A 72,089-nucleotide genomic window follows, 5' to 3' on the forward strand; every position below is an offset into this window, starting at 1 on the left:
GTCAAGCAGATTTTCCCCTATGTTTTCTTCTAGGATTTTTATAGTTTCAGTTCTTATATATAAAAGTCCTTAGTCCATTTTGAATTAATTTTTGTGAATGGCATTAAGATAGGGGTCCAATTTCATTCTTTTGCATGTGAATATCCAGCTTTTTCAACACCATTTATTGAAGTATCACCACTATCCTTTCCCCACTGAGTATTTTTGGCTGCCTTGTTAAATATTAATTGGCCCTGTATGTGTGGGATTATTTCTTGGGCTCTCAATTCTGTTCCATTGGTCTATGTGTCTGTTTTTATATTAATACCATACTGAGAAACTCTTTTTAATTATTACTAAGACATTGTTTTTGTCATTCTCATTCATTCATGAGTGTACTGTGGTTTTCCAGAGGCTAGATAGTACGTGATATTGCATGAGGTTGAATGCAGAAGCAGATGTGTAAATCCAGCCAGACAGTAAAGTCAGACAATAAAGAGATTTGTAAAAATGCAAAAACACCTTTTAACAATTTGAAACTCTCAGATCTTACTGACAACAATAAGATCTTATTGATGACAATAATTCATTTTATCTTGACACTTGTGTGAAAATTCAACTGAGGTAGAATTCCAGATTACAGTTATATCCTCTTGATATTCTGAAGGTATTATTCCATTGTCTTCTTATTTCTTTTATTACGTTTGAGAATTAGTTGTGTTGGCTGAAATTCTTAGGGATATAATCTTGATGTTTTCTGATCTGTTGATTCTAGCTCATGGAGTAAATATTTCCTCATATGTTCTACAATTTAAATTGTGGGTTTATCTTCATTGAGACCTAATACCTGCACAGTTCAAAATGAGAGAGGAAGTCCCTCTGAGGATGTTTTGTATATGCTCCCTTCAAGTGCTTCAAGGTGACCACCAGTCTCAGACCATTTTTTTTTAATTTTGGTAAAGTATACACAACAAAATATTTATCATTTTAACCATTTGTAAATATACAGTTCAGTGACATTAAATACATTCACAGTGTTGTGTGAACCACTTTTATGCCCAAAACTTTTTCTTCATCTCCAGCATAAATTTTGTATCCATTAAACAATAACTTTCCATTTTTCCCTCCCACAACCTCAGGTAATCTCTATTTTCTGTATCTAGGAATTTGCCTATTCTAGGTACCTCATATAAGCGGAATCATACAATATTTGTCCTTCTCTGTCTGGCTTATTTCACTTAAAATAATGTTTTCAGAGTCTATGCATGTTGTAGCATATATTAAGATTTCATTCCTTTTCGTGGCTGAATAATAGTCCACTGTATGTATATACCACATTTTGTTTATCCATTCATCTGTTGATAGACACTTAAGGTTGTTTCTACCTTTCAGCTGTTTTGGATAATGCTGTTATAAAAATTGGTGTGCAAATACTTAAGTCCTTGCTTTTAATTTGTTTAGATATGTACCTAGGAATGGAATTACTGGGTCATACGGTAGATCTGTGTTTAACTTTTGGAGGAACCATTAAACTGTTTACCCCAGCAGCTCCACCATTTTACATTCCCACCATAATGTATGAGGGTTCCAATTTCTCCACATCCTGGCTAACACTTGATACTTTCCACTTTATTGATTATAACCATCATAGTAGGTGTGATGTAGAGACCACTTGTGATTTAATTCGTTAGCTTGGGGTTTCCTGGACCTCACAGGTAGTTCATACTCAAAACCCAAACTTGTGTGAGGGCTGATCCTGGCTATCAAATCCTCAGGGGATCAGATTATTTCCATACAATGGCCTAAGAGCCTATGCCTATCCCAACAAGCTTCCTATCATCTCATTGTCCAAGTAAGCAGATTTTTCTAAGCCACCCATTTCACTAAAGTGCAGACCTCCAATATATAGAATATGATTGCATGTGCCCATCATCAGAAGACACTGTAGCTGGATTACCATTAAAATCCAAACTACCCCACCCCCCCGACACACACACACACACACACACACACACACACACACTTCTCCCTTAGCCCTCCTTTTTCAGGGCTCCAACAAAATCAGCTCACAGATTTTCTCCTAGGGTTCACCTACCCACAAAAGCCTGCTTCACGTGCCACCTTTATCTGTGACCCAAGAGCATTCTCCTTACTTTATTGCAATTCGGCGATGCTTTAAAATATATTTATCTTATTTTACTTTATATTTTAGTATTTTTAGTGGGAGGATTTTCAGATTACTTAGTCCATCTATTGTCAAATTATCCTCCAAAATATTATGTTCAATCTTCTGGCTTTATTTTTAGAAACCAATCATACTATGTGATTGGCAAATTTAAAAATCTAGAAATAATTCTACTTATCACCTTTTAAACGTATGTTCAACATTTGATCAAAATATTTACAAGCCTTAGGAGTAAAGTGCAAAAATATGTCATCATAAAAGTTTGGATTATTGACATATTGCAATATTTCTCAGAGTTAGGTAGAACAATTTTCAAAATCAACTAATATTTTAATTATGAAAATAACTATTTCAATATCATTAGCAAAGTGTTGTATTAAACCAGATTAAACCGCTTTCATAACTGCAAGACGTATGTAACATACATGCTGAATCTCTAAGAATGCATTTCTCACATTTATCTTCCTGGAGCATTTTGTGGTACTAAATATTCAGACACATCACTTCTGGGAACTCTGACTTCGACATTTAAAATTCAAATTTCCAATTTTTCCATCAAGTTATATAAATCAGGCCGTTATCATATCTGGATCATGACATAAATGAGTCAGTAGCTTTTAGAATTAATGATGGGCTCTGATTCTTGGTAGCGACAATATTTTTACCTTAAAAAAAGCTCAACTTTTAATTCTTCATTTTTAATATTACCATAATCTCTGATACATATTTTATATATCAATAATCATAATAAAAAAGTTTTAGAATACTTATAGTCTTTGATATGTTAGATTATGGGAATATAGAAAGGAATTAGAGATCTCAATACAGAAGGGAAAACACATATTTAAGGAGTAAGTTCTCCATAGCAACAGAATCATATATATTTGTCCCACAGTGATTGTACCAAAATAACTTATCTGAAGCCCTGGACACTTTAAGTTAATGGAAAAACTGAAGAGAACATTAAAGTCTCATTACTCTAGATGGTGATTTATGAATTAGGTTTAATAGTCTAAGTATTCTCCCATCTGCTGAAAAATATATCTTTAGAGATTTAATATTAATTTTAATAATTCTGGTTTTGAAAGCAGTTTTTCATAGAACTTGTTAAAAGAATTTGTAATACTACTTTGAAAAAACCTCTAAAGTTTCATATGATTGCAATTGCTCTGAAATATAAAAACAAAGCCATTAAAATATATGTAAATATCAAAGGAATGGAAATAACGTCATAAAAAATTTACACGGTTCGTTGTCTACTAAAGGACTGATTTTCCAGTTTGTAAATTGTGGTAATTCCTAGATTATTCTCCTGATTTTTTTTCTACTAACTAGTCATATCTCTGTTAATTAACTATATCAAAAGGTGAACAAAACTGAAAATTTTTTAAATCACAAAATATTTGAGTAGGAAAAGTCCCCAGAGAGGATCTATTGAAGCCACTTAATTTACAAATAAGGAAACTGATGCCAGTTTCTGCACTGTTTACATTTTAATAAATTCCATTATCAAAATGACTAAAATCCCAAATAAAAGATTACTGTATTGTTCTAAAATAATTCCCTATTGGCAAAACATATCACTGCCATTGGTCACATTCCTTTAAGGGAGAGCACTCACAATAAGAGTATCACAGTTTTGCTTCAGCTATTTGTTTCATTTTTATTTTAAATCTTAAAATGGTGGTAACTTACCTCTCTCTTAGAGCTATGGTGAGAACTGAATGAGAGAATGAAACCAGAGTGCCTAGCTCAGAGTCTGGGGCATAGCAGGTGGTCAAAATAAATATCGCTTTACTTCGCTCTCTGCATTGTCATTATATAATTATTCCATTATATAATTATTTTACCTTTAGTTCAAAGGTAGTAAAAAGTGTAAAACTCGATGGAAAACTATGGCCCACTTCAAATTACTTTTTCCAAGTTACTCAAGAATTCAAAATAAATTGATAAGACATAAACAAATATGAAAAATGAACAAATGTCCCATCTTGCCTGTGCTTACTTGGAAGATATAAGACAGGTTATACTAAAGCTCCAGGTTTGCCATTGAAAGCTCGGTCCACTTCTCTATCTTTTTTAGTACCAGAAAGTAACCTGAGGGACACCTAGACATAAGGAAATCACCCAGATGCAGTCGACTTTCAGCAGCTCTAGTTTTAATCAGGAATTCAACACACATACCTTATGGAGCAACTGCTATGTAGTGGCCACTGGGGTAGTTGTTCGTGAGTATCAAAATTAATAAGAAACTGTCCTTTTCCTCAGAAAACTAAGGAATCTATTACAGCACTTAAGCTCAGTATAGAAAACGAAATACGACAGAAAGGAATAAAGGTGGAGAACCGTTTAGGGAGATGTCTGCCTGCTTGGAAGTAGAAGGAGAAATTAGGTCTGAGCTTCGTCTTGACTAGGAATTAGCCAATTCAAGGGCTGGCAGAAAGGAGAACATTTTATCCAGGACATGCAGAGACAAGAGACAAGATGTTATGAAGTGGATGGGAAAGCGTGACAGTGCAAGCCACAGGAACATATGGGAACTTGAGGCAATTATTGTGGAGACTTGTTGATTTTCCTTTCAGTAACAATTATATCTGATGAGAGTGACAGATATTCAGGGAAGAACCTTGCCACATATAAATTTTCTTTTTAAGAAAAGATGACTAGGTACAAATTTCAATAAAAATTATTAAATAAACAAAGAACAACCTAACCTTACACCTAAAACAATTAGAAAAAGAAGAACAAAGAAACCCCAAAGTGAGCAGAAGGAAAGAAATCATAAAGATCAGAGCAGAAATAAATGAAAAAGAAAGGAAGGAAGCCATAGCAAAAATTAATAAAACTAAAAGCTGGTTCTTTGAGAAGATTAACAACATTGATAAACCACTAGCCAGACTCATCAAGAAAAAAAGGGAGAAGATGCAAACCAACAGAATTAGAAATGAAAAAGGAGAAGTCACAACGGACACCTCAGAAATACAAAAGATCATGAGAGAAGACTACAAGCAACTCTATGCCAATCAATTGGATAACCTGGAAGAAATGGATACATTCTTAGAAAAATACAGTCTTCCAAGATGGAACCAGGAAGAAATAGAAACCATGAACAGACCAATCACAAGTACGGAAATTGAGGCAGTGATTAAAAATCTCCAAACACACAAAAGCCCAGGACCAGATGGGTTCACGGGCGAATTCTATCAAACATTTAGAGAAGAGCTAACACCTATCCTTCTCAAACTCTTCCAAAATATTGCAGAAGGCGGAACACTCCCAAACTCATTCTACGAGGCCACCATCACTCTGATATCAAAACCAGGCAAAGATGTCACAAAAAAAGAAAATTATAGACCGATATCACTGATGAATATAGATGCAAAAATCCTGAACAAAATACTAGCTAACAGACTCCAACAGCACATTAAAAAAATCATACACTATGATCAAGTGGGGTTTATCCCTGGGATGCAAAGATTCTTCAATATACGCAAATAAATCAACGTGATACATCATATCAAAACATTGAAGGATAAAAACCATATGATCATCTCAATAGATGCAGAAAAAGCTTTTGACAATGTTCAAAATCCATTTATGATAAAAGCTCTTCAGAAAATGGGCATAGAAGGAAACTACCTCAACATAATAAAAGCCATATGTGAGAAACCCAAAGAAAACATCATTCTCAATGGGGAAAAACTGGAAGAATTCCCTCTAAGAACAGGAACAAGACAAGAGTGTCCACTCTCACCACTATTATTCAACATAGTTTTGGAACTGTTAGCCACAGCAATCAGAGAAGACAAAGAAATAAAAGGAATCCAAATTGGAAAAGAAGAAGTCAAATTGTCACTCTTTGCAGATGACATGATATTATATATAGAAAACCCTAAAGATGCTACCAGAAAAGTGCTAGCACTGATAGATGAATTTAGTAAAGTAGCAGGATACAAAATTAATGCACAGAAATCTCTTGCATTCCTATACACTAACAACGGAAGACCAGAAAAGAAATTAAGGAAACTCTCCCATTTACCATTGCAACCAAAAGAATAAAATACCTAGGAATAAATCTGCCTAAGGAGGCAAAAGATCTGTATGCAGAAAACTATAAGACACTGATGAAAGAAATCAAAGACGACACAAACAGATGGAGGGACATACCATGTTCTTGGATTGGAAGAATCAATATTGTGAAAATGACTATCTTACCCAAAACAATTTACAGATTCAACGCAATCCCGATCAAATTACCAACGGCATTTTTCACAGAACTAGAACAAGAAATCTTACGATTTGTATGGAAACACAAAAGACACCGAATAGCCAAAGCAATCTTGAGAAGGAAAGACGGAGTTGGTGGAATCAGGCTTCCTGACTTCAAACTATACTACAAGGCCACCATGATCCAGACAGTGTGGTACTGGCACAAAAAGAGAAAGTGAGATCAATAGAACAGAATAAAGAACTCAGAGGTAAACCCAAGCTTATATGGGCAGCTTATCTTTGACAAAGGAGGCATGAATATACAATGGAAAAAAGACAGCCTCTTCAATAAGTGGTGCTGGGAAAATTGGACAGCAACATGTAAAAGAATGCAATTAGAACACTTCCTAACACCATACACAAAAATAAACTCCAAATGGATTAAAGACCTACATGGAAGGCCAGACACTATCAAACTCCTAGAGGAAAACATAGGCAGAACACTCTATGACATCCATCAAAGCAAGATCCTTTCTGACCCACCTCCTAGAATCACGGAAATAAAATCAAGAATAAACAAATGGGACCTCATAAAACTTAAAAGCTTTGGCACAGCGAAAGAAACCATAAACAAGACTAAAAGGCAACCCTCAGAATGGGAAAAAAATAGTTGCCTATGAAACAACGGACAAAGGATTAACCTCCAAAATATACAAGCAGCTCATGCAGCTTCATACCAAAAAAGCAAATAACCCAATCCACAAATGGGCGGAAGACCTAAATAGACATTTCTCCAAAGAAGACAAACAGATGGCCAACAAACACATGAAAAGATGCTCAACATCACTAATCATTAGAGAAATGCAAGTCAAAGCCACAATGAGGTGTCACCTCACACTGATCAGAATGGCCATCATCACAAAATCTGGAAACAACAAATGTTGGAGAGGGTGTGGAGAAAAGGGAACTCTCCTGCACTGTTGGTGGGATTGTAAGTTGGTACAACCACTATGGAAAACAATTTGGAGGTTCCTTAAAAAACTACAACTAGAACTACCATATGATCCAGTAATCCCACTCCTGAGCATATACCCAAAGAAAACCATAATCCCAAAAGAAACATGTACCATAATGTTTATTGCAGCACTATTTACAATAGCCAGGACATGGAAGCAACCTAAATGCCCATCAACAAATGAATGGATAAAGAAGATGTGGCATATATATACAATGGAATATTACTCAGCTCTAAAAAGGGATGAGATGGAGCTCTATGTAATGAGGTGGATAGACCTAGAGTCTGTCATACAGAGTGAAGTAAGTCAGAAAGAGAAAGACAAATATTGTATGCTAACTCACATATACGGAATCTAAAAATGGTACTGATGATCTCAGTGACAAGAACAAGGACGCAGGTGCAGAGAATGGACTGGAGAACTCGAGGTTTGGGAGGGGCCGGGGGGTGAAGGGGAAGCTGAGACGAAGCAAGAGAGTAGCACAGACATATATATACTACCAACTGTAAAGTAGATAGCCAGTGGGAAGCTGTTGTATAACAAAGGGAGTTCAACTCGAGGATGGAAGATGCCTTAGAGGACTGGGACAGGGAGGGTGGGGGGGACTTGAGGGAGAGTGGGGGAGGGAGTCAAGGGAGGGAGGGAATAAGGGGATATGTGTATAAAAACAGATGATTGAACTTGGTGTACCCCCCAAAAAATAATAAATAAATAAATAAAATTAAAAAAAAAAAGAAAAGATGACTAGCTACAAATTTCAATATAAATTATTAAATAAACAAAGAAAGTGAAGTGACTGATAAGGTGGTCAGGATAGGCTTCGTAAGAGCAGGAAGGATTAAAAAATAGACATGCATGAACCCACTGAAATAAAGTAGTTGTACAGGTTTGGAGCAACTAGCAACAGACTTTTAAGTAAAGAAAAGCAAGTCTGAGGACTGACTCCACCTGACTTCAAAACTTACTATAAAGCTGCAGTGATCAAGACAGTATGATATTCATAAAAGAATAAAAAAAATAAATCTATGAAACAGAATACAGAGCCTAGAAATACTTACACAAACATAGACAATTAATCTTTGACAAAGGCAGCAAAGGACAGTAGAACAAGGATAGTCTTTTCAACAAATGATGCTGGAATAATTGGACATCCACACGCGAAAAAAAAATGAATCTAGACACAGACTTTACACCTTCCACAAACATTAACTCAAATGGATCACACTAAAATGCAAAACCACAGAACTCCCAGAAGATAACACAGAAGAAAATCTAGGTGACAAGTATGATGATGATATTTTAAATACAACAGCAAAGTACAATCCATGAAAGAAATAATTGGTAAACTGGACTTCATGACAATTAAAAACTTCTGCTCTGCAAAAGACAATGTCAAGAGAAGGGAAAGACAAGCCACAGGTTACGAGAAAATATCTGCAAAAGGCATATCTGATAAAGGACTATCATTCAACATTTACAAAGAATTCTTAAAACAGCAATAAGAAAATGGAGAATCTAATTTTTAAAAATGGGCAAAAGGTCTTAACAGACACCTCACTAAAGAAGATATACACATGGCAAGTAAGCATGTGAAAAGGTGTTCAATATCACATGTCATTAGGGAATTGAGATTTTTTTATAAATTTATTTATTTATTTATTTATTCTTGGCTGCATTGGGTCTTCGTTGCTGCGAGGGCTTTCTCTAGCTGTAGCAAGGGTGGGCTACTCTTTGTTGTGGTGCCCAGGCTTCTTATTTCAGTGGCTTCTCTTGTTGCAGAGCACTGGCCCTAGGTGCTTCAGTACTTGCAGCACATGGGCTCAGTAGTTGTGGCTGGCGGGCTCTAGAGTGCAGGCTCAGTGGTTGTGGCACATGGGCTTAGTTGCCCCGTGGCATGTGGGATCTTCCTGGACCAGGGATCAAACCCATGTCCCTTGCATTGGCAGGCAGACTCTTAACCACTGTGCCACCAGGGAAGTCCCAGGAATTGAGAATTAAAACAATGAGATACCACCACACACCTTTTAGGATGGCCAAAATCCAAAACACTGACAACAGCAAATACTGGAGAGGATGCAAAGCAACACAAATTCATACACTACTAGTGGGAATGCAAAATGAGGCAGCCACTTTGGAAGACCGTCTGGCAGTTTCCTACAAAACTAAACATACTCATCTCACACAATCCAGGAATCACTGTTCTTGGCATGTACTCAAATGCTGACATCTATGTCCACATGAAAACCTGAACATGGAAACTTACGGGAACTTTATTTATAACTGCCAAAACTTGGACGCATTCAAGATGTCCTTTAGAAAGTGAATGGATAAATACACTGTGGTATAAACAGACAATGGAATATTATTCAGTGCTAAAAATGAGTTACCAATTCATGAAAGGACATGGAAGAAACTTAAACACATACTACTAAGCGAACTAAGCCAGTCTGAAAGGGCTGCCTACACACTGGATGATCCCTCCCAACTACCTGAATTCTGGAAAAGGCAAAACCATGGAGACATCAAAAAATCAGTCGCTGACAGTATTGCAGGGAGGCAGAACACAGAGGGTTTTTAGGGTAGTGAAAACACCCTGTATGATACTACAATGGTGGCTACATATCATTATATATTCATCTAAACACACAGAATGTGTAATACCAGGAATAACCCCTCATGTGAACTATGAACTCTGGATGATAAAGATGTGTCCATGTACCTAAATAGACATTTCTCCAAATGAGATATTCGGATGGCCAACAGGCACATGAAAAGATGCTCAATATCACTAATTATTAGAGAAATGCAAATCAAAAATACAATGAGGTAGCACCTCACAACAGTCAGAATGGCCATCATTAAAAAGTCGACAGGGCTTCCCTGGTGGCACAGTGGTTAAGAACCCACCTGCCAATGCAGGGGACACGGGTTCAATCCCTGGTCCGGGAAGATCCTACATGCCGCAGAGCAACTGAGCCCGTGCGCCCCAACTACTGAGTCCACACCCTGCAAATACTGAAGCCTGCCAGCCTAGAGCCTGAGCTCCGCAGCAAGAGAAGCCACTGCACTGAGAAGCCTGCGCACCACAACGAAGAGCAGCCCCTGCTCATCACAACTAGAGAAAGCCCGGGCCCAGCAACAAAGACCCAATGCAGCCAATAAATAAATAAATAAATAAATAAATTTTAAACATGGTGTTCTTCAAGGTTTAAAAAAAAAGGAAAAAAAGGCTACAAATAAGAAATGCTGGAGAGGGCCTGGAGAAAAGGGAACCCTCCTACACTGGTGGTAGGAATGTAAATTGGTGCAGCTATTTTAGAAAACAGTATGGAGGTTTCTTAGAAAAACTAAAAATAGAGTTGCCATGTGACCCAGCAATCCCAGTCTGGGGCCTCTATCCAGAAAAAACTGCAATTTGAAAAGATAACGCACCCCAATGTTCACAGCAGCACTATCTACAGTAGCCAAGACATGCGAGCAACCTAATGTCCATCTACAGAGGAGCAGATAAAGATCTGCTACATGTATACAATAGAATACTTACTGGGCCGTGATAAAGAATGAAATAATGCCATTGGAAGCAACATGGATGGACCTGGAGATTATCATACTAAGTGAAATAAGTCAGGAAGAGGAAGACAAACACCATATGATGTTACTTACGTGTGGCATCTAAAATATGATACAAATGAACCTATTTACAAAACAGAGACAGACTCATAGACATAGAAAACAAATTTGTGGTTACCAAAGGGGAAAGTGGGTGGGGAAGAGATAAATTAGGAGTTTGGGATTAGCAGATACAAACTACTATATATGAAATAGATAAACAACAAGGTCTTACTGTATAACACAGGGAACCATATTCAATCTCCTGTAATAGAGTGGGAAGACAAGGGGTAGGGAAATAAAAGGAGGAAATATAAAGGCCTCCAGGAATTTTGTACGAGTATAAAGGAAGTCATAATCCTACACTTGTTCATTGATCCTGAGTTCATAATGATATAATGTTAATTAATATTTTATTTAAATATTAATGAAGGGGGCAGAGTCAAGATGACAGCCTGGGAAGACGCAGAGATCACATCTCCCCACAAATAGATCAGTTGCCAGATGCCAGCGGGGGACCTGAGACCCAAGCAGACTGCGGGAACCCCGCAGCAACCAGGTAGGACCTGGGGCAAGTCAGGGGGGTGGGGAAGGGGAAGCCACACTGGACCAGCGCCCCTGGGGGGTGGCTGGGGGAGGTCTGGAGGGACCGTTGAGGGCTGGGGAGATCAGGAAACTGCAACTGGGTTTCTCCCACCCAGGAGGCCAGGAGGCCTGCTGAGCTCCCCAGCTTGAGGGCCTGCTGGGCCCCCCAGCAGGGTCCTCCACCCTCCAAGGCCCCCGCTGGGCTGCCTGGGTCCTGGGGGTGTGCGAAGGAGGGAGGAGGGGTGAGGAGGTGGAGAGGTGGACAGGTGGGGTGGGGGCCTTGAGATTGGGGGATGGGGAGGCGAGAGGGCACTTTGCCTGCCCTCCTTGCCAGGGAGGCCGACTGGGCTCCCAGGCTTGGTCCTTTACTCTCCAGGCCCCCCTCCGGCACGAGGATCCTGGGGGGGTGGGGGGGGTGGGGAGGCAGACAGTGGGGGTGGGAAGGGATCTCTCCAGGTCAGAAGAATAGGGGAGGCACCGCTGGGTATTTCTTCTGGGCGGGTCCTCCACCTTCCAAGGCTCCTCCAGGCCGTTGATCCTAGAAGTACAGGAGGGAAGCGGTGGGGGGAAAAGAAGAGCGACAGAAGAGGGGAGGGATGCTCTGGGATCAGAGGATCAGGGGAGGAGTGGAAGGCATTTCCGCTGCCCACTGGCCCAAGAAGCCTGCTGGGCTCCTGAGTCTGGTCCCTCGGTCTCTCTGGCTGAGTGGGTCATACAAGCCTGGGAGGGAGGGAGGAGAGGAGAAGAGGAAGAGAGGCAGACAGCAGTGGGGGGGACCTTGCAGGACCAGAGGATCAGGGGTAGACACTGCGGGAAATCTCCCTACCCACTTGGCACCGGGAGGCCTGTTGCGCCCCCAGGCCTGGTCTTCGGTCCTCCAGGGGCCCCTCTTGGTCTCACTGGTCCTAGGGGTGTAGAAGGAAAGCAGGGAAGAAGAGGAGAGGCAGGCAGGGGAGGGGGCCTTCTGGGATTGGAGGATCAAGGGAGGCAGAGAAGGTATTTCCCCTGCCTACTAGCTCTGGGAAGCCTGCTAGGCTCACAGACCTGGTCTTTCACACTCCAGGCCCCCTCCAGCTGCTTGGGACCGAGGAGAGTGGGGGTGGGGGAGAGGAAGAGAGGCAGACAGGAACCTTAGGAGACTGGGAGATCTGGGGAAGTGCCACAGGCGTTATCCTAGCCCAGTTGGCCCTGAGAAGCCTGTTGGGCATCAGAGTCTGGTCTCCTGCCTTTCAGTGCCCCCTGCAGCTGTGAGGGTCCTAGGGGAATAGAAGAGAGGGGGCGAGGAAGAAGAGAACCCAAGGGGGAGCGACCCTCCAAGATTGGAGAACTAGGGGAGGTGCCTAGCATTTCTCCCACCAACTCGGGCCCAGGGAGCCCACTGGGTACCTTGACCTGGTCCTTTGCCTGCAGGACCAGAGGCATTCCTGGGCTCCTCTGCCTCATTGGGCCTAAGCCCCATTCCCCACCACCCCCAAGGCCTTTTCGAAGTGTAGGCCCTGCCCACTGCCTAACTCCTCCCCCCATCCCTTGTCTAAGCCCCACCCCCACAGCCAAGGCCTTTTCTGGCTTTTTGTTTTCTTTTTTTTTCTTTCCACCTCCTCACTTAGGCTATTGCAGTTGTTTTACCTTCCAGCTGTTGCTCCATTTTTTTTTTAAATTTTTTCTAACACATCTGTTAGGTTCCTATTATCATATTTTTTATCTTGCTATTGTTCTGCTGTTCTCCTACCTTTTTTTTTTTAATTTTTTTCATTTTCCTGCTCCACATGGCTTGTGGGATCTTGATTCACAAGCCCAGGGTCAGGTCTGAGCTCCTGAGGTGGGAGCTCTGAGTCCAAAACATTGGACTAGCAGGGAAACCCAGTTTGCAGGGAATATTCATCTGAGTGAGGTCTCCCAGAGGTTCTCAACTCAACACGAAGACCCAGCTATACTCAACAGCCTACAAACTCCAGTGCTTGAAACCTCAGACCAAACACCCAGTGGGAGAGGAACACAATCCCACCCATCCAAAGTGGGGGAAAAATGAGGTGACCAAAAAATATGTCACAGATGAAGGAACAAGGTAAAAATACACAAGACCAAATAAATGAAGAGGAAATAGGAAAATTACCTGGAAAAGAATTCAGAGTAATGATAGTAAAGATGATCCAAAATCTCGATAACAAAATAGAGAAAATACAAGAAACAGTTCATAAGGACTCAGAAGAACTAAAGAACAAACAAACAGTAATAGATAACAAAATAACCGCAATTAAAAATACTCTAGATGCTACAAACAGCAGAATAACTGAGGCAGAAGAATGAATAAGTGAGTTGGAAGATAGAAAGGGGGAAATAACTGCCACAGAGCAGGAAAAAGAAAAAAGAATAAAAAGAATGGAAGACAGTCTCCGAGACCTTGGTGACAACATTAAGCCCACCAACATTCGAATCATAGGCATCCCAGAAGAAAAACAAAGAAATGGTCTGAGAAAATATTTGAAGAGGTTATAGTGGAAAACTTCCCCAACATGGGAAAGGAAATAATTCATCAAGTCCAAGAAGTGCAGAGAGTCCCATATAGAATAAACCCAAGGAGAAATACACTCAGGCACATATTAATCAAACTAATGAAAATTAAACACAAAGAAAAAATATTAAAAGCAGCAAGAGAAAAGCAACAAATAACATATAAGGGAGAACGCAAAAGGATAACAGCTTATGTTTCTGCAGAAACTCTGCAGGCCAGAAGGGAGTGGCAGGATATATTGAAAGTCCTGAGAGAGAAAAACCTACAGGCAAGAATACTCTACCCAGCAAGAATCTCATTCAGATTCCATGGAGAAATCAAAAGCTTTACAGACAAGCAACAGCTAAGAGAATTCAGCACCACCAAACCAGCCTTACAACAATTGCTAAAGGAGCTTTTCTAAGCAGGAAATACAAGAGAAGGAACAGATCTACAAAAACAAACCCAAAACAATGAACAAAATGGGAACAGGAACATACATGTCAATAATCACATTAATTGTACATGGATTAAATGCTCCAACCAAAAGACATAAACTGGCTGAATGGATACAAAAACAAGACCCTTACATATGCTGCCTACAAGAAACCCACTTCAGACCAAGGGACATATATAGACTGAAAGTAAAGGGATGGAAAAAGATATTCCATGCAAATGGAAGTCAAAAGAAAGCTGGAGTAGCAATACTCATATCAGACACATTAGACTTTAAAGTAAAGACTATTACAAGAGACAAGCAAGGACACTACATAATGATCAAGGGATCCACCCAAGAAGAACATAGAACAACTGTAAATATCTATGCACCCAACATAGGAGCACCTCAATACATAAGGCAAATGCTAACAGCCATAAAAGGGGAAATCGACAGTAACAGAATAATAGGAGGAGACTTGAACACCCCACTTACATCAATGGACAGATCATCCAAACAGAAAATAAATAAGGACATGCAACCTTTAAATGACACATTAGGCCATCTCGACTTAATGAATATTTATAGGACATTCCATCCCCAAACTACAGAATACACTTTCTTCTCAAGTGCACATGGAATATTTTCTAGGATACATCACATCTTGGGTCACAAATCAAGCCTCAGTAAATTCAAAAAAATTGAAATCGTATCAAGCATTTTCTCTGACCACAATGACATGAGACTACATATCAATTACAGGAAAAAAACTGTAAAAAATACAAACACATGGCGACTAAACAATATGCTATTAAACAACCAAGAAATCACTAAAGAAATCAAAGAGGAAATCAAAAACTACCTAGAAACAAATGACAATGAAAACACAACAACCCAAAATCTATGGGATGCAGCAAAAGCAGTTCTAAGAGGGAAGTTTATAGCAATACAGTCCTACCTCAAGAAACAAGAAAAATATCAAATAAACAACCTAACCTTAACACCTAAAACAATTACAGAAAGAACAAAAAAACCCCAAAGTGAGCAGAAGGAAAGAAATCAGAAAGATCATATCAGAAATAAATGCAAAAGAAATGAAGGAAACAACATCAAAGATCAATAAAACTAAAAGCTGGTTCTTTGAGAAGAGAACAAAATTGATAAACCATTAGCCAGACCCATCAGGAAAAAAAGGGAGAAGATTCAACATAGTTTTAGAAGTTTGAGCCACAGCAATCAGAGAAGACAAAGAAATAAAAGGAATCCAAATTGGAAAAGAAGAAGTCAAATTGTCACTCTTTGCAGATGACATGATATTATATATAGAAAACCCTAAAGATGCTACCAGAAAAGTGCTAGCACTGATAGATGAATTTAGTAAAGTAGCAGGATACAAAATTAATGCACAGAAATCTCTTGCATTCCTATACACTAACAACGAAAGAGCAGAAAGAGAAATTAAGGAAACTCTCCCATTTACCATTGCAACCAAAAGAATAAAATACCTAGGAATAAATCTGCCTAAGGAGGCAAAAGATCTGTATGCAGAAAACTATAAGACACTGATGAAAGAAATCAAAGACGACACAAACAGATGGAGGGACATACCATGTTCTTGGATTGGAAGAATCAATGTTGTGAAAATGACTATCTTACCCAAAACAATTTACAGATTCAACGCAATCCCGATCAAATTACCAACGGCATTTTTCACAGAACTAGAACAAGAAATCTTACGATTTGTATGGAAACACAAAAGACCCCGAATAGCCAAAGCAATCTTGAGAAGGAAAGACGGAGTTGGTGGAATCAGGCTTCCTGACTTCAAACTATACTACAAGGCCACCATGATCCAGACAGTGTGGTACTGGCACAAAAAGAGAAAGTGAGATCAATAGAACAGAATAAAGAACTCAGAGGTAAACCCAAGCTTATATGGGCAGCTTATCTTTGACAAAGGAGGCACGAATATACAATGGAAAAAAGACAGCCTCTTCAATAAGTGGTGCTGGGAAAATTGGACAGCAACATGTAAAAGAATGCAATTAGAACACTTCCTAACACCATACACAAAAATAAACTCCAAATGGATTAAAGACCTACATGGAAGGCCAGACACTATCAAACTCCTAGAGGAAAACATAGGCAGAACACTCTATGACATCCATCAAAGCAAGATCCTTTCTGACCCACCTCCTAGAATCACGGAAATAAAATCAAGAATAAACAAATGGGACCTCATAAAACTTAAAAGCTTTGGCACAGCGAAAGAAACCATAAACAAGACTAAAAGGCAACCCTCAGAATGGGAAAAAAATAGTTGCCTATGAAACAACGGACAAAGGATTAACCTCCAAAATATACAAGCAGCTCATGCAGCTTCATACCAAAAAAGCAAATAACCCAATCCACAAATGGGCGGAAGACCTAAATAGACATTTCTCCAAAGAAGACAAACAGATGGCCAACAAACACATGAAAAGATGCTCAACATCACTAATCATTAGAGAAATGCAAGTCAAAGCCACAATGAGGTGTCACCTCACACCGATCAGAACGGCCATCATCACAAAATCTGGAAACAACAAATGTTGGAGAGGGTGTGGAGAAAAGGGAACTCTCCTGCACTGTTGGTGGGATTGTAAGTTGGTACAACCACTATGGAAAACAATTTGGAGGTTCCTTAAAAAACTACAACTAGAACTACCATATGATCCAGTAATCCCACTCCTGAGCATATACCCAAAGAAAACCATAATCCCAAAAGAAACATGTACCATAATGTTTATTGCAGCACTATTTACAATAGCCAGGACATGGAAGCAACCTAAATGCCCATCAACAAATGAATGGATAAAGAAGATGTGGCATATATATACAATGGAATATTACTCAGCTCTAAAAAGGGATGAGATGGAGCTCTATGTAATGAGGTGGATAGACATAGAGTCTGTCATACAGAGTGAAGTAAGTCAGAAAGAGAAAGACAAATATTGTATGCTAACTCACATATACGGAATCTAAAAATGGTACTGATGATCTCAGTGACAAGAACAAGGACGCAGGTGCAGAGAATGGACTGGAGAACTCGAGGTTTGGGAGGGGCCGGGGGGTGAAGGGGAAGCTGAGACGAAGCAAGAGAGTAGCACAGACATATATATACTACCAACTGTAAAGTAGATAGCCAGTGGGAAGCTGTTGTATAACAAAGGGAGTTCAACTCGAGGATGGAAGATGCCTTAGAGGACTGGGACAGGGAGGGTGGGGGGGACTTGAGGGAGAGTGGGGGAGGGAGTCAAGGGAGGGAGGGAATAAGGGGATATGTGTATAAAAACAGATGATTGAACTTGGTGTACCCCCCAAAAAATAATAAATAAATAAATAAAATTAAAAAAAAAAAGAAAAGATGACTAGCTACAAATTTCAATATAAATTATTAAATAAACAAAGAAAGTGAAGTGACTGATAAGGTGGTCAGGATAGGCTTCGTAAGAGCAGGAAGGATTAAAAAATAGACATGCATGAACCCACTGAAATAAAGTAGTTGTACAGGTTTGGAGCAACTAGCAACAGACTTTTAAGTAAAGAAAAGCAAGTCTGAGGACTGACTCCACCTGACTTCAAAACTTACTATAAAGCTGCAGTGATCAAGACAGTATGATATTCATAAAAGAATAAAAAAAATAAATCTATGAAACAGAATACAGAGCCTAGAAATACTTACACAAACATAGACAATTAATCTTTGACAAAGGCAGCAAAGGACAGTAGAACAAGGATAGTCTTTTCAACAAATGATGCTGGAATAATTGGACATCCACACGCGAAAAAAAAATGAATCTAGACACAGACTTTACACCTTCCACAAACATTAACTCAAATGGATCACACTAAAATGCAAAACCACAGAACTCCCAGAAGATAACACAGAAGAAAATCTAGGTGACAAGTATGATGATGATATTTTAAATACAACAGCAAAGTACAATCCATGAAAGAAATAATTGGTAAACTGGACTTCATGACAATTAAAAACTTCTGCTCTGCAAAAGACAATGTCAAGAGAAGGGAAAGACAAGCCACAGGTTACGAGAAAATATCTGCAAAAGGCATATCTGATAAAGGACTATCATTCAACATTTACAAAGAATTCTTAAAACAGCAATAAGAAAATGGAGAATCTAATTTTTAAAAATGGGCAAAAGGTCTTAACAGACACCTCACTAAAGAAGATATACACATGGCAAGTAAGCATGTGAAAAGGTGTTCAATATCACATGTCATTAGGGAATTGAGATTTTTTTATAAATTTATTTATTTATTTATTTATTCTTGGCTGCATTGGGTCTTCGTTGCTGCGAGGGCTTTCTCTAGCTGTAGCAAGGGTGGGCTACTCTTTGTTGTGGTGCCCAGGCTTCTTATTTCAGTGGCTTCTCTTGTTGCAGAGCACTGGCCCTAGGTGCTTCAGTACTTGCAGCACATGGGCTCAGTAGTTGTGGCTGGCGGGCTCTAGAGTGCAGGCTCAGTGGTTGTGGCACATGGGCTTAGTTGCCCCGTGGCATGTGGGATCTTCCTGGACCAGGGATCAAACCCATGTCCCTTGCATTGGCAGGCAGACTCTTAACCACTGTGCCACCAGGGAAGTCCCAGGAATTGAGAATTAAAACAATGAGATACCACCACACACCTTTTAGGATGGCCAAAATCCAAAACACTGACAACAGCAAATACTGGAGAGGATGCAAAGCAACACAAATTCATACACTACTAGTGGGAATGCAAAATGAGGCAGCCACTTTGGAAGACCGTCTGGCAGTTTCCTACAAAACTAAACATACTCATCTCACACAATCCAGGAATCACTGTTCTTGGCATGTACTCAAATGCTGACATCTATGTCCACATGAAAACCTGAACATGGAAACTTACGGGAACTTTATTTATAACTGCCAAAACTTGGACGCATTCAAGATGTCCTTTAGAAAGTGAATGGATAAATACACTGTGGTATAAACAGACAATGGAATATTATTCAGTGCTAAAAATGAGTTACCAATTCATGAAAGGACATGGAAGAAACTTAAACACATACTACTAAGCGAACTAAGCCAGTCTGAAAGGGCTGCCTACACACTGGATGATCCCTCCCAACTACCTGAATTCTGGAAAAGGCAAAACCATGGAGACATCAAAAAATCAGTCGCTGACAGTATTGCAGGGAGGCAGAACACAGAGGGTTTTTAGGGTAGTGAAAACACCCTGTATGATACTACAATGGTGGCTACATATCATTATATATTCATCTAAACACACAGAATGTGTAATACCAGGAATAACCCCTCATGTGAACTATGAACTCTGGATGATAAAGATGTGTCCATGTACCTAAATAGACATTTCTCCAAATGAGATATTCGGATGGCCAACAGGCACATGAAAAGATGCTCAATATCACTAATTATTAGAGAAATGCAAATCAAAAATACAATGAGGTAGCACCTCACAACAGTCAGAATGGCCATCATTAAAAAGTCGACAGGGCTTCCCTGGTGGCACAGTGGTTAAGAACCCACCTGCCAATGCAGGGGACACGGGTTCAATCCCTGGTCCGGGAAGATCCTACATGCCGCAGAGCAACTGAGCCCGTGCGCCCCAACTACTGAGTCCACACCCTGCAAATACTGAAGCCTGCCAGCCTAGAGCCTGAGCTCCGCAGCAAGAGAAGCCACTGCACTGAGAAGCCTGCGCACCACAACGAAGAGCAGCCCCTGCTCATCACAACTAGAGAAAGCCCGGGCCCAGCAACAAAGACCCAATGCAGCCAATAAATAAATAAATAAATAAATAAATTTTAAACATGGTGTTCTTCAAGGTTTAAAAAAAAAGGAAAAAAAGGCTACAAATAAGAAATGCTGGAGAGGGCCTGGAGAAAAGGGAACCCTCCTACACTGGTGGTAGGAATGTAAATTGGTGCAGCTATTTTAGAAAACAGTATGGAGGTTTCTTAGAAAAACTAAAAATAGAGTTGCCATGTGACCCAGCAATCCCAGTCTGGGGCCTCTATCCAGAAAAAACTGCAATTTGAAAAGATAACGCACCCCAATGTTCACAGCAGCACTATCTACAGTAGCCAAGACATGCGAGCAACCTAATGTCCATCTACAGAGGAGCAGATAAAGATCTGCTACATGTATACAATAGAATACTTACTGGGCCGTGATAAAGAATGAAATAATGCCATTGGAAGCAACATGGATGGACCTGGAGATTATCATACTAAGTGAAATAAGTCAGGAAGAGGAAGACAAACACCATATGATGTTACTTACGTGTGGCATCTAAAATATGATACAAATGAACCTATTTACAAAACAGAGACAGACTCATAGACATAGAAAACAAATTTGTGGTTACCAAAGGGGAAAGTGGGTGGGGAAGAGATAAATTAGGAGTTTGGGATTAGCAGATACAAACTACTATATATGAAATAGATAAACAACAAGGTCTTACTGTATAACACAGGGAACCATATTCAATCTCCTGTAATAGAGTGGGAAGACAAGGGGTAGGGAAATAAAAGGAGGAAATATAAAGGCCTCCAGGAATTTTGTACGAGTATAAAGGAAGTCATAATCCTACACTTGTTCATTGATCCTGAGTTCATAATGATATAATGTTAATTAATATTTTATTTAAATATTAATGAAGGGGGCAGAGTCAAGATGACAGCCTGGGAAGACGCAGAGATCACATCTCCCCACAAATAGATCAGTTGCCAGATGCCAGCGGGGGACCTGAGACCCAAGCAGACTGCGGGAACCCCGCAGCAACCAGGTAGGACCTGGGGCAAGTCAGGGGGGTGGGGAAGGGGAAGCCACACTGGACCAGCGCCCCTGGGGGGTGGCTGGGGGAGGTCTGGAGGGACCGTTGAGGGCTGGGGAGATCAGGAAACTGCAACTGGGTTTCTCCCACCCAGGAGGCCAGGAGGCCTGCTGAGCTCCCCAGCTTGAGGGCCTGCTGGGCCCCCCAGCAGGGTCCTCCACCCTCCAAGGCCCCCGCTGGGCTGCCTGGGTCCTGGGGGTGTGCGAAGGAGGGAGGAGGGGTGAGGAGGTGGAGAGGTGGACAGGTGGGGTGGGGGCCTTGAGATTGGGGGATGGGGAGGCGAGAGGGCACTTTGCCTGCCCTCCTTGCCAGGGAGGCCGACTGGGCTCCCAGGCTTGGTCCTTTACTCTCCAGGCCCCCCTCCGGCACGAGGATCCTGGGGGGGTGGGGGGGGTGGGGAGGCAGACAGTGGGGGTGGGAAGGGATCTCTCCAGGTCAGAAGAATAGGGGAGGCACCGCTGGGTATTTCTTCTGGGCGGGTCCTCCACCTTCCAAGGCTCCTCCAGGCCGTTGATCCTAGAAGTACAGGAGGGAAGCGGTGGGGGGAAAAGAAGAGCGACAGAAGAGGGGAGGGATGCTCTGGGATCAGAGGATCAGGGGAGGAGTGGAAGGCATTTCCGCTGCCCACTGGCCCAAGAAGCCTGCTGGGCTCCTGAGTCTGGTCCCTCGGTCTCTCTGGCTGAGTGGGTCATACAAGCCTGGGAGGGAGGGAGGAGAGGAGAAGAGGAAGAGAGGCAGACAGCAGTGGGGGGGACCTTGCAGGACCAGAGGATCAGGGGTAGACACTGCGGGAAATCTCCCTACCCACTTGGCACCGGGAGGCCTGTTGCGCCCCCAGGCCTGGTCTTCGGTCCTCCAGGGGCCCCTCTTGGTCTCACTGGTCCTAGGGGTGTAGAAGGAAAGCAGGGAAGAAGAGGAGAGGCAGGCAGGGGAGGGGGCCTTCTGGGATTGGAGGATCAAGGGAGGCAGAGAAGGTATTTCCCCTGCCTACTAGCTCTGGGAAGCCTGCTAGGCTCACAGACCTGGTCTTTCACACTCCAGGCCCCCTCCAGCTGCTTGGGACCGAGGAGAGTGGGGGTGGGGGAGAGGAAGAGAGGCAGACAGGAACCTTAGGAGACTGGGAGATCTGGGGAAGTGCCACAGGCGTTATCCTAGCCCAGTTGGCCCTGAGAAGCCTGTTGGGCATCAGAGTCTGGTCTCCTGCCTTTCAGTGCCCCCTGCAGCTGTGAGGGTCCTAGGGGAATAGAAGAGAGGGGGCGAGGAAGAAGAGAACCCAAGGGGGAGCGACCCTCCAAGATTGGAGAACTAGGGGAGGTGCCTAGCATTTCTCCCACCAACTCGGGCCCAGGGAGCCCACTGGGTACCTTGACCTGGTCCTTTGCCTGCAGGACCAGAGGCATTCCTGGGCTCCTCTGCCTCATTGGGCCTAAGCCCCATTCCCCACCACCCCCAAGGCCTTTTCGAAGTGTAGGCCCTGCCCACTGCCTAACTCCTCCCCCCATCCCTTGTCTAAGCCCCACCCCCACAGCCAAGGCCTTTTCTGGCTTTTTGTTTTCTTTTTTTTTCTTTCCACCTCCTCACTTAGGCTATTGCAGTTGTTTTACCTTCCAGCTGTTGCTCCATTTTTTTTTTAAATTTTTTCTAACACATCTGTTAGGTTCCTATTATCATATTTTTTATCTTGCTATTGTTCTGCTGTTCTCCTACCTTTTTTTTTTTAATTTTTTTCATTTTCCTGCTCCACATGGCTTGTGGGATCTTGATTCACAAGCCCAGGGTCAGGTCTGAGCTCCTGAGGTGGGAGCTCTGAGTCCAAAACATTGGACTAGCAGGGAAACCCAGTTTGCAGGGAATATTCATCTGAGTGAGGTCTCCCAGAGGTTCTCAACTCAACACGAAGACCCAGCTATACTCAACAGCCTACAAACTCCAGTGCTTGAAACCTCAGACCAAACACCCAGTGGGAGAGGAACACAATCCCACCCATCCAAAGTGGGGGAAAAATGAGGTGACCAAAAAATATGTCACAGATGAAGGAACAAGGTAAAAATACACAAGACCAAATAAATGAAGAGGAAATAGGAAAATTACCTGGAAAAGAATTCAGAGTAATGATAGTAAAGATGATCCAAAATCTCGATAACAAAATAGAGAAAATACAAGAAACAGTTCATAAGGACTCAGAAGAACTAAAGAACAAACAAACAGTAATAGATAACAAAATAACCGCAATTAAAAATACTCTAGATGCTACAAACAGCAGAATAACTGAGGCAGAAGAATGAATAAGTGAGTTGGAAGATAGAAAGGGGGAAATAACTGCCACAGAGCAGGAAAAAGAAAAAAGAATAAAAAGAATGGAAGACAGTCTCCGAGACCTTGGTGACAACATTAAGCCCACCAACATTCGAATCATAGGCATCCCAGAAGAAAAACAAAGAAATGGTCTGAGAAAATATTTGAAGAGGTTATAGTGGAAAACTTCCCCAACATGGGAAAGGAAATAATTCATCAAGTCCAAGAAGTGCAGAGAGTCCCATATAGAATAAACCCAAGGAGAAATACACTCAGGCACATATTAATCAAACTAATGAAAATTAAACACAAAGAAAAAATATTAAAAGCAGCAAGAGAAAAGCAACAAATAACATATAAGGGAGAACGCAAAAGGATAACAGCTTATGTTTCTGCAGAAACTCTGCAGGCCAGAAGGGAGTGGCAGGATATATTGAAAGTCCTGAGAGAGAAAAACCTACAGGCAAGAATACTCTACCCAGCAAGAATCTCATTCAGATTCCATGGAGAAATCAAAAGCTTTACAGACAAGCAACAGCTAAGAGAATTCAGCACCACCAAACCAGCCTTACAACAATTGCTAAAGGAGCTTTTCTAAGCAGGAAATACAAGAGAAGGAACAGATCTACAAAAACAAACCCAAAACAATGAACAAAATGGGAACAGGAACATACATGTCAATAATCACATTAATTGTACATGGATTAAATGCTCCAACCAAAAGACATAAACTGGCTGAATGGATACAAAAACAAGACCCTTACATATGCTGCCTACAAGAAACCCACTTCAGACCAAGGGACATATATAGACTGAAAGTAAAGGGATGGAAAAAGATATTCCATGCAAATGGAAGTCAAAAGAAAGCTGGAGTAGCAATACTCATATCAGACACATTAGACTTTAAAGTAAAGACTATTACAAGAGACAAGCAAGGACACTACATAATGATCAAGGGATCCACCCAAGAAGAACATAGAACAACTGTAAATATCTATGCACCCAACATAGGAGCACCTCAATACATAAGGCAAATGCTAACAGCCATAAAAGGGGAAATCGACAGTAACAGAATAATAGGAGGAGACTTGAACACCCCACTTACATCAATGGACAGATCATCCAAACAGAAAATAAATAAGGACATGCAACCTTTAAATGACACATTAGGCCATCTCGACTTAATGAATATTTATAGGACATTCCATCCCCAAACTACAGAATACACTTTCTTCTCAAGTGCACATGGAATATTTTCTAGGATACATCACATCTTGGGTCACAAATCAAGCCTCAGTAAATTCAAAAAAATTGAAATCGTATCAAGCATTTTCTCTGACCACAATGACATGAGACTACATATCAATTACAGGAAAAAAACTGTAAAAAATACAAACACATGGCGACTAAACAATATGCTATTAAACAACCAAGAAATCACTAAAGAAATCAAAGAGGAAATCAAAAACTACCTAGAAACAAATGACAATGAAAACACAACAACCCAAAATCTATGGGATGCAGCAAAAGCAGTTCTAAGAGGGAAGTTTATAGCAATACAGTCCTACCTCAAGAAACAAGAAAAATATCAAATAAACAACCTAACCTTAACACCTAAAACAATTACAGAAAGAACAAAAAAACCCCAAAGTGAGCAGAAGGAAAGAAATCAGAAAGATCATATCAGAAATAAATGCAAAAGAAATGAAGGAAACAACATCAAAGATCAATAAAACTAAAAGCTGGTTCTTTGAGAAGAGAACAAAATTGATAAACCATTAGCCAGACCCATCAGGAAAAAAAGGGAGAAGATTCAACATAGTTTTAGAAGTTTGAGCCACAGCAATCAGAGAAGACAAAGAAATAAAAGGAATCCAAATTGGAAAAGAAGAAGTCAAATTGTCACTCTTTGCAGATGACATGATATTATATATAGAAAACCCTAAAGATGCTACCAGAAAAGTGCTAGCACTGATAGATGAATTTAGTAAAGTAGCAGGATACAAAATTAATGCACAGAAATCTCTTGCATTCCTATACACTAACAACGAAAGAGCAGAAAGAGAAATTAAGGAAACTCTCCCATTTACCATTGCAACCAAAAGAATAAAATACCTAGGAATAAATCTGCCTAAGGAGGCAAAAGATCTGTATGCAGAAAACTATAAGACACTGATGAAAGAAATCAAAGACGACACAAACAGATGGAGGGACATACCATGTTCTTGGATTGGAAGAATCAATGTTGTGAAAATGACTATCTTACCCAAAACAATTTACAGATTCAACGCAATCCCGATCAAATTACCAACGGCATTTTTCACAGAACTAGAACAAGAAATCTTACGATTTGTATGGAAACACAAAAGACCCCGAATAGCCAAAGCAATCTTGAGAAGGAAAGACGGAGTTGGTGGAATCAGGCTTCCTGACTTCAAACTATACTACAAGGCCACCATGATCCAGACAGTGTGGTACTGGCACAAAAAGAGAAAGTGAGATCAATAGAACAGAATAAAGAACTCAGAGGTAAACCCAAGCTTATATGGGCAGCTTATCTTTGACAAAGGAGGCACGAATATACAATGGAAAAAAGACAGCCTCTTCAGTAAGTGGTGCTGGGAAAATTGGACAGCAACATGTAAAAGAATGCAATTAGAACACTTCCTAACACCATACACAAAAGTAAACTCCAAATGGATTAAAGACCTACATGGAAGGCCAGACACTATCAAACTCCTAGAGGAAAACATAGGCAGAACACTCTATGACATCCATCAAAGCAAGATCCTTTCTGACCCACCTCCTAGAATCACGGAAATAAAATCAAGAATAAACAAATGGGACCTCATAAAACTTAAAAGCTTTGGCACAGCGAAAGAAACCATAAACAAGACTAAAAGGCAACCCTCAGAATGGGAAAAAAATAGTTGCCTATGAAACAACGGACAAAGGATTAACCTCCAAAATATACAAGCAGCTCATGCAGCTTCATACCAAAAAAGCAAATAACCCAATCCACAAATGGGCGGAAGACCTAAATAGACATTTCTCCAAAGAAGACAAACAGATGGCCAACAAACACATGAAAAGATGCTCAACATCACTAATCATTAGAGAAATGCAAGTCAAAGCCACAATGAGGTGTCACCTCACACCGATCAGAACGGCCATCATCACAAAATCTGGAAACAACAAATGTTGGAGAGGGTGTGGAGAAAAGGGAACTCTCCTGCACTGTTGGTGGGATTGTAAGTTGGTACAACCACTATGGAAAACAATTTGGAGGTTCCTTAAAAAACTACAACTAGAACTACCATATGATCCAGTAATCCCACTCCTGAGCATATACCCAAAGAAAACCATAATCCCAAAAGAAACATGTACCATAATGTTTATTGCAGCACTATTTACAATAGCCAGGACATGGAAGCAACCTAAATGCCCATCAACAAATGAATGGATAAAGAAGATGTGGCATATATATACAATGGAATATTACTCAGCTCTAAAAAGGGATGAGATGGAGCTCTATGTAATGAGGTGGATAGACCTAGAGTCTGTCATACAGAGTGAAGTAAGTCAGAAAGAGAAAGACAAATATTGTATGCTAACTCACATATACGGAATCTAAAAATGGTACTGATGATCTCAGTGACAAGAACAAGGACGCAGGTGCAGAGAATGGACTGGAGAACTCGAGGTTTGGGAGGGGCCGGGGGGTGAAGGGGAAGCTGAGACGAAGCAAGAGAGTAGCACAGACATATATATACTACCAACTGTAAAGTAGATAGCCAGTGGGAAGCTGTTGTATAACAAAGGGAGTTCAACTCGAGGATGGAAGATGCCTTAGAGGACTGGGACAGGGAGGGTGGGGGGGACTTGAGGGAGGGTGGGGGAGGGAGTCAAGGGAGGGAGGGAATAAGGGGATATGTGTATAAAAACAGATGATTGAACTTGGTGTACCCCCCAAAAAATAATAAATAAATAAATAAAATTAAAAAAAAAAGAAAAGATGACTAGCTACAAATTTCAATATAAATTATTAAATAAACAAAGAAAGTGAAGTGACTGATAAGGTGGTCAGGATAGGCTTCGTAAGAGCAGAAAGGATTAAAAAATAGACATGCATGAACCCACTGAAATAAAGTAGTTGTACAGGTTTGGAGCAACTAGCAACAGACTTTTAAGTAAAGAAAAGCAAGTCTGAGGACTGACTCCACCTGACTTCAAAACTTACTATAAAGCTGCAGTGATCAAGACAGTATGATATTCATAAAAGAATAAAAAAAATAAATCTATGAAACAGAATACAGAGCCTAGAAATACTTACACAAACATAGACAATTAATCTTTGACAAAGGCAGCAAAGGACAGTAGAACAAGGATAGTCTTTTCAACAAATGATGCTGGAATAATTGGACATCCACACGCGAAAAAAAAATGAATCTAGACACAGACTTTACACCTTCCACAAACATTAACTCAAATGGATCACACTAAAATGCAAAACCACAGAACTCCCAGAAGATAACACAGAGGAAAATCTAGGTGACAAGTATGATGATGATATTTTAAATACAACAGCAAAGTACAATCCATGAAAGAAATAATTGGTAAACTGGACTTCATGACAATTAAAAACTTCTGCTCTGCAAAAGACAATGTCAAGAGAAGGGAAAGACAAGCCACAGGTTACGAGAAAATATCTGCAAAAGGCATATCTGATAAAGGACTATCATTCAACATTTACAAAGAATTCTTAAAACAGCAATAAGAAAATGGAGAATCTAATTTTTAAAAATGGGCAAAAGGTCTTAACAGACACCTCACTAAAGAAGATATACACATGGCAAGTAAGCATGTGAAAAGGTGTTCAATATCACATGTCATTAGGGAATTGAGATTTTTTTATAAATTTATTTATTTATTTATTTATTCTTGGCTGCATTGGGTCTTCGTTGCTGCGAGGGCTTTCTCTAGCTGTAGCAAGGGTGGGCTACTCTTTGTTGTGGTGCCCAGGCTTCTTATTTCAGTGGCTTCTCTTGTTGCAGAGCACTGGCCCTAGGTGCTTCAGTACTTGCAGCACATGGGCTCAGTAGTTGTGGCTGGCGGGCTCTAGAGTGCAGGCTCAGTGGTTGTGGCACATGGGCTTAGTTGCCCCGTGGCATGTGGGATCTTCCTGGACCAGGGATCAAACCCATGTCCCTTGCATTGGCAGGCAGACTCTTAACCACTGTGCCACCAGGGAAGTCCCAGGAATTGAGAATTAAAACAATGAGATACCACCACACACCTTTTAGGATGGCCAAAATCCAAAACACTGACAACAGCAAATACTGGAGAGGATGCAAAGCAACACAAATTCATACACTACTAGTGGGAATGCAAAATGAGGCAGCCACTTTGGAAGACCGTCTGGCAGTTTCCTACAAAACTAAACATACTCATCTCACACAATCCAGGAATCACTGTTCTTGGCATGTACTCAAATGCTGACATCTATGTCCACATGAAAACCTGAACATGGAAACTTACGGGAACTTTATTTATAACTGCCAAAACTTGGACGCATTCAAGATGTCCTTTAGAAAGTGAATGGATAAATACACTGTGGTATAAACAGACAATGGAATATTATTCAGTGCTAAAAATGAGTTACCAATTCATGAAAAGACATGGAAGAAACTTAAACACATACTACTAAGTGAACTAAGCCAGTCTGAAAGGGCTGCCTACACACTGGATGATCCCTCCCAACTACCTGAATTCTGGAAAAGGCAAAACCATGGAGACATCAAAAAATCAGTCGCTGACAGTATTGCAGGGAGGCAGAACACAGAGGGTTTTTAGGGTAGTGAAAACACCCTGTATGATACTACAATGGTGGCTACATATCATTATATATTCATCTAAACACACAGAATGTGTAATACCAGGAATAACCCCTCATGTGAACTATGAACTCTGGATGATAAAGATGTGTCCATGTACCTAAATAGACATTTCTCCAAATGAGATATTCGGATGGCCAACAGGCACATGAAAAGATGCTCAATATCACTAATTATTAGAGAAATGCAAATCAAAAATACAATGAGGTAGCACCTCACAACAGTCAGAATGGCCATCATTAAAAAGTCGACAGGGCTTCCCTGGTGGCACAGTGGTTAAGAACCCACCTGCCAATGCAGGGGACACGGGTTCAATCCCTGGTCCGGGAAGATCCTACATGCCGCAGAGCAACTGAGCCCGTGCGCCCCAACTACTGAGTCCACACCCTGCAACTACTGAAGCCTGCCAGCCTAGAGCCTGAGCTCCGCAGCAAGAGAAGCCACTGCACTGAGAAGCCTGCGCACCACAACGAAGAGCAGCCCCTGCTCATCACAACTAGAGAAAGCCCGGGCCCAGCAACAAAGACCCAATGCAGCCAATAAATAAATAAATAAATAAATAAATTTTAAACATGGTGTTCTTCAAGGTTTAAAAAAAAAGGAAAAAAGGCTACAAATAAGAAATGCTGGAGAGGGCCTGGAGAAAAGGGAACCCTCCTACACTGGTGGTAGGAATGTAAATTGGTGCAGCTATTTTAGAAAACAGTATGGAGGTTTCTTAGAAAAACTAAAAATAGAGTTGCCATGTGACCCAGCAATCCCAGTCTGGGGCCTCTATCCAGAAAAAACTGCAATTTGAAAAGATAACGCACCCCAATGTTCACAGCAGCACTATCTACAGTAGCCAAGACATGCGAGCAACCTAATGTCCATCTACAGAGGAGCAGATAAAGATCTGCTACATGTATACAATAGAATACTTACTGGGCCGTGATAAAGAATGAAATAATGCCATTGGAAGCAACATGGATGGACCTGGAGATTATCATACTAAGTGAAATAAGTCAGGAAGAGGAAGACAAACACCATATGATGTTACTTACGTGTGGCATCTAAAATATGATACAAATGAACCTATTTACAAAACAGAGACAGACTCATAGACATAGAAAACAAATTTGTGGTTCCAAAGGGGAAAGTGGGTGGGGAAGAGATAAATTAGGAGTTTGGGATTAGCAGATACAAACTACTATATATGAAATAGATAAACAACAAGGTCTTACTGTATAACACAGGGAACCATATTCAATCTCCTGTAATAGAGTGGGAAGACAAGGGGTAGGGAAATAAAAGGAGGAAATATAAAGGCCTCCAGGAATTTTGTACGAGTATAAAGGAAGTCATAATCCTACACTTGTTCATTGATCCTGAGTTCATAATGATATAATGTTAATTAATATTTTATTTAAATATTAATGAAGGGGGCAGAGTCAAGATGACAGCCTGGGAAGACGCAGAGATCACATCTCCCCACAAATAGATCAGTTGCCAGATGCCAGCGGGGGACCTGAGACCCAAGCAGACTGCGGGAACCCCGCAGCAACCAGGTAGGACCTGGGGCAAGTCAGGGGGGTGGGGAAGGGGAAGCCACACTGGACCAGCGCCCCTGGGGGGTGGCTGGGGGAGGTCTGGAGGGACCGTTGAGGGCTGGGGAGATCAGAAAACTGCAACTGGGTTTCTCCCACCCAGGAGGCCAGGAGGCCTGCTGAGCTCCCCAGCTTGAGGGCCTGCTGGGCCCCCCAGCAGGGTCCTCCACCCACCAAGGCCCCCGCTGGGCTGCCTGGGTCCTGGGGGTGTGCGAAGGAGGGAGGAGGGGTGAGGAGGTGGAGAGGTGGACAGGTGGGGTGGGGGCCTTGAGATTGGGGGATGGGGAGGCGAGAGGGCACTTTGCCTGCCCTCCTTGCCAGGGAGGCCGACTGGGCTCCCAGGCTTGGTCCTTTACTCTCCAGGCCCCCCTCCGGCACGAGGATCCTGGGGGGGTGGGGGGGTGGGGAGGCAGACAGTGGGGGTGGGAAGGGATCTCTCCAGGTCAGAAGAATAGGGGAGGCACCGCTGGGTATTTCTTCTGGGCGGGTCCTCCACCTTCCAAGGCTCCTCCAGGCCGTTGATCCTAGAAGTACAGGAGGGAAGCGGTGGGGGGAAAAGAAGAGCGACAGAAGAGGGGAGGGATGCTCTGGGATCAGAGGATCAGGGGAGGAGTGGAAGGCATTTCCGCTGCCCACTGGCCCAAGAAGCCTGCTGGGCTCCTGAGTCTGGTCCCTCGGTCTCTCTGGCTGAGTGGGTCATACAAGCCTGGGAGGGAGGGAGGAGAGGAGAAGAGGAAGAGAGGCAGACAGCAGTGGGGGGGACCTTGCAGGACCAGAGGATCAGGGGTAGACACTGCGGGAAATCTCCCTACCCACTTGGCACCGGGAGGCCTGTTGCGCCCCCAGGCCTGGTCTTCGGTCCTCCAGGGGCCCCTCTTGGTCTCACTGGTCCTAGGGGTGTAGAAGGAAAGCAGGGAAGAAGAGGAGAGGCAGGCAGGGGAGGGGGCCTTCTGGGATTGGAGGATCAAGGGAGGCAGAGAAGGTATTTCCCCTGCCTACTAGCTCTGGGAAGCCTGCTAGGCTCACAGACCTGGTCTTTCACACTCCAGGCCCCCTCCAGCTGCTTGGGACCGAGGAGAGTGGGGGTGGGGGAGAGGAAGAGAGGCAGACAGGAACCTTAGGAGACTGGGAGATCTGGGGAAGTGCCACAGGCGTTATCCTAGCCCAGTTGGCCCTGAGAAGCCTGTTGGGCATCAGAGTCTGATCTCCTGCCTTTCAGTGCCCCCTGCAGCTGTGAGGGTCCTAGGGGAATAGAAGAGAGGGGGTGAGGAAGAAGAGAACCCAAGGGAGAGCGACCCTCCAAGATTGGAGAACTAGGGGAGGTGCCTAGCATTTCTCCCACCAACTCGGGCCCAGGGAGCCCACTGGGTACCTTGACCTGGTCCTTTGCCCGCAGGACCAGAGGCATTCCTGGGCTCCTCTGCCTCATTGGGCCTAAGCCCCATTCCCCACCACCCCCAAGGCCTTTTCGAAGTGTAGGCCCTGCCCACTGCCTAACTCCTCCCCCCATCCCTTGTCTAAGCCCCACCCCCACAGCCAAGGCCTTTTCTGGCTTTTTGTTTTCTTTTTTTTTCTTTCCACCTCCTCACTTAGGCTATTGCAGTTGTTTTACCTTCCAGCTGTTGCTCCATTTTTTTTTAAATTTTTTCTAACACATCTGTTAGGTTCCTATTATCATATTTTTTATCTTGCTATTGTTCTGCTGTTCTCCTACCTTTTTTTTTTAATTTTTTTTCATTTTCCTGCTCCACATGGCTTGTGGGATCTTGATTCACAAGCCCAGGGTCAGGTCTGAGCTCCTGAGGTGGGAGCTCTGAGTCCAAAACATTGGACTAGCAGGGAAACCCAGTTTGCAGGGAATATTCATCTGAGTGAGGTCTCCCAGAGGTTCTCAACTCAACACGAAGACCCAGCTATACTCAACAGCCTACAAACTCCAGTGCTTGAAACCTCAGACCAAACACCCAGTGGGAGAGGAACACAATCCCACCCATCCAAAGTGGGGGAAAAATGAGGTGACCAAAAAATATGTCACAGATGAAGGAACAAGGTAAAAATACACAAGACCAAATAAATGAAGAGGAAATAGGAAAATTGCCTGGAAAAGAATTCAGAGTAATGATAGTAAAGATGATCCAAAATCTCGATAACAAAATAGAGAAAATACAAGAAACAGTTCATAAGGACTCAGAAGAACTAAAGAACAAACAAACAGTAATAGATAACAAAATAACCGCAATTAAAAATACTCTAGATGCTACAAACAGCAGAATAACTGAGGCAGAAGAATGAATAAGTGAGTTGGAAGATAGAAAGGGGGAAATAACTGCCACAGAGCAGGAAAAAGAAAAAAGAATAAAAAGAATGGAAGACAGTCTCCGAGACCTTGGTGACAACATTAAGCCCACCAACATTCGAATCATAGGCATCCCAGAAGAAAAACAAAGAAATGGTCTGAGAAAATATTTGAAGAGGTTATAGTGGAAAACTTCCCCAACATGGGAAAGGAAATAATTCATCAAGTCCAAGAAGTGCAGAGAGTCCCATATAGGATAAACCCAAGGAGAAATACACTCAGGCACATATTAATCAAACTAATGAAAATTAAACACAAAGAAAAAATATTAAAAGCAGCAAGAGAAAAGCAACAAATAACATATAAGGGAGAACGCAAAAGGATAACAGCTTATGTTTCTGCAGAAACTCTGCAGGCCAGAAGGGAGTGGCAGGATATATTGAAAGTCCTGAGAGAGAAAAACCTACAGGCAAGAATACTCTACCCAGCAAGAATCTCATTCAGATTCCATGGAGAAATCAAAAGCTTTACAGACAAGCAACAGCTAAGAGAATTCAGCACCACCAAACCAGCCTTACAACAATTGCTAAAGGAGCTTTTCTAAGCAGGAAATACAAGAGAAGGAACAGATCTACAAAAACAAACCCAAAACAATGAACAAAATGGGAACAGGAACATACATGTCAATAATCACATTAATTGTACATGGATTAAATGCTCCAACCAAAAGACATAAACTGGCTGAATGGATACAAAAACAAGACCCTTACATATGCTGCCTACAAGAAACCCACTTCAGACCAAGGGACATATATAGACTGAAAGTAAAGGGATGGAAAAAGATATTCCATGCAAATGGAAGTCAAAAGAAAGCTGGAGTAGCAATACTCATATCAGACACATTAGACTTTAAAGTAAAGACTATTACAAGAGACAAGCAAGGACACTACATAATGATCAAGGGATCCACCCAAGAAGAACATAGAACAACTGTAAATATCTATGCACCCAACATAGGAGCACCTCAATACATAAGGCAAATGCTAACAGCCATAAAAGGGGAAATCGACAGTAACAGAATAATAGGAGGAGACTTGAACACCCCACTTACATCAATGGACAGATCATCCAAACAGAAAATAAATAAGGACATGCAACCTTTAAATGACACATTAGGCCATCTCGACTTAATGAATATTTATAGGACATTCCATCCCCAAACTACAGAATACACTTTCTTCTCAAGTGCACATGGAATATTTTCTAGGATACATCACATCTTGGGTCACAAATCAAGCCTCAGTAAATTCAAAAAAATTGAAATCGTATCAAGCATTTTCTCTGACCACAATGACATGAGACTACATATCAATTACAGGAAAAAAACTGTAAAAAATACAAACACATGGCGACTAAACAATATGCTATTAAACAACCAAGAAATCACTAAAGAAATCAAAGAGGAAATCAAAAACTACCTAGAAACAAATGACAATGAAAACACAACAACCCAAAATCTATGGGATGCAGCAAAAGCAGTTCTAAGAGGGAAGTTTATAGCAATACAGTCCTACCTCAAGAAACAAGAAAAATATCAAATAAACAACCTAACCTTAACACCTAAAACAATTACAGAAAGAACAAAAAAACCCCAAAGTGAGCAGAAGGAAAGAAATCAGAAAGATCATATCAGAAATAAATGCAAAAGAAATGAAGGAAACAACATCAAAGATCAATAAAACTAAAAGCTGGTTCTTTGAGAAGAGAACAAAATTGATAAACCATTAGCCAGACCCATCAGGAAAAAAAGGGAGAAGATTCAACATAGTTTTAGAAGTTTGAGCCACAGCAATCAGAGAAGACAAAGAAATAAAAGGAATCCAACTTGGAAAAGAAGAAGTCAAATTGTCACTCTTTGCAGATGACATGATATTATATATAGAAAACCCTAAAGATGCTACCAGAAAAGTGCTAGCACTGATAGATGAATTTAGTAAAGTAGCAGGATACAAAATTAATGCACAGAAATCTCTTGCATTCCTATACACTAACAACGAAAGAGCAGAAAGGGAAATTAAGGAAACTCTCCCATTTACCATTGCAACCAAAAGAATAAAATACCTAGGAATAAATCTGCCTAAGGAGGCAAAAGATCTGTATGCAGAAAACTATAAGACACTGATGAAAGAAATCAAAGACGACACAAACAGATGGAGGGACATACCATGTTCTTGGATTGGAAGAATCAATGTTGTGAAAATGACTATCTTACCCAAAACAATTTACAGATTCAACGCAATCCCGATCAAATTACCAACGGCATTTTTCACAGAACTAGAACAAGAAATCTTACGATTTGTATGGAAACACAAAAGACCCCGAATAGCCAAAGCAATCTTGAGAAGGAAAGACGGAGTTGGTGGAATCAGGCTTCCTGACTTCAAACTATACTACAAGGCCACCATGATCCAGACAGTGTGGTACTGGCACAAAAAGAGAAAGTGAGATCAATAGAACAGAATAAAGAACTCAGAGGTAAACCCAAGCTTATATGGGCAGCTTATCTTTGACAAAGGAGGCACGAATATACAATGGAAAAAAGACAGCCTCTTCAATAAGTGGTGCTGGGAAAATTGGACAGCAACATGTAAAAGAATGCAATTAGAACACTTCCTAACACCATACACAAAAATAAACTCCAAATGGATTAAAGACCTACATGGAAGGCCAGACACTATCAAACTCCTAGAGGAAAACATAGGCAGAACACTCTATGACATCCATCAAAGCAAGATCCTTTCTGACCCACCTCCTAGAATCACGGAAATAAAATCAAGAATAAACAAATGGGACCTCATAAAACTTAAAAGCTTTGGCACAGCGAAAGAAACCATAAACAAGACTAAAAGGCAACCCTCAGAATGGGAAAAAAATAGTTGCCTATGAAACAACGGACAAAGGATTAACCTCCAAAATATACAAGCAGCTCATGCAGCTTCATACCAAAAAAGCAAATAACCCAATCCACAAATGGGCGGAAGACCTAAATAGACATTTCTCCAAAGAAGACAAACAGATGGCCAACAAACACATGAAAAGATGCTCAACATCACTAATCATTAGAGAAATGCAAGTCAAAGCCACAATGAGGTGTCACCTCACACCGATCAGAACGGCCATCATCACAAAATCTGGAAACAACAAATGTTGGAGAGGGTGTGGAGAAAAGGGAACTCTCCTGCACTGTTGGTGGGATTGTAAGTTGGTACAACCACTATGGAAAACAATTTGGAGGTTCCTTAAAAAACTACAACTAGAACTACCATATGATCCAGTAATCCCACTCCTGAGCATATACCCAAAGAAAACCATAATCCCAAAAGAAACATGTACCATAATGTTTATTGCAGCACTATTTACAATAGCCAGGACATGGAAGCAACCTAAATGCCCATCAACAAATGAATGGATAAAGAAGATGTGGCATATATATACAATGGAATATTACTCAGCTCTAAAAAGGGATGAGATGGAGCTCTATGTAATGAGGTGGATAGACCTAGAGTCTGTCATACAGAGTGAAGTAAGTCAGAAAGAGAAAGACAAATATTGTATGCTAACTCACATATACGGAATCTAAAAATGGTACTGATGATCTCAGTGACAAGAACAAGGACGCAGGTGCAGAGAATGGACTGGAGAACTCGAGGTTTGGGAGGGGCCGGGGGGTGAAGGGGAAGCTGAGACGAAGCAAGAGAGTAGCACAGACATATATATACTACCAACTGTAAAGTAGATAGCCAGTGGGAAGCTGTTGTATAACAAAGGGAGTTCAACTCGAGGATGGAAGATGCCTTAGAGGACTGGGACAGGGAGGGTGGGGGGGACTTGAGGGAGAGTGGGGGAGGGAGTCAAGGGAGGGAGGGAATAAGGGGATATGTGTATAAAAACAGATGATTGAACTTGGTGTACCCCCCAAAAAATAATAAATAAATAAATAAAATTAAAAAAAAAAAGAAAAGATGACTAGCTACAAATTTCAATATAAATTATTAAATAAACAAAGAAAGTGAAGTGACTGATAAGGTGGTCAGGATAGGCTTCGTAACAGCAGGAAGGATTAAAAAATAGACATGCATGAACCCACTGAAATAAAGTAGTTGTACAGGTTTGGAGCAACTAGCAACAGACTTTTAAGTAAAGAAAAGCAAGTCTGAGGACTGACTCCACCTGACTTCAAAACTTACTATAAAGCTGCAGTGATCAAGACAGTATGATATTCATAAAAGAATAAAAAAATAAATCTATGAAACAGAATACAGAGCCTAGAAATACTTACACAAACATAGACAATTAATCTTTGACAAAGGCAGCAAAGGACAGTAGAACAAGGATAGTCTTTTCAACAAATGATGCTGGAATAATTGGACATCCACACGCGAAAAAAAAATGAATCTAGACACAGACTTTACACCTTCCACAAACATTAACTCAAATGGATCACACTAAAATGCAAAACCACAGAACTCCCAGAAGATAACACAGAGGAAAATCTAGGTGACAAGTATGATGATGATATTTTAAATACAACAGCAAAGTACAATCCATGAAAGAAATAATTGGTAAACTGGACTTCATGACAATTAAAAACTTCTGCTCTGCAAAAGACAATGTCAAGAGAAGGGAAAGACAAGCCACAGGTTACGAGAAAATATCTGCAAAAGGCATATCTGATAAAGGACTATCATTCAACATTTACAAAGAATTCTTAAAACAGCAATAAGAAAATGGAGAATCTAATTTTTAAAAATGGGCAAAAGGTCTTAACAGACACCTCACTAAAGAAGATATACACATGGCAAGTAAGCATGTGAAAAGGTGTTCAATATCACATGTCATTAGGGAATTGAGATATTTTTATAAATTTATTTATTTATTTATTTATTCTTGGCTGCATTGGGTCTTCGTTGCTGCGAGGGCTTTCTCTAGCTGTAGCAAGGGTGGGCTACTCTTTGTTGTGGTGCCCAGGCTTCTTATTTCAGTGGCTTCTCTTGTTGCAGAGCACTGGCCCTAGGTGCTTCAGTACTTGCAGCACATGGGCTCAGTAGTTGTGGCTGGTGGGCTCTAGAGTGCAGGCTCAGTGGTTGTGGCACATGGGCTTAGTTGCCCCGTGGCATGTGGGATCTTCCTGGACCAGGGATCAAACCCATGTCCCTTGCATTGGCAGGCAGACTCTTAACCACTGTGCCACCAGGGAAGTCCCAGGAATTGAGAATTAAAACAATGAGATACCACCACACACCTTTTAGGATGGCCAAAATCCAAAACACTGACAACAGCAAATACTGGAGAGGATGCAAAGCAACACAAATTCATACACTACTAGTGGGAATGCAAAATGAGGCAGCCACTTTGGAAGACCGTCTGGCAGTTTCCTACAAAACTAAACATACTCATCTCACACAATCCAGGAATCACTGTTCTTGGCATGTACTCAAATGCTGACATCTATGTCCACATGAAAACCTGAACATGGAAACTTACGGGAACTTTATTTATAACTGCCAAAACTTGGACGCATTCAAGATGTCCTTTAGAAAGTGAATGGATAAATACACTGTGGTATAAACAGACAATGGAATATTATTCAGTGCTAAAAATGAGTTACCAATTCATGAAAAGACATGGAAGAAACTTAAACACATACTACTAAGTGAACTAAGCCAGTCTGAAAGGGCTGCCTACACACTGGATGATCCCTCCCAACTACCTGAATTCTGGAAAAGGCAAAACCATGGAGACATCAAAAAATCAGTCGCTGACAGTATTGCAGGGAGGCAGAACACAGAGGGTTTTTAGGGTAGTGAAAACACCCTGTATGATACTACAATGGTGGATACATATCATTATATATTCATCTAAACACACAGAATGTGTAATACCAGGAATAACCCCTCATGTGAACTATGAACTCTGGATGATAAAGATGTGTCCATGTACCTAAATAGACATTTCTCCAAATGAGATATTCGGATGGCCAACAGGCACATGAAAAGATGCTCAATATCACTAATTATTAGAGAAATGCAAATCAAAAATACAATGAGGTAGCACCTCACAACAGTCAGAATGGCCATCATTAAAAAGTCGACAGGGCTTCCCTGGTGGCGCAGTGGTTAAGAACCCACCTGCCAATGCAGGGGACACGGGTTCAATCCCTGGTCCGGGAAGATCCTACATGCCGCAGAGCAACTGAGCCCGTGCGCCCCAACTACTGAGTCCACACCCTGCAACTACTGAAGCCTGCCAGCCTAGAGCCTGAGCTCCACAGCAAGAGAAGCCACTGCACTGAGAAGCCTGCGCACCACAACGAAGAGCAGCCCCTGCTCATCACAACTAGAGAAAGCCCGGGCCCAGCAACAAAGACCCAATGCAGCCAATAAATAAATAAATAAATAAATAAATTTTAAACATGGTGTTCTTCAAGGTTTAAAAAAAAAGGAAAAAAAGGCTACAAATAAGAAATGCTGGAGAGGGCCTGGAGAAAAGGGAACCCTCCTACACTGGTGGTAGGAATGTAAATTGGTGCAGCTATTTTAGAAAACAGTATGGAGGTTTCTTAGAAAAACTAAAAATAGAGTTGCCATGTGACCCAGCAATCCCAGTCTGGGGCCTCTATCCAGAAAAAACTGCAATTTGAAAAGATAACGCACCCCAATGTTCACAGCAGCACTATCTACAGTAGCCAAGACATGCGAGCAACCTAATGTCCATCTACAGAGGAGCAGATAAAGATCTGCTACATGTATACAATAGAATACTTACTGGGCCGTGATAAAGAATGAAATAATGCCATTGGAAGCAACATGGATGGACCTGGAGATTATCATACTAAGTGAAATAAGTCAGGAAGAGGAAGACAAACACCATATGATGTTACTTACGTGTGGCATCTAAAATATGATACAAATGAACCTATTTACAAAACAGAGACAGACTCATAGACATAGAAAACAAATTTGTGGTTCCAAAGGGGAAAGTGGGTGGGGAAGAGATAAATTAGGAGTTTGGGATTAGCAGATACAAACTACTATATATGAAATAGATAAACAACAAGGTCTTACTGTATAACACAGGGAACCATATTCAATCTCCTGTAATAGAGTGGGAAGACAAGGGGTAGGGAAATAAAAGGAGGAAATATAAAGGCCTCCAGGAATTTTGTACAAGTATAAAGGAAGTCATAATCCTACACTTGTTCATTGATCCTGAGTTCATAATGATATAATGTTAATTAATATTTTATTTAAATATTAATGAAGGGGGCAGAGTCAAGATGACAGCCTGGGAAGACGCAGAGATCACATCTCCCCACAAATAGATCAGTTGCCAGATGCCAGCGGGGGACCTGAGACCCAAGCAGACTGCGGGAACCCCGCAGCAACCAGGTAGGACCTGGGGCAAGTCAGGGGGGCGGGGAAGGGGAAGCCACACTGGACCAGCGCCCCTGGGGGGTGGCTGGGGGAGGTCTGGAGGGACCATTGAGGGCTGGGGAGATCAGGAAACTGCAACTGGGTTTCTCCCACCCAGGAGGCCAGGAGGCCTGCTGAGCTCCCCAGCTTGAGGGCCTGCTGGGCCCCCCAAAAGGGTCCTCCACCCTCCAAGGTCCCCGCTGGGCTGCCTGGGTCCTGGGGGTGTGCGAAGGAGGGAGGAGGGGTGAGGAGGTGGAGAGGCGGACAGGTGGGGTGGGGGCCTTGAGAATGGGGGATGGGGAGGCGAGAGGGCACTTTGCCTGCCCTCCTTGCCAGGGAGGCCGACTGGGCTCCCAGGCTTGGTCCTTTACTCTCCAGGCCCCCCTCCGGCACGAGGATCCTGGGGGGGTGGGGGGTGGGGAGGCAGACAGTGGGGGTGGGAAGGGATCTCTCCAGGTCAGAAGAATAGGGGAGGCACCGCTGGGTATTTCTTCTGGGCGGGTCCTCCACCTTCCAAGGCTCCTCCAGGCCGTTGATCCTAGAAGTACAGGAGGGAAGTGGTGGGGGGAAAAGAAGAGCGACAGAAGAGGGGAGGGATGCTCTGGGATCAGAGGATCAGGGGAGGAGTGGAAGGCATTTCCGCTGCCCACTGGCCCAAGAAGCCTGCTGGGCTCCTGAGTCTGGTCCCTCGGTCTCTCTGGCTGAGTGGGTCATACAAGCCTGGGAGGGAGGGAGGAGAGGAGAAGAGGAAGAGAGGCAGACAGCAGTGGGGGGGACCTTGCAGGACCAGAGGATCAGGGGTAGACACTGCGGGAAATCTCCCTACCCACTTGGCACCGGGAGGCCTGTTGCGCCCCCAGGCCTGGTCTTCGGTCCTCCAGGGGCCCCTCTTGGTCTCACTGGTCCTAGGGGTGTAGAAGGAAAGCAGGGAAGAAGAGGAGAGGCAGGCAGGGGAGGGGGCCTTCTGGGATTGGAGGATCAAGGGAGGCAGAGAAGGTATTTCCCCTGCCTACTAGCTCTGGGAAGCCTGCTAGGCTCACAGACCTGGTCTTTCACACTCCAGGCCCCCTCCAGCTGCTTGGGACCGAGGAGAGTGGGGGTGGGGGAGAGGAAGAGAGGCAGACAGGAACCTTAGGAGACTGGGAGATCTGGGGAAGTGCCACAGGCGTTATCCTAGCCCAGTTGGCCCTGAGAAGCCTGTTGGGCATCAGAGTCTGGTCTCCTGCCTTTCAGTGCCCCCTGCAGCTGTGAGGGTCCTAGGGGAATAGAAGAGAGGGGGTGAGGAAGAAGAGAACCCAAGGGAGAGCGACCCTCCAAGATTGGAGAACTAGGGGAGGTGCCTAGCATTTCTCCCACCAACTCGGGCCCAGGGAGCCCACTGGGTACCTTGACCTGGTCCTTTGCCCGCAGGACCAGAGGCATTCCTGGGCTCCTCTGCCTCATTGGGCCTAAGCCCCATTCCCCACCACCCCCAAGGCCTTTTCGAAGTGTAGGCCCTGCCCACTGCCTAACTCCTCCCCCCATCCCTTGTCTAAGCCCCACCCCCACAGCCAAGGCCTTTTCTGGCTTTTTGTTTTCTTTTTTTTTCTTTCCACCTCCTCACTTAGGCTATTGCAGTTGTTTTACCTTCCAGCTGTTGCTCCATTTTTTTTTAAATTTTTTCTAACACATCTGTTAGGTTCCTATTATCATATTTTTTATCTTGCTATTGTTCTGCTGTTCTCCTACCTTTTTTTTTAATTTTTTTCATTTTCCTGCTCCACATGGCTTGTGGGATCTTGATTCACAAGCCCAGGGTCAGGTCTGAGCTCCTGAGGTGGGAGCTCTGAGTCCAAAACATTGGACTAGCAGGGAAACCCAGTTTGCAGGGAATATTCATCTGAGTGAGGTCTCCCAGAGGTTCTCAACTCAACACGAAGACCCAGCTATACTCAACAGCCTACAAACTCCAGTGCTTGAAACCTCAGACCAAACACCCAGTGGGAGAGGAACACAATCCCACCCATCCAAAGTGGGGGAAAAATGAGGTGACCAAAAAATATGTCACAGATGAAGGAACAAGGTAAAAATACACAAGACCAAATAAATGAAGAGGAAATAGGAAAATTACCTGGAAAAGAATTCAGAGTAATGATAGTAAAGATGATCCAAAATCTCGATAACAAAATAGAGAAAATACAAGAAACAGTTCATAAGGACTCAGAAGAACTAAAGAACAAACAAACAGTAATAGATAACAAAATAACCGCAATTAAAAATACTCTAGATGCTACAAACAGCAGAATAACTGAGGCAGAAGAATGAATAAGTGAGTTGGAAGATAGAAAGGGGGAAATAACTGCCACAGAGCAGGAAAAAGAAAAAAGAATAAAAAGAATGGAAGACAGTCTCCGAGACCTTGGTGACAACATTAAGCCCACCAACATTCGAATCATAGGCATCCCAGAAGAAAAACAAAGAAATGGTCTGAGAAAATATTTGAAGAGGTTATAGTGGAAAACTTCCCCAACATGGGAAAGGAAATAATTCATCAAGTCCAAGAAGTGCAGAGAGTCCCATATAGAATAAACCCAAGGAGAAATACACTCAGGCACATATTAATCAAACTAATGAAAATTAAACACAAAGAAAAAATATTAAAAGCAGCAAGAGAAAAGCAACAAATAACATATAAGGGAGAACGCAAAAGGATAACAGCTTATGTTTCTGCAGAAACTCTGCAGGCCAGAAGGGAGTGGCAGGATATATTGAAAGTCCTGAGAGAGAAAAACCTACAGGCAAGAATACTCTACCCAGCAAGAATCTCATTCAGATTCCATGGAGAAATCAAAAGCTTTACAGACAAGCAACAGCTAAGAGAATTCAGCACCACCAAACCAGCCTTACAACAATTGCTAAAGGAGCTTTTCTAAGCAGGAAATACAAGAGAAGGAACAGATCTACAAAAACAAACCCAAAACAATGAACAAAATGGGAACAGGAACATACATGTCAATAATCACATTAATTGTACATGGATTAAATGCTCCAACCAAAAGACATAAACTGGCTGAATGGATACAAAAACAAGACCCTTACATATGCTGCCTACAAGAAACCCACTTCAGACCAAGGGACATATATAGACTGAAAGTAAAGGGATGGAAAAAGATATTCCATGCAAATGGAAGTCAAAAGAAAGCTGGAGTAGCAATACTCATATCAGACACATTAGACTTTAAAGTAAAGACTATTACAAGAGACAAGCAAGGACACTACATAATGATCAAGGGATCCACCCAAGAAGAACATAGAACAACTGTAAATATCTATGCACCCAACATAGGAGCACCTCAATACATAAGGCAAATGCTAACAGCCATAAAAGGGGAAATCGACAGTAACAGAATAATAGGAGGAGACTTGAACACCCCACTTACATCAATGGACAGATCATCCAAACAGAAAATAAATAAGGACATGCAACCTTTAAATGACACATTAGGCCATCTCGACTTAATGAATATTTATAGGACATTCCATCCCCAAACTACAGAATACACTTTCTTCTCAAGTGCACATGGAATATTTTCTAGGATACATCACATCTTGGGTCACAAATCAAGCCTCAGTAAATTCAAAAAAATTGAAATCGTATCAAGCATTTTCTCTGACCACAATGACATGAGACTACATATCAATTACAGGAAAAAAACTGTAAAAAATACAAACACATGGCGACTAAACAATATGCTATTAAACAACCAAGAAATCACTAAAGAAATCAAAGAGGAAATCAAAAACTACCTAGAAACAAATGACAATGAAAACACAACAACCCAAAATCTATGGGATGCAGCAAAAGCAGTTCTAAGAGGGAAGTTTATAGCAATACAGTCCTACCTCAAGAAACAAGAAAAATATCAAATAAACAACCTAACCTTAACACCTAAAACAATTACAGAAAGAACAAAAAAACCCCAAAGTGAGCAGAAGGAAAGAAATCAGAAAGATCATATCAGAAATAAATGCAAAAGAAATGAAGGAAACAACATCAAAGATCAATAAAACTAAAAGCTGGTTCTTTGAGAAGAGAACAAAATTGATAAACCATTAGCCAGACCCATCAGGAAAAAAAGGGAGAAGATTCAACATAGTTTTAGAAGTTTGAGCCACAGCAATCAGAGAAGACAAAGAAATAAAAGGAATCCAAATTGGAAAAGAAGAAGTCAAATTGTCACTCTTTGCAGATGACATGATATTATATATAGAAAACCCTAAAGATGCTACCAGAAAAGTGCTAGCACTGATAGATGAATTTAGTAAAGTAGCAGGATACAAAATTAATGCACAGAAATCTCTTGCATTCCTATACACTAACAACGAAAGAGCAGAAAGAGAAATTAAGGAAACTCTCCCATTTACCATTGCAACCAAAAGAATAAAATACCTAGGAATAAATCTGCCTAAGGAGGCAAAAGATCTGTATGCAGAAAACTATAAGACACTGATGAAAGAAATCAAAGACGACACAAACAGATGGAGGGACATACCATGTTCTTGGATTGGAAGAATCAATGTTGTGAAAATGACTATCTTACCCAAAACAATTTACAGATTCAACGCAATCCCGATCAAATTACCAACGGCATTTTTCACAGAACTAGAACAAGAAATCTTACGATTTGTATGGAAACACAAAAGACCCCGAATAGCCAAAGCAATCTTGAGAAGGAAAGACGGAGTTGGTGGAATCAGGCTTCCTGACTTCAAACTATACTACAAGGCCACCATGATCCAGACAGTGTGGTACTGGCACAAAAAGAGAAAGTGAGATCAATAGAACAGAATAAAGAACTCAGAGGTAAACCCAAGCTTATATGGGCAGCTTATCTTTGACAAAGGAGGCACGAATATACAATGGAAAAAAGACAGCCTCTTCAATAAGTGGTGCTGGGAAAATTGGACAGCAACATGTAAAAGAATGCAATTAGAACACTTCCTAACACCATACACAAAAATAAACTCCAAATGGATTAAAGACCTACATGGAAGGCCAGACACTATCAAACTCCTAGAGGAAAACATAGGCAGAACACTCTATGACATCCATCAAAGCAAGATCCTTTCTGACCCACCTCCTAGAATCACGGAAATAAAATCAAGAATAAACAAATGGGACCTCATAAAACTTAAAAGCTTTGGCACAGCGAAAGAAACCATAAACAAGACTAAAAGGCAACCCTCAGAATGGGAAAAAAATAGTTGCCTATGAAACAACGGACAAAGGATTAACCTCCAAAATATACAAGCAGCTCATGCAGCTTCATACCAAAAAAGCAAATAACCCAATCCACAAATGGGCGGAAGACCTAAATAGACATTTCTCCAAAGAAGACAAACAGATGGCCAACAAACACATGAAAAGATGCTCAACATCACTAATCATTAGAGAAATGCAAGTCAAAGCCACAATGAGGTGTCACCTCACACCGATCAGAACGGCCATCATCACAAAATCTGGAAACAACAAATGTTGGAGAGGGTGTGGAGAAAAGGGAACTCTCCTGCACTGTTGGTGGGATTGTAAGTTGGTACAACCACTATGGAAAACAATTTGGAGGTTCCTTAAAAAACTACAACTAGAACTACCATATGATCCAGTAATCCCACTCCTGAGCATATACCCAAAGAAAACCATAATCCCAAAAGAAACATGTACCATAATGTTTATTGCAGCACTATTTACAATAGCCAGGACATGGAAGCAACCTAAATGCCCATCAACAAATGAATGGATAAAGAAGATGTGGCATATATATACAATGGAATATTACTCAGCTCTAAAAAGGGATGAGATGGAGCTCTATGTAATGAGGTGGATAGACCTAGAGTCTGTCATACAGAGTGAAGTAAGTCAGAAAGAGAAAGACAAATATTGTATGCTAACTCACATATACGGAATCTAAAAATGGTACTGATGATCTCAGTGACAAGAACAAGGACGCAGGTGCAGAGAATGGACTGGAGAACTCGAGGTTTGGGAGGGGCCGGGGGGTGAAGGGGAAGCTGAGACGAAGCAAGAGAGTAGCACAGACATATATATACTACCAACTGTAAAGTAGATAGCCAGTGGGAAGCTGTTGTATAACAAAGGGAGTTCAACTCGAGGATGGAAGATGCCTTAGAGGACTGGGACAGGGAGGGTGGGGGGGACTTGAGGGAGAGTGGGGGAGGGAGTCAAGGGAGGGAGGGAATAAGGGGATATGTGTATAAAAACAGATGATTGAACTTGGTGTACCCCCCAAAAAATAATAAATAAATAAATAAAATTAAAAAAAAAAGAAAAGATGACTAGCTACAAATTTCAATATAAATTATTAAATAAACAAAGAAAGTGAAGTGACTGATAAGGTGGTCAGGATAGGCTTCGTAAGAGCAGGAAGGATTAAAAAATAGACATGCATGAACCCACTGAAATAAAGTAGTTGTACAGGTTTGGAGCAACTAGCAACAGACTTTTAAGTAAAGAAAAGCAAGTCTGAGGACTGACTCCACCTGACTTCAAAACTTACTATAAAGCTGCAGTGATCAAGACAGTATGATATTCATAAAAGAATAAAAAAAATAAATCTATGAAACAGAATACAGAGCCTAGAAATACTTACACAAACATAGACAATTAATCTTTGACAAAGGCAGCAAAGGACAGTAGAACAAGGATAGTCTTTTCAACAAATGATGCTGGAATAATTGGACATCCACACGCGAAAAAAAAATGAATCTAGACACAGACTTTACACCTTCCACAAACATTAACTCAAATGGATCACACTAAAATGCAAAACCACAGAACTCCCAGAAGATAACACAGAGAAAAATCTAGGTGACAAGTATGATGATGATATTTTAAATACAACAGCAAAGTACAATCCATGAAAGAAATAATTGGTAAACTGGACTTCATGACAATTAAAAACTTCTGCTCTGCAAAAGACAATGTCAAGAGAAGGGAAAGACAAGCCACAGGTTACGAGAAAATATCTGCAAAAGGCATATCTGATAAAGGACTATCATTCAACATTTACAAAGAATTCTTAAAACAGCAATAAGAAAATGGAGAATCTAATTTTTAAAAATGGGCAAAAGGTCTTAACAGACACCTCACTAAAGAAGATATACACATGGCAAGTAAGCATGTGAAAAGGTGTTCAATATCACATGTCATTAGGGAATTGAGATTTTTTTATAAATTTATTTATTTATTTATTTATTCTTGGCTGCATTGGGTCTTCGTTGCTGCGAGGGCTTTCTCTAGCTGTAGCAAGGGTGGGCTACTCTTTGTTGTGGTGCCCAGGCTTCTTATTTCAGTGGCTTCTCTTGTTGCAGAGCACTGGCCCTAGGTGCTTCAGTACTTGCAGCACATGGGCTCAGTAGTTGTGGCTGGCGGGCTCTAGAGTGCAGGCTCAGTGGTTGTGGCACATGGGCTTAGTTGCCCCGTGGCATGTGGGATCTTCCTGGACCAGGGATCAAACCCATGTCCCTTGCATTGGCAGGCAGACTCTTAACCACTGTGCCACCAGGGAAGTCCCAGGAATTGAGAATTAAAACAATGAGATACCACCACACACCTTTTAGGATGGCCAAAATCCAAAACACTGACAACAGCAAATACTGGAGAGGATGCAAAGCAACACAAATTCATACACTACTAGTGGGAATGCAAAATGAGGCAGCCACTTTGGAAGACCGTCTGGCAGTTTCCTACAAAACTAAACATACTCATCTCACACAATCCAGGAATCACTGTTCTTGGCATGTACTCAAATGCTGACATCTATGTCCACATGAAAACCTGAACATGGAAACTTACGGGAACTTTATTTATAACTGCCAAAACTTGGACGCATTCAAGATGTCCTTTAGAAAGTGAATGGATAAATACACTGTGGTATAAACAGACAATGGAATATTATTCAGTGCTAAAAATGAGTTACCAATTCATGAAAAGACATGGAAGAAACTTAAACACATACTACTAAGTGAACTAAGCCAGTCTGAAAGGGCTGCCTACACACTGGATGATCCCTCCCAACTACCTGAATTCTGGAAAAGGCAAAACCATGGAGACATCAAAAAATCAGTCGCTGACAGTATTGCAGGGAGGCAGAACACAGAGGGTTTTTAGGGTAGTGAAAACACCCTGTATGATACTACAATGGTGGATACATATCATTATATATTCATCTAAACACACAGAATGTGTAATACCAGGAGTAACCCCTCATGTGAACTATGAACTCTGGATGATAAAGATGTGTCCATGTACCTAAATAGACATTTCTCCAAATGAGATATTCGGATGGCCAACAGGCACATGAAAAGATGCTCAATATCACTAATTATTAGAGAAATGCAAATCAAAAATACAATGAGGTAGCACCTCACAACAGTCAGAATGGCCATCATTAAAAAGTCGACAGGGCTTCCCTGGTGGCACAGTGGTTAAGAACCCACCTGCCAATGCAGGGGACACGGGTTCAATCCCTGGTCCGGGAAGATCCTACATGCCGCAGAGCAACTGAGCCCGTGCGCCCCAACTACTGAGTCCACACCCTGCAACTACTGAAGCCTGCCAGCCTAGAGCCTGAGCTCCGCAGCAAGAGAAGCCACTTCACTGAGAAGCCTGCGCACCACAACGAAGAGCAGCCCCTGCTCATCACAACTAGAGAAAGCCCGGGCCCAGCAACAAAGACCCAATGCAGCCAATAAATAAATAAATAAATAAATAAATTTTAAACATGGTGTTCTTCAAGGTTTAAAAAAAAAGGAAAAAAGGCTACAAATAAGAAATGCTGGAGAGGGCCTGGAGAAAAGGGAACCCTCCTACACTGGTGGTAGGAATGTAAATTGGTGCAGCTATTTTAGAAAACAGTATGGAGGTTTCTTAGAAAAACTAAAAATAGAGTTGCCATGTGACCCAGCAATCCCAGTCTGGGGCCTCTATCCAGAAAAAACTGCAATTTGAAAAGATAACGCACCCCAATGTTCACAGCAGCACTATCTACAGTAGCCAAGACATGCGAGCAACCTAATGTCCATCTACAGAGGAGCAGATAAAGATCTGCTACATGTATACAATAGAATACTTACTGGGCCGTGATAAAGAATGAAATAATGCCATTGGAAGCAACATGGATGGACCTGGAGATTATCATACTAAGTGAAATAAGTCAGGAAGAGGAAGACAAACACCATATGATGTTACTTACGTGTGGCATCTAAAATATGATACAAATGAACCTATTTACAAAACAGAGACAGACTCATAGACATAGAAAACAAATTTGTGGTTACCAAAGGGGAAAGTGGGTGGGGAAGAGATAAATTAGGAGTTTGGGATTAGCAGATACAAACTACTATATATGAAATAGATAAACAACAAGGTCTTACTGTATAACACAGGGAACCATATTCAATCTCCTGTAATAGAGTGGGAAGACAAGGGGTAGGGAAATAAAAGGAGGAAATATAAAGGCCTCCAGGAATTTTGTACGAGTATAAAGGAAGTCATAATCCTACACTTGTTCATTGATCCTGAGTTCATAATGATATAATGTTAATTAATATTTTATTTAAATATTAATGAAGGGGGCAGAGTCAAGATGACAGCCTGGGAAGACGCAGAGATCACATCTCCCCACAAATAGATCAGTTGCCAGATGCCAGCGGGGGACCTGAGACCCAAGCAGACTGCGGGAACCCCGCAGCAACCAGGTAGGACCTGGGGCAAGTCAGGGGGGTGGGGAAGGGGAAACCACACTGGACCAGCGCCCCTGGGGGGTGGCTGGGGGAGGTCTGGAGGGACCGTTGAGGGCTGGGGAGATCAGAAAACTGCAACTGGGTTTCTCCCACCCAGGAGGCCAGGAGGCCTGCTGAGCTCCCCAGCTTGAGGGCCTGCTGGGCCCCCCAGCAGGGTCCTCCACCCTCCAAGGCCCCCGCTGGGCTGCCTGGGTCCTGGGGGTGTGCGAAGGAGGGAGGAGGGGTGAGGAGGTGGAGAGGTGGACAGGTGGGGTGGGGGCCTTGAGATTGGGGGATGGGGAGGCGAGAGGGCACTTTGCCTGCCCTCCTTGCCAGGGAGGCCGACTGGGCTCCCAGGCTTGGTCCTTTACTCTCCAGGCCCCCCTCCGGCACGAGGATCCTGGGGGGGTGGGGGGTGGGGAGGCAGACAGTGGGGGTGGGAAGGGATCTCTCCAGGTCAGAAGAATAGGGGAGGCACCGCTGGGTATTTCTTCTGGGCGGGTCCTCCACCTTCCAAGGCTCCTCCAGGCCGTTGATCCTAGAAGTACAGGAGGGAAGCGGTGGGGGGAAAAGAAGAGCGACAGAAGAGGGGAGGGATGCTCTGGGATCAGAGGATCAGGGGAGGAGTGGAAGGCATTTCCGCTGCCCACTGGCCCAAGAAGCCTGCTGGGCTCCTGAGTCTGGTCCCTCGGTCTCTCTGGCTGAGTGGGTCATACAAGCCTGGGAGGGAGGGAGGAGAGGAGAAGAGGAAGAGAGGCAGACAGCAGTGGGGGGGACCTTGCAGGACCAGAGGATCAGGGGTAGACACTGCGGGAAATCTCCCTACCCACTTGGCACCGGGAGGCCTGTTGCGCCCCCAGGCCTGGTCTTCGGTCCTCCAGGGGCCCCTCTTGGTCTCACTGGTCCTAGGGGTGTAGAAGGAAAGCAGGGAAGAAGAGGAGAGGCAGGCAGGGGAGGGGGCCTTCTGGGATTGGAGGATCAAGGGAGGCAGAGAAGGTATTTCCCCTGCCTACTAGCTCTGGGAAGCCTGCTAGGCTCACAGACCTGGTCTTTCACACTCCAGGCCCCCTCCAGCTGCTTGGGACCGAGGAGAGTGGGGGTGGGGGAGAGGAAGAGAGGCAGACAGGAACCTTAGGAGACTGGGAGATCTGGGGAAGTGCCACAGGCGTTATCCTAGCCCAGTTGGCCCTGAGAAGCCTGTTGGGCATCAGAGTCTGGTCTCCTGCCTTTCAGTGCCCCCTGCAGCTGTGAGGGTCCTAGGGGAATAGAAGAGAGGGGGCGAGGAAGAAGAGAACCCAAGGGGGAGCGACCCTCCAAGATTGGAGAACTAGGGGAGGTGCCTAGCATTTCTCCCACCAACTCGGGCCCAGGGAGCCCACTGGGTACCTTGACCTGGTCCTTTGCCCGCAGGACCAGAGGCATTCCTGGGCTCCTCTGCCTCATTGGGCCTAAGCCCCATTCCCCACCACCCCCAAGGCCTTTTCGAAGTGTAGGCCCTGCCCACTGCCTAACTCCTCCCCCCATCCCTTGTCTAAGCCCCACCCCCACAGCCAAGGCCTTTTCTGGCTTTTTGTTTTCTTTTTTTTTTCTTTCCACCTCCTCACTTAGGCTATTGCAGTTGTTTTACCTTCCAGCTGTTGCTCCATTTTTTTTTAAATTTTTTCTAACACATCTGTTAGGTTCCTATTATCATATTTTTTATCTTGCTATTGTTCTGCTGTTCTCCTACCTTTTTTTTTTTAATTTTTTTCATTTTCCTGCTCCACATGGCTTGTGGGATCTTGATTCACAAGCCCAGGGTCAGGTCTGAGCTCCTGAGGTGGGAGCTCTGAGTCCAAAACATTGGACTAGCAGGGAAACCCAGTTTGCAGGGAATATTCATCTGAGTGAGGTCTCCCAGAGGTTCTCAACTCAACACGAAGACCCAGCTATACTCAACAGCCTACAAACTCCAGTGCTTGAAACCTCAGACCAAACACCCAGTGGGAGAGGAAGACAATCCCACCCATCCAAAGTGGGGGAAAAATGAGGTGACCAAAAAATATGTCACAGATGAAGGAACAAGGTAAAAATACACAAGACCAAATAAATGAAGAGGAAATAGGAAAATTACCTGGAAAAGAATTCAGAGTAATGATAGTAAAGATGATCCAAAATCTCGATAACAAAATAGAGAAAATACAAGAAACAGTTCATAAGGACTCAGAAGAACTAAAGAACAAACAAACAGTAATAGATAACAAAATAACCGCAATTAAAAATACTCTAGATGCTACAAACAGCAGAATAACTGAGGCAGAAGAATGAATAAGTGAGTTGGAAGATAGAAAGGGGGAAATAACTGCCACAGAGCAGGAAAAAGAAAAAAGAATAAAAAGAATGGAAGACAGTCTCCGAGACCTTGGTGACAACATTAAGCCCACCAACATTCGAATCATAGGCATCCCAGAAGAAAAACAAAGAAATGGTCTGAGAAAATATTTGAAGAGGTTATAGTGGAAAACTTCCCCAACATGGGAAAGGAAATAATTCATCAAGTCCAAGAAGTGCAGAGAGTCCCATATAGAATAAACCCAAGGAGAAATACACTCAGGCACATATTAATCAAACTAATGAAAATTAAACACAAAGAAAAAATATTAAAAGCAGCAAGAGAAAAGCAACAAATAACATATAAGGGAGAACGCAAAAGGATAACAGCTTATGTTTCTGCAGAAACTCTGCAGGCCAGAAGGGAGTGGCAGGATATATTGAAAGTCCTGAGAGAGAAAAACCTACAGGCAAGAATACTCTACCCAGCAAGAATCTCATTCAGATTCCATGGAGAAATCAAAAGCTTTACAGACAAGCAACAGCTAAGAGAATTCAGCACCACCAAACCAGCCTTACAACAATTGCTAAAGGAGCTTTTCTAAGCAGGAAATACAAGAGAAGGAACAGATCTACAAAAACAAACCCAAAACAATGAACAAAATGGGAACAGGAACATACATGTCAATAATCACATTAATTGTACATGGATTAAATGCTCCAACCAAAAGACATAAACTGGCTGAATGGATACAAAAACAAGACCCTTACATATGCTGCCTACAAGAAACCCACTTCAGACCAAGGGACATATATAGACTGAAAGTAAAGGGATGGAAAAAGATATTCCATGCAAATGGAAGTCAAAAGAAAGCTGGAGTAGCAATACTCATATCAGACACATTAGACTTTAAAGTAAAGACTATTACAAGAGACAAGCAAGGACACTACATAATGATCAAGGGATCCACCCAAGAAGAACATAGAACAACTGTAAATATCTATGCACCCAACATAGGAGCACCTCAATACATAAGGCAAATGCTAACAGCCATAAAAGGGGAAATCGACAGTAACAGAATAATAGGAGGAGACTTGAACACCCCACTTACATCAATGGACAGATCATCCAAACAGAAAATAAATAAGGACATGCAACCTTTAAATGACACATTAGGCCATCTCGACTTAATGAATATTTATAGGACATTCCATCCCCAAACTACAGAATACACTTTCTTCTCAAGTGCACATGGAATATTTTCTAGGATACATCACATCTTGGGTCACAAATCAAGCCTCAGTAAATTCAAAAAAATTGAAATCGTATCAAGCATTTTCTCTGACCACAATGACATGAGACTACATATCAATTACAGGAAAAAAACTGTAAAAAATACAAACACATGGCGACTAAACAATATGCTATTAAACAACCAAGAAATCACTAAAGAAATCAAAGAGGAAATCAAAAACTACCTAGAAACAAATGACAATGAAAACACAACAACCCAAAATCTATGGGATGCAGCAAAAGCAGTTCTAAGAGGGAAGTTTATAGCAATACAGTCCTACCTCAAGAAACAAGAAAAATATCAAATAAACAACCTAACCTTAACACCTAAAACAATTACAGAAAGAACAAAAAAACCCCAAAGTGAGCAGAAGGAAAGAAATCAGAAAGATCATATCAGAAATAAATGCAAAAGAAATGAAGGAAACAACATCAAAGATCAATAAAACTAAAAGCTGGTTCTTTGAGAAGAGAACAAAATTGATAAACCATTAGCCAGACCCATCAGGAAAAAAAGGGAGAAGATTCAACATAGTTTTAGAAGTTTGAGCCACAGCAATCAGAGAAGACAAAGAAATAAAAGGAATCCAACTTGGAAAAGAAGAAGTCAAATTGTCACTCTTTGCAGATGACATGATATTATATATAGAAAACCCTAAAGATGCTACCAGAAAAGTGCTAGCACTGATAGATGAATTTAGTAAAGTAGCAGGATACAAAATTAATGCACAGAAATCTCTTGCATTCCTATACACTAACAACGAAAGAGCAGAAAGGGAAATTAAGGAAACTCTCCCATTTACCATTGCAACCAAAAGAATAAAATACCTAGGAATAAATCTGCCTAAGGAGGCAAAAGATCTGTATGCAGAAAACTATAAGACACTGATGAAAGAAATCAAAGACGACACAAACAGATGGAGGGACATACCATGTTCTTGGATTGGAAGAATCAATGTTGTGAAAATGACTATCTTACCCAAAACAATTTACAGATTCAACGCAATCCCGATCAAATTACCAACGGCATTTTTCACAGAACTAGAACAAGAAATCTTACGATTTGTATGGAAACACAAAAGACCCCGAATAGCCAAAGCAATCTTGAGAAGGAAAGACGGAGTTGGTGGAATCAGGCTTCCTGACTTCAAACTATACTACAAGGCCACCATGATCCAGACAGTGTGGTACTGGCACAAAAAGAGAAAGTGAGATCAATAGAACAGAATAAAGAACTCAGAGGTAAACCCAAGCTTATATGGGCAGCTTATCTTTGACAAAGGAGGCACGAATATACAATGGAAAAAAGACAGCCTCTTCAATAAGTGGTGCTGGGAAAATTGGACAGCAACATGTAAAAGAATGCAATTAGAACACTTCCTAACACCATACACAAAAATAAACTCCAAATGGATTAAAGACCTACATGGAAGGCCAGACACTATCAAACTCCTAGAGGAAAACATAGGCAGAACACTCTATGACATCCATCAAAGCAAGATCCTTTCTGACCCACCTCCTAGAATCACGGAAATAAAATCAAGAATAAACAAATGGGACCTCATAAAACTTAAAAGCTTTGGCACAGCGAAAGAAACCATAAACAAGACTAAAAGGCAACCCTCAGAATGGGAAAAAAATAGTTGCCTATGAAACAACGGACAAAGGATTAACCTCCAAAATATACAAGCAGCTCATGCAGCTTCATACCAAAAAAGCAAATAACCCAATCCACAAATGGGCGGAAGACCTAAATAGACATTTCTCCAAAGAAGACAAACAGATGGCCAACAAACACATGAAAAGATGCTCAACATCACTAATCATTAGAGAAATGCAAGTCAAAGCCACAATGAGGTGTCACCTCACACCGATCAGAACGGCCATCATCACAAAATCTGGAAACAACAAATGTTGGAGAGGGTGTGGAGAAAAGGGAACTCTCCTGCACTGTTGGTGGGATTGTAAGTTGGTACAACCACTATGGAAAACAATTTGGAGGTTCCTTAAAAAACTACAACTAGAACTACCATATGATCCAGTAATCCCACTCCTGAGCATATACCCAAAGAAAACCATAATCCCAAAAGAAACATGTACCATAATGTTTATTGCAGCACTATTTACAATAGCCAGGACATGGAAGCAACCTAAATGCCCATCAACAAATGAATGGATAAAGAAGATGTGGCATATATATACAATGGAATATTACTCAGCTCTAAAAAGGGATGAGATGGAGCTCTATGTAATGAGGTGGATAGACCTAGAGTCTGTCATACAGAGTGAAGTAAGTCAGAAAGAGAAAGACAAATATTGTATGCTAACTCACATATACGGAATCTAAAAATGGTACTGATGATCTCAGTGACAAGAACAAGGACGCAGGTGCAGAGAATGGACTGGAGAACTCGAGGTTTGGGAGGGGCCGGGGGGTGAAGGGGAAGCTGAGACGAAGCAAGAGAGTAGCACAGACATATATATACTACCAACTGTAAAGTAGATAGCCAGTGGGAAGCTGTTGTATAACAAAGGGAGTTCAACTCGAGGATGGAAGATGCCTTAGAGGACTGGGACAGGGAGGGTGGGGGGGACTTGAGGGAGAGTGGGGGAGGGAGTCAAGGGAGGGAGGGAATAAGGGGATATGTGTATAAAAACAGATGATTGAACTTGGTGTACCCCCCAAAAAATAATAAATAAATAAATAAAATTAAAAAAAAAAGAAAAGATGACTAGCTACAAATTTCAATATAAATTATTAAATAAACAAAGAAAGTGAAGTGACTGATAAGGTGGTCAGGATAGGCTTCGTAAGAGCAGGAAGGATTAAAAAATAGACATGCATGAACCCACTGAAATAAAGTAGTTGTACAGGTTTGGAGCAACTAGCAACAGACTTTTAAGTAAAGAAAAGCAAGTCTGAGGACTGACTCCACCTGACTTCAAAACTTACTATAAAGCTGCAGTGATCAAGACAGTATGATATTCATAAAAGAATAAAAAAAATAAATCTATGAAACAGAATACAGAGCCTAGAAATACTTACACAAACATAGACAATTAATCTTTGACAAAGGCAGCAAAGGACAGTAGAACAAGGATAGTCTTTTCAACAAATGATGCTGGAATAATTGGACATCCACACGCGAAAAAAAAATGAATCTAGACACAGACTTTACACCTTCCACAAACATTAACTCAAATGGATCACACTAAAATGCAAAACCACAGAACTCCCAGAAGATAACACAGAGGAAAATCTAGGTGACAAGTATGATGATGATATTTTAAATACAACAGCAAAGTACAATCCATGAAAGAAATAATTGGTAAACTGGACTTCATGACAATTAAAAACTTCTGCTCTGCAAAAGACAATGTCAAGAGAAGGGAAAGACAAGCCACAGGTTACGAGAAAATATCTGCAAAAGGCATATCTGATAAAGGACTATCATTCAACATTTACAAAGAATTCTTAAAACAGCAATAAGAAAATGGAGAATCTAATTTTTAAAAATGGGCAAAAGGTCTTAACAGACACCTCACTAAAGAAGATATACACATGGCAAGTAAGCATGTGAAAAGGTGTTCAATATCACATGTCATTAGGGAATTGAGATTTTTTTATAAATTTATTTATTTATTTATTTATTCTTGGCTGCATTGGGTCTTCGTTGCTGCGAGGGCTTTCTCTAGCTGTAGCAAGGGTGGGCTACTCTTTGTTGTGGTGCCCAGGCTTCTTATTTCAGTGGCTTCTCTTGTTGCAGAGCACTGGCCCTAGGTGCTTCAGTACTTGCAGCACATGGGCTCAGTAGTTGTGGCTGGCGGGCTCTAGAGTGCAGGCTCAGTGGTTGTGGCACATGGGCTTAGTTGCCCCGTGGCATGTGGGATCTTCCTGGACCAGGGATCAAACCCATGTCCCTTGCATTGGCAGGCAGACTCTTAACCACTGTGCCACCAGGGAAGTCCCAGGAATTGAGAATTAAAACAATGAGATACCACCACACACCTTTTAGGATGGCCAAAATCCAAAACACTGACAACAGCAAATACTGGAGAGGATGCAAAGCAACACAAATTCATACACTACTAGTGGGAATGCAAAATGAGGCAGCCACTTTGGAAGACCGTCTGGCAGTTTCCTACAAAACTAAACATACTCATCTCACACAATCCAGGAATCACTGTTCTTGGCATGTACTCAAATGCTGACATCTATGTCCACATGAAAACCTGAACATGGAAACTTACGGGAACTTTATTTATAACTGCCAAAACTTGGACGCATTCAAGATGTCCTTTAGAAAGTGAATGGATAAATACACTGTGGTATAAACAGACAATGGAATATTATTCAGTGCTAAAAATGAGTTACCAATTCATGAAAAGACATGGAAGAAACTTAAACACATACTACTAAGTGAACTAAGCCAGTCTGAAAGGGCTGCCTACACACTGGATGATCCCTCCCAACTACCTGAATTCTGGAAAAGGCAAAACCATGGAGACATCAAAAAATCAGTCGCTGACAGTATTGCAGGGAGGCAGAACACAGAGGGTTTTTAGGGTAGTGAAAACACCCTGTATGATACTACAATGGTGGCTACATATCATTATATATTCATCTAAACACACAGAATGTGTAATACCAGGAATAACCCCTCATGTGAACTATGAACTCTGGATGATAAAGATGTGTCCATGTACCTAAATAGACATTTCTCCAAATGAGATATTCGGATGGCCAACAGGCACATGAAAAGATGCTCAATATCACTAGTTATTAGAGAAATGCAAATCAAAAATACAATGAGGTAGCACCTCACAACAGTCAGAATGGCCATCATTAAAAAGTCGACAGGGCTTCCCTGGTGGCGCAGTGGTTAAGAACCCACCTGCCAATGCAGGGGACACGGGTTCAATCCCTGGTCCGGGAAGATCCTACATGCCGCAGAGCAACTGAGCCCGTGCGCCCCAACTACTGAGTCCACACCCTGCAACTACTGAAGCCTGCCAGCCTAGAGCCTGAGCTCCGCAGCAAGAGAAGCCACTGCACTGAGAAGCCTGCGCACCACAACGAAGAGCAGCCCCTGCTCATCACAACTAGAGAAAGCCCGGGCCCAGCAACAAAGACCCAATGCAGCCAATAAATAAATAAATAAATAAATAAATTTTAAACATGGTGTTCTTCAAGGTTTAAAAAAAAAGGAAAAAAAGGCTACAAATAAGAAATGCTGGAGAGGGCCTGGAGAAAAGGGAACCCTCCTACACTGGTGGTAGGAATGTAAATTGGTGCAGCTATTTTAGAAAACAGTATGGAGGTTTCTTAGAAAAACTAAAAATAGAGTTGCCATGTGACCCAGCAATCCCAGTCTGGGGCCTCTATCCAGAGAAAACTGCAATTTGAAAAGATAACGCACCCCAATGTTCACAGCAGCACTATCTACAGTAGCCAAGACATGCGAGCAACCTAATGTCCATCTACAGAGGAGCAGATAAAGATCTGCTACATGTATACAATAGAATACTTACTGGGCCGTGATAAAGAATGAAATAATGCCATTGGAAGCAACATGGATGGACCTGGAGATTATCATACTAAGTGAAATAAGTCAGGAAGAGGAAGACAAACACCATATGATGTTACTTACGTGTGGCATCTAAAATATGATACAAATGAACCTATTTACAAAACAGAGACAGACTCATAGACATAGAAAACAAATTTGTGGTTACCAAAGGGGAAAGTGGGTGGGGAAGAGATAAATTAGGAGTTTGGGATTAGCAGATACAAACTACTATATATGAAATAGATAAACAACAAGGTCTTACTGTATAACACAGGGAACCATATTCAATCTCCTGTAATAGAGTGGGAAGACAAGGGGTAGGGAAATAAAAGGAGGAAATATAAAGGCCTCCAGGAATTTTGTACAAGTATAAAGGAAGTCATAATCCTACACTTGTTCATTGATCCTGAGTTCATAATGATATAATGTTAATTAATATTTTATTTAAATATTAATGAAGGGGGCAGAGTCAAGATGACAGCCTGGGAAGACGCAGAGATCACATCTCCCCACAAATAGATCAGTTGCCAGATGCCAGCGGGGGACCTGAGACCCAAGCAGACTGCGGGAACCCCGCAGCAACCAGGTAGGACCTGGGGCAAGTCAGGGGGGCGGGGAAGGGGAAGCCACACTGGACCAGCGCCCCTGGGGGGTGGCTGGGGGAGGTCTGGAGGGACCGTTGAGGGCTGGGGAGATCAGGAAACTGCAACTGGGTTTCTCCCACCCAGGAGGCCAGGAGGCCTGCTGAGCTCCCCAGCTTGAGGGCCTGCTGGGCCCCCCAGCAGGGTCCTCCACCCTCCAAGGCCCCCGCTGGGCTGCCTGGGTCCTGGGGGTGTGCGAAGGAGGGAGGAGGGGTGAGGAGGTGGAGAGGCGGACAGGTGGGGTGGGGGCCTTGAGAATGGGGGATGGGGAGGCGAGAGGGCACTTTGCCTGCCCTCCTTGCCAGGGAGGCCGACTGGGCTCCCAGGCTTGGTCCTTTACTCTCCAGGCCCCCCTCCGGCACGAGGATCCTGGGGGGGTGGGGGGTGGGGAGGCAGACAGTGGGGGTGGGAAGGGATCTCTCCAGGTCAGAAGAATAGGGGAGGCACCGCTGGGTATTTCTTCTGGGCGGGTCCTCCACCTTCCAAGGCTCCTCCAGGCCGTTGATCCTAGAAGTACAGGAGGGAAGCGGTGGGGGGAAAAGAAGAGCGACAGAAGAGGGGAGGGATGCTCTGGGATCAGAGGATCAGGGGAGGAGTGGAAGGCATTTCCGCTGCCCACTGGCCCAAGAAGCCTGCTGGGCTCCTGAGTCTGGTCCCTCGGTCTCTCTGGCTGAGTGGGTCATACAAGCCTGGGAGGGAGGGAGGAGAGGAGAAGAGGAAGAGAGGCAGACAGCAGTGGGGGGGACCTTGCAGGACCAGAGGATCAGGGGTAGACACTGCGGGAAATCTCCCTACCCACTTGGCACCGGGAGGCCTGTTGCGCCCCCAGGCCTGGTCTTCGGTCCTCCAGGGGCCCCTCTTGGTCTCACTGGTCCTAGGGGTGTAGAAGGAAAGCAGGGAAGAAGAGGAGAGGCAGGCAGGGGAGGGGGCCTTCTGGGATTGGAGGATCAAGGGAGGCAGAGAAGGTATTTCCCCTGCCTACTAGCTCTGGGAAGCCTGCTAGGCTCACAGACCTGGTCTTTCACACTCCAGGCCCCCTCCAGCTGCTTGGGACCGAGGAGAGTGGGGGTGGGGGAGAGGAAGAGAGGTAGACAGGAACCTTAGGAGACTGGGAGATCTGGGGAAGTGCCACAGGCGTTATCCTAGCCCAGTTGGCCCTGAGAAGCCTGTTGGGCATCAGAGTCTGGTCTCCTGCCTTTCAGTGCCCCCTGCAGCTGTGAGGGTCCTAGGGGAATAGAAGAGAGGGGGCGAGGAAGAAGAGAACCCAAGGGGGAGCGACCCTCCAAGATTGGAGAACTAGGGGAGGTGCCTAGCATTTCTCCCACCAACTCGGGCCCAGGGAGCCCACTGGGTACCTTGACCTGGTCCTTTGCCCGCAGGACCAGAGGCATTCCTGGGCTCCTCTGCCTCATTGGGCCTAAGCCCCATTCCCCACCACCCCCAAGGCCTTTTCGAAGTGTAGGCCCTGCCCACTGCCTAACTCCTCCCCCCATCCCTTGTCTAAGCCCCACCCCCACAGCCAAGGCCTTTTCTGGCTTTTTGTTTTCTTTTTTTTTCTTTCCACCTCCTCACTTAGGCTATTGCAGTTGTTTTACCTTCCAGCTGTTGCTCCATTTTTTTTAATTTTTTCTAACACATCTGTTAGGTTCCTATTATCATATTTTTTATCTTGCTATTGTTCTGCTGTTCTCCTACCTTTTTTTTAATTTTTTTCATTTTCCTGCTCACATGGCTTGTGGGATCTTGATTCACAAGCCCAGGGTCAGGTCTGAGCTCCTGAGGTGGGAGCTCTGAGTCCAAAACATTGGACTAGCAGGGAAACCCAGTTTGCAGGGAATATTCATCTGAGTGAGGTCTCCCAGAGGTTCTCAACTCAACACGAAGACCCAGCTATACTCAACAGCCTACAAACTCCAGTGCTTGAAACCTCAGACCAAACACCCAGTGGGAGAGGAACACAATCCCACCCATCCAAAGTGGGGGAAAAATGAGGTGACCAAAAAATATGTCACAGATGAAGGAACAAGGTAAAAATACACAAGACCAAATAAATGAAGAGGAAATAGGAAAATTGCCTGGAAAAGAATTCAGAGTAATGATAGTAAAGATGATCCAAAATCTCGATAACAAAATAGAGAAAATACAAGAAACAGTTCATAAGGACTCAGAAGAACTAAAGAACAAACAAACAGTAATAGATAACAAAATAACCGCAATTAAAAATACTCTAGATGCTACAAACAGCAGAATAACTGAGGCAGAAGAATGAATAAGTGAGTTGGAAGATAGAAAGGGGGAAATAACTGCCACAGAGCAGGAAAAAGAAAAAAGAATAAAAGAATGGAAGACAGTCTCCGAGACCTTGGTGACAACATTAAGCCCACCAACATTCGAATCATAGGCATCCCAGAAGAAAAACAAAGAAATGGTCTGAGAAAATATTTGAAGAGGTTATAGTGGAAAAACTTCCCCAACATGGGAAAGGAAATAATTCATCAAGTCCAAGAAGTGCAGAGAGTCCCATATAGAATAAACCCAAGGAGAAATACACTCAGGCACATATTAATCAAACTAATGAAATTAAACACAAAGAAAAAATATTAAAAGCAGCAAGAGAAAAGCAACAAATAACATATAAGGGAGAACGCAAAAGGATAACAGCTTATGTTTCTGCAGAAACTCTGCAGGCCAGAAGGGAGTGGCAGGATATATTGAAAGTCCTGAGAGAGAAAAACCTACAGGCAAGAATACTCTACCCAGCAAGAATCTCATTCAGATTCCATGGAGAAATCAAAAGCTTTACAGACAAGCAACAGCTAAGAGAATTCAGCACCACCAAACCAGCCTTACAACAATTGCTAAAGGAGCTTTTCTAAGCAGGAAATACAAGAGAAGGAACAGATCTACAAAAACAAACCCAAAACAATGAACAAAATGGGAACAGGAACATACATGTCAATAATCACATTAATTGTACATGGATTAAATGCTCCAACCAAAGACATAAACTGGCTGAATGGATACAAAAACAAGACCCTTACATATGCTGCCTACAAGAAATACCCACTTCAGACCAAGGGACATATATAGACTGAAAGTAAAGGGATGGAAAAAGATATTCCATGCAAATGGAAGTCAAAAGAAAGCTGGAGTAGCAATACTCATATCAGACACATTAGACTTTAAAGTAAAGACTATTACAAGAGACAAGCAAGGACACTACATAATGATCAAGGGATCCACCCAAGAAGAACATAGAACAACTGTAAATATCTATGCACCCAACATAGGAGCACCTCAATACATAAGGCAAATGCTAACAGCCATAAAAGGGGAAATCGACAGTAACAGAATAATAGGAGGAGACTTGAACACCCCACTTACATCAATGGACAGATCATCCAAACAGAAAATAAATAAGGACATGCAACCTTTAAATGACACATTAGGCCATCTCGACTTAATGAATATTTATAGGACATTCCATCCCCAAACTACAGAATACACTTTCTTCTCAAGTGCACATGGAATATTTTCTAGGATACATCACATCTTGGGTCACAAATCAAGCCTCAGTAAATTCAAAAAAATTGAAATCGTATCAAGCATTTTCTCTGACCACAATGACATGAGACTACATATCAATTACAGGAAAAAAACTGTAAAAAATACAAACACATGGCGACTAAACAATATGCTATTAAACAACCAAGAAATCACTAAAGAAATCAAAGAGGAAATCAAAAACTACCTAGAAACAAATGACAATGAAAACACAACAACCCAAAATCTATGGGATGCAGCAAAAGCAGTTCTAAGAGGGAAGTTTATAGCAATACAGTCCTAACTCAAGAAACAAGAAAAATATCAAATAAACAACCTAACCTTAACACCTAAAACAATTACAGAAAGAACAAAAAAACCCCAAAGTGAGCAGAAGGAAAGAAATCAGAAAGATCATATCAGAAATAAATGCAAAAGAAATGAAGGAAACAACATCAAAGATCAATAAAACTAAAAGCTGGTTCTTTGAGAAGAGAACAAAATTGATAAACCATTAGCCAGACCCATCAGGAAAAAAAGGGAGAAGATTCAACATAGTTTTAGAAGTTTGAGCCACAGCAATCAGAGAAGACAAAGAAATAAAAGGAATCCAAATTGGAAAAGAAGAAGTCAAATTGTCACTCTTTGCAGATGACATGATATTATATATAGAAAACCCTAAAGATGCTACCAGAAAAGTGCTAGCACTGATAGATGAATTTAGTAAAGTAGCAGGATACAAAATTAATGCACAGAAATCTCTTGCATTCCTATACACTAACAACGAAAGAGCAGAAAGAGAAATTAAGGAAACTCTCCCATTTACCATTGCAACCAAAAGAATAAAATACCTAGGAATAAATCTGCCTAAGGAGGCAAAAGATCTGTATGCAGAAAACTATAAGACACTGATGAAAGAAATCAAAGACGACACAAACAGATGGAGGGACATACCATGTTCTTGGATTGGAAGAATCAATGTTGTGAAAATGACTATCTTACCCAAAACAATTTACAGATTCAACGCAATCCCGATCAAATTACCAACGGCATTTTTCACAGAACTAGAACAAGAAATCTTACGATTTGTATGGAAACACAAAAGACCCCGAATAGCCAAAGCAATCTTGAGAAGGAAAGACGGAGTTGGTGGAATCAGGCTTCCTGACTTCAAACTATACTACAAGGCCACCATGATCCAGACAGTGTGGTACTGGCACAAAAAGAGAAAGTGAGATCAATAGAACAGAATAAAGAACTCAGAGGTAAACCCAAGCTTATATGGGCAGCTTATCTTTGACAAAGGAGGCACGAATATACAATGGAAAAAAGACAGCCTCTTCAATAAGTGGTGCTGGGAAAATTGGACAGCAACATGTAAAAGAATGCAATTAGAACACTTCCTAACACCATACACAAAAATAAACTCCAAATGGATTAAAGACCTACATGGAAGGCCAGACACTATCAAACTCCTAGAGGAAAACATAGGCAGAACACTCTATGACATCCATCAAAGCAAGATCCTTTCTGACCCACCTCCTAGAATCACGGAAATAAAATCAAGAATAAACAAATGGGACCTCATAAAACTTAAAAGCTTTGGCACAGCGAAAGAAACCATAAACAAGACTAAAAGGCAACCCTCAGAATGGGAAAAAAATAGTTGCCTATGAAACAACGGACAAAGGATTAACCTCCAAAATATACAAGCAGCTCATGCAGCTTCATACCAAAAAAGCAAATAACCCAATCCACAAATGGGCGGAAGACCTAAATAGACATTTCTCCAAAGAAGACAAACAGATGGCCAACAAACACATGAAAAGATGCTCAACATCACTAATCATTAGAGAAATGCAAGTCAAAGCCACAATGAGGTGTCACCTCACACCGATCAGAACGGCCATCATCACAAAATCTGGAAACAACAAATGTTGGAGAGGGTGTGGAGAAAAGGGAACTCTCCTGCACTGTTGGTGGGATTGTAAGTTGGTACAACCACTATGGAAAACAATTTGGAGGTTCCTTAAAAAACTACAACTAGAACTACCATATGATCCAGTAATCCCACTCCTGAGCATATACCCAAAGAAAACCATAATCCCAAAAGAAACATGTACCATAATGTTTATTGCAGCACTATTTACAATAGCCAGGACATGGAAGCAACCTAAATGCCCATCAACAAATGAATGGATAAAGAAGATGTGGCATATATATACAATGGAATATTACTCAGCTCTAAAAAGGGATGAGATGGAGCTCTATGTAATGAGGTGGATAGACCTAGAGTCTGTCATACAGAGTGAAGTAAGTCAGAAAGAGAAAGACAAATATTGTATGCTAACTCACATATACGGAATCTAAAAATGGTACTGATGATCTCAGTGACAAGAACAAGGACGCAGGTGCAGAGAATGGACTGGAGAACTCGAGGTTTGGGAGGGGCCGGGGGGTGAAGGGGAAGCTGAGACGAAGCAAGAGAGTAGCACAGACATATATATACTACCAACTGTAAAGTAGATAGCCAGTGGGAAGCTGTTGTATAACAAAGGGAGTTCAACTCGAGGATGGAAGATGCCTTAGAGGACTGGGACAGGGAGGGTGGGGGGGGACTTGAGGGAGAGTGGGGGAGGGAGTCAAGGGAGGGAGGGAATAAGGGGATATGTGTATAAAAACAGATGATTGAACTTGGTGTACCCCCCAAAAAATAATAAATAAATAAATAAAATTAAAAAAAAAAAGAAAAGATGACTAGCTACAAATTTCAATATAAATTATTAAATAAACAAAGAAAGTGAAGTGACTGATAAGGTGGTCAGGATAGGCTTCGTAAGAGCAGGAAGGATTAAAAAATAGACATGCATGAACCCACTGAAATAAAGTAGTTGTACAGGTTTGGAGCAACTAGCAACAGACTTTTAAGTAAAGAAAAGCAAGTCTGAGGACTGACTCCACCTGACTTCAAAACTTACTATAAAGCTGCAGTGATCAAGACAGTATGATATTCATAAAAGAATAAAAAAAATAAATCTATGAAACAGAATACAGAGCCTAGAAATACTTACACAAACATAGACAATTAATCTTTGACAAAGGCAGCAAAGGACAGTAGAACAAGGATAGTCTTTTCAACAAATGATGCTGGAATAATTGGACATCCACACGCGAAAAAAAAATGAATCTAGACACAGACTTTACACCTTCCACAAACATTAACTCAAATGGATCACACTAAAATGCAAAACCACAGAACTCCCAGAAGATAACACAGAGGAAAATCTAGGTGACAAGTATGATGATGATATTTTAAATACAACAGCAAAGTACAATCCATGAAAGAAATAATTGGTAAACTGGACTTCATGACAATTAAAAACTTCTGCTCTGCAAAAGACAATGTCAAGAGAAGGGAAAGACAAGTCACAGGTTACGAGAAAATATCTGCAAAAGGCATATCTGATAAAGGACTATCATTCAACATTTACAAAGAATTCTTAAAACAGCAATAAGAAAATGGAGAATCTAATTTTTAAAAATGGGCAAAAGGTCTTAACAGACACCTCACTAAAGAAGATATACACATGGCAAGTAAGCATGTGAAAAGGTGTTCAATATCACATGTCATTAGGGAATTGAGATTTTTTTATAAATTTATTTATTTATTTATTTATTCTTGGCTGCATTGGGTCTTCGTTGCTGCGAGGGCTTTCTCTAGCTGTAGCAAGGGTGGGCTACTCTTTGTTGTGGTGCCCAGGCTTCTTATTTCAGTGGCTTCTCTTGTTGCAGAGCACTGGCCCTAGGTGCTTCAGTACTTGCAGCACATGGGCTCAGTAGTTGTGGCTGGCGGGCTCTAGAGTGCAGGCTCAGTGGTTGTGGCACATGGGCTTAGTTGCCCCGTGGCATGTGGGATCTTCCTGGACCAGGGATCAAACCCATGTCCCTTGCATTGGCAGGCAGACTCTTAACCACTGTGCCACCAGGGAAGTCCCAGGAATTGAGAATTAAAACAATGAGATACCACCACACACCTTTTAGGATGGCCAAAATCCAAAACACTGACAACAGCAAATACTGGAGAGGATGCAAAGCAACACAAATTCATACACTACTAGTGGGAATGCAAAATGAGGCAGCCACTTTGGAAGACCGTCTGGCAGTTTCCTACAAAACTAAACATACTCATCTCACACAATCCAGGAATCACTGTTCTTGGCATGTACTCAAATGCTGACATCTATGTCCACATGAAAACCTGAACATGGAAACTTACGGGAACTTTATTTATAACTGCCAAAACTTGGACGCATTCAAGATGTCCTTTAGAAAGTGAATGGATAAATACACTGTGGTATAAACAGACAATGGAATATTATTCAGTGCTAAAAATGAGTTACCAATTCATGAAAAGACATGGAAGAAACTTAAACACATACTACTAAGTGAACTAAGCCAGTCTGAAAGGGCTGCCTACACACTGGATGATCCCTCCCAACTACCTGAATTCTGGAAAAGGCAAAACCATGGAGACATCAAAAAATCAGTCGCTGACAGTATTGCAGGGAGGCAGAACACAGAGGGTTTTTAGGGTAGTGAAAACACCCTGTATGATACTACAATGGTGGATACATATCATTATATATTCATCTAAACACACAGAATGTGTAATACCAGGAATAACCCCTCATGTGAACTATGAACTCTGGATGATAAAGATGTGTCCATGTACCTAAATAGACATTTCTCCAAATGAGATATTCGGATGGCCAACAGGCACATGAAAAGATGCTCAATATCACTAATTATTAGAGAAATGCAAATCAAAAATACAATGAGGTAGCACCTCACAACAGTCAGAATGGCCATCATTAAAAAGTCGACAGGGCTTCCCTGGTGGCGCAGTGGTTAAGAACCCACCTGCCAATGCAGGGGACACGGGTTCAATCCCTGGTCCGGGAAGATCCTACATGCCGCAGAGCAACTGAGCCCGTGCGCCCCAACTACTGAGTCCACACCCTGCAACTACTGAAGCCTGCCAGCCTAGAGCCTGAGCTCCGCAGCAAGAGAAGCCACTGCACTGAGAAGCCTGCGCACCACAACGAAGAGCAGCCCCTGCTCATCACAACTAGAGAAAGCCCGGGCCCAGCAACAAAGACCCAATGCAGCCAATAAATAAATAAATAAATAAATAAATTTTAAACATGGTGTTCTTCAAGGTTTAAAAAAAAAGGAAAAAAAGGCTACAAATAAGAAATGCTGGAGAGGGCCTGGAGAAAAGGGAACCCTCCTACACTGGTGGTAGGAATGTAAATTGGTGCAGCTATTTTAGAAAACAGTATGGAGGTTTCTTAGAAAAACTAAAAATAGAGTTGCCATGTGACCCAGCAATCCCAGTCTGGGGCCTCTATCCAGAGAAAACTGCAATTTGAAAAGATAACGCACCCCAATGTTCACAGCAGCACTATCTACAGTAGCCAAGACATGCGAGCAACCTAATGTCCATCTACAGAGGAGCAGATAAAGATCTGCTACATGTATACAATAGAATACTTACTGGGCCGTGATAAAGAATGAAATAATGCCATTGGAAGCAACATGGATGGACCTGGAGATTATCATACTAAGTGAAATAAGTCAGGAAGAGGAAGACAAACACCATATGATGTTACTTACGTGTGGCATCTAAAATATGATACAAATGAACCTATTTACAAAACAGAGACAGACTCATAGACATAGAAAACAAATTTGTGGTTACCAAAGGGGAAAGTGGGTGGGGAAGAGATAAATTAGGAGTTTGGGATTAGCAGATACAAACTACTATATATGAAATAGATAAACAACAAGGTCTTACTGTATAACACAGGGAACCATATTCAATCTCCTGTAATAGAGTGGGAAGACAAGGGGTAGGGAAATAAAAGGAGGAAATATAAAGGCCTCCAGGAATTTTGTACAAGTATAAAGGAAGTCATAATCCTACACTTGTTCATTGATCCTGAGTTCATAATGATATAATGTTAATTAATATTTTATTTAAATATTAATGAAGGGGGCAGAGTCAAGATGACAGCCTGGGAAGACGCAGAGATCACATCTCCCCACAAATAGATCAGTTGCCAGATGCCAGCGGGGGACCTGAGACCCAAGCAGACTGCGGGAACCCCGCAGCAACCAGGTAGGACCTGGGGCAAGTCAGGGGGGCGGGGAAGGGGAAGCCACACTGGACCAGCGCCCCTGGGGGGTGGCTGGGGGAGGTCTGGAGGGACCGTTGAGGGCTGGGGAGATCAGGAAACTGCAACTGGGTTTCTCCCACCCAGGAGGCCAGGAGGCCTGCTGAGCTCCCCAGCTTGAGGGCCTGCTGGGCCCCCCAGCAGGGTCCTCCACCCTCCAAGGCCCCCGCTGGGCTGCCTGGGTCCTGGGGGTGTGCGAAGGAGGGAGGAGGGGTGAGGAGGTGGAGAGGCGGGCAGGTGGGGTGGGGGCCTTGAGAATGGGGGATGGGGAGGCGAGAGGGCACTTTGCCTGCCCTCCTTGCCAGGGAGGCCGACTGGGCTCCCAGGCTTGGTCCTTTACTCTCCAGGCCCCCCTCCGGCACGAGGATCCTGGGGGGGTGGGGGGTGGGGAGGCAGACAGTGGGGGTGGGAAGGGATCTCTCCAGGTCAGAAGAATAGGGGAGGCACCGCTGGGTATTTCTTCTGGGCGGGTCCTCCACCTTCCAAGGCTCCTCCAGGCCGTTGATCCTAGAAGTACAGGAGGGAAGCGGTGGGGGGAAAAGAAGAGCGACAGAAGAGGGGAGGGATGCTCTGGGATCAGAGGATCAGGGGAGGAGTGGAAGGCATTTCCGCTGCCCACTGGCCCAAGAAGCCTGCTGGGCTCCTGAGTCTGGTCCCTCGGTCTCTCTGGCTGAGTGGGTCATACAAGCCTGGGAGGGAGGGAGGAGAGGAGAAGAGGAAGAGAGGCAGACAGCAGTGGGGGGGACCTTGCAGGACCAGAGGATCAGGGGTAGACACTGCGGGAAATCTCCCTACCCACTTGGCACCGGGAGGCCTGTTGCGCCCCCAGGCCTGGTCTTCGGTCCTCCAGGGGCCCCTCTTGGTCTCACTGGTCCTAGGGGTGTAGAAGGAAAGCAGGGAAGAAGAGGAGAGGCAGGCAGGGGAGGGGGCCTTCTGGGATTGGAGGATCAAGGGAGGCAGAGAAGGTATTTCCCCTGCCTACTAGCTCTGGGAAGCCTGCTAGGCTCACAGACCTGGTCTTTCACACTCCAGGCCCCCTCCAGCTGCTTGGGACCGAGGAGAGTGGGGGTGGGGGAGAGGAAGAGAGGCAGACAGGAACCTTAGGAGACTGGGAGATCTGGGGAAGTGCCACAGGCGTTATCCTAGCCCAGTTGGCCCTGAGAAGCCTGTTGGGCATCAGAGTCTGGTCTCCTGCCTTTCAGTGCCCCCTGCAGCTGTGAGGGTCCTAGGGGAATAGAAGAGAGGGGGCGAGGAAGAAGAGAACCCAAGGGGGAGCGACCCTCCAAGATTGGAGAACTAGGGGAGGTGCCTAGCATTTCTCCCACCAACTCGGGCCCAGGGAGCCCACTGGGTACCTTGACCTGGTCCTTTGCCCGCAGGACCAGAGGCATTCCTGGGCTCCTCTGCCTCATTGGGCCTAAGCCCCATTCCCCACCACCCCCAAGGCCTTTTCGAAGTGTAGGCCCTGCCCACTGCCTAACTCCTCCCCCCATCCCTTGTCTAAGCCCCACCCCCACAGCCAAGGCCTTTTCTGGCTTTTTGTTTTCTTTTTTTTTCTTTCCACCTCCTCACTTAGGCTATTGCAGTTGTTTTACCTTCCAGCTGTTGCTCCATTTTTTTTTAATTTTTTCTAACACATCTGTTAGGTTCCTATTATCATATTTTTTATCTTGCTATTGTTCTGCTGTTCTCCTACCTTTTTTTTTAATTTTTTTCATTTTCCTGCTCCACATGGCTTGTGGGATCTTGATTCACAAGCCCAGGGTCAGGTCTGAGCTCC

Source organism: Hippopotamus amphibius, chromosome 2 (genome assembly GCF_030028045.1).
Source record: "Hippopotamus amphibius kiboko isolate mHipAmp2 chromosome 2, mHipAmp2.hap2, whole genome shotgun sequence".
Taxonomy (NCBI): domain Eukaryota; kingdom Metazoa; phylum Chordata; class Mammalia; order Artiodactyla; family Hippopotamidae; genus Hippopotamus; species Hippopotamus amphibius.